The sequence below is a fragment of the Polypterus senegalus genome, chromosome 14, assembly GCF_016835505.1.
Source record: "Polypterus senegalus isolate Bchr_013 chromosome 14, ASM1683550v1, whole genome shotgun sequence".
Lineage (NCBI taxonomy): Eukaryota > Metazoa > Chordata > Cladistia > Polypteriformes > Polypteridae > Polypterus > Polypterus senegalus.
Window position 1 is genome coordinate 78733011 of NC_053167.1, and position 72089 is coordinate 78805099.

The 72089-nt window shown below is 36.9% G+C and overlaps 1 protein-coding gene across 1 annotated transcript; it reads right to left on the bottom strand.

Annotated features, from left to right (window-relative positions):
- Window positions 1–12768: 12768 nt before the first annotated feature.
- On the bottom strand, window positions 12769–57646 carry rnf2 (ring finger protein 2). Its single transcript, XM_039734554.1, has 7 exons — window positions 57580–57646; window positions 48428–48527; window positions 44911–45071; window positions 29410–29625; window positions 23741–24013; window positions 21370–21541; window positions 12769–16750 (listed from the first exon to the last, which is right to left on the bottom strand). The coding sequence occupies exons 2-7, from the start codon at window positions 48512–48514 to the stop codon at window positions 16649–16651; spliced, it is 1011 nt and encodes a 336-aa protein (XP_039590488.1). The 5' UTR covers window positions 48515–48527; window positions 57580–57646; the 3' UTR covers window positions 12769–16648.
- Window positions 57647–72089: the final 14443 nt, after the last annotated feature.

The following is a 72089-nucleotide window of genomic DNA, read 5'->3' on the forward strand; positions in this document are numbered from 1 at the left end:
TCCAGTGAGAAAATACAAGGTATGCTGCAGTTCAGTTTAATGGGGGGAGAAAAAAAAAATCACAAAATACTTTCTACTAAGTTTGCAAGAATCAGTAATGGGCCATTTTGATTGCTTATTTTTCAAGTTAGTTTCTGTTCTAAATCAATTCTAAGAGCGCCTATTATTTCCATGTATTAGTTTGGCATAATATCTAAAATGAATGTGGCAAGGGCTTTCCTGTTTAATACCCACGGTTCATGTAGATGGTAAAACTTGGATATTGCTGTTTTGCATCTGTGTTCTAGTTTCCAGATTTCTCTAGACAGTGTGTGCATATTCATTGTTACATGTACAGTACATAGTACAATAACATTTTTACCTGCATGCTTCATCAGAGCAGTGACAATAATAAAAACACCAACAAACCCCACATGCACCCAAACATATACACAGAGTGTAACACATACACACAATTATGTACCCTATATATTTGTATATAAACAGGGTTTTAATGTTACCATATTTATTACAATATCTGTTGTTATGATTGGATGTTCATTTGCCTTGTGACCTATGCATAGAAACTGAGCTTGAATCTACTGGTGCAAATGCCAGTAGTTCTGTTTTAATGGCCACAAGAAAGGAGTGTGAAAAAGAATCTATTCAGCTATTCTTTATTTCGGCCCACATATTAGAGACTGGAAGCTACCTGTTGTTGGAGGATGGTTTCCCTTAATACCAGTTACACTTTTCATAACCAGTTACCTCAATAGTAATCGAAGAATATGTGACAGAGGTTCAAAGTTCCTGTGATTTTTCTTTGTCTGCAGGAAAAACCCATTCTGGATTAATTATGAAATGAAATTGTGGGATTTAAACCCACCTAACAGTGTGGTAAGCATTTTACCTTGAGCAGTCAACGACCCAGCCGCCATTGTAATAGACTGATAAATGCTTGTGGCTCAACTGAGGGAAATGTTTAAATAGATAGAGATAGGTGGGGGGAAAAACTCAACCATGAAGAAGTTGTGTTCTTTATGCTGTACTGGATGGGTTCAGGATTTTGCATTATCTGCTTGTTTTTCTAATCAAGGAGTGGTTAAATCAGATTAATTGGTGAACTAAACATCTACATGTGTGCTAATGCAAGCACCCGGAGAGTGTAAATATGACAACATATACTGGAAAACCATGTTTACTATATTTTAAGTCCGATGTTGCCATGACAAAAAAACTGAAAAGAGAAAAAGGTTAATGACTTGAGATGAAGACCTTGACTACTTAAGGCAAGATACGGTTTGAATTTTGGAGACTGGGCTAATTATGCAAATCTTAAAATCAGACTGGCTGATTAGAAGTAACAAAGCCATCAGCCGTAAGTACAGATTTTATATGAAAGGATAGACCTTACCTTGGCCCTCTGCTGGCAATATTTTCCTGTCCTGAAGAACAGTGAGGTTTGGAGAGAGAGTTCAGGTGATGCATAGCCATAAACACGTCCAACTATCAAGTAAGATTACTTTTTAGGGGGCTGGGCGGTCTTGTGGCCTGGAACTCCTGCAGATTTATTTTTTTTTATTCTCCAGCCGTCTGGAGTTTTTTTTTTTTTTGTTCTGTCCTCCCTGGCCATTGGACCTTATTTTTATTCTATGTTAATTAGTAATTCTTATTTATTTTGTATTTTTTCTCTTCATCGTGTAAAGCACTTTGAGCTACATTGTTTGGATGAAAATGTGGTATATAAATTAAATATTGCATCACAATACACATGAGCTCCTTTTTGTGTGTTTCCTAAAACCCCTCTTTATTGTCCACTTTACAAGAGAGTATAGTACTACTTTGTTAATCTCATACCTGAAATCCCCTACAGAAAAAGCAGCAGAAATCAGTGGAACAACAATCGATTGACATTTTTAGTACTTTGATGGGGATCAAATAAGTTTGTGAAAGGTAATAGGAAGTAAACAAGAAATTATAAGTTAATAACCAATTAAGAAAAATGTATAAGTGTGTATCCTCTTTATTAAAACCCCTGTGTGCGTCCAGGTGTCCTTGTGTGTGTGTCTTCTGGTGAAGTGCGCATGCGTGGGCAGCGCCCAACATTGTACCGTGCCCGCCCATGTGCTCGGCACGTGGACGACACACACTGGAAGTTGGGCACCTTGCCCCGCTGCATGATAAGATATAAAGGACACCATTGCTGGGGAGAGTGCTGATTGGGTAGTCGCGGCAGCACATAAAATCCGTTGTTGGGGAGACGCCACACAAAATAATCAGTTGCACGCCCCACAGATTAAAATACTTGCTGGAGAACTGCACAGTACTTGCTGGGGAGACGCCACAGGCACGATTATAAGCAGCACGCCACACATTACATCAGTTGCTGGGGACACTCTGCTGATTGCCCACTGTTGTGACAGAAAATTTAAGTCATATTATGGACATCAAAGCCAGTATTACTGTCAGAGAAAATTACAGGCATTTTATGGAAATAGAAACCGGTATTACTCGAGAGAAAATTAAAGACATATTAAAGGATGCATATTACAGCCACATACAAGCCAGTATTACTGTAGGAGAAAATATTACGGACGTATCTACTAACAACATGCCACCCAAAGGACAAAAGACACGGACAATCAAATCCTATATAAGCAACATCTCCTGGAAGAACGGTCAGCTCAACAAGTAAACATCAACAAAAGAAAGGCTGAAAGACAAAGAAAAATACGAGCAAATAGGCTGATTGAAGAAAAGACTGTCAGAAAAACGCTAAAAGAGAAAGACTCAGAAGAGCAAACCTTAGAAAATGTTGGCATTTACTTGCCAGAACCAGCATTCAGCCACAGTCAGTTTTATGTTGCATTATCAAGAGTTAGAAGTTTTCCAGATGTTGTTGTCAAGGTTGTAGAGATTCCTGAACAGGGCAACCTGCTGCCAGACTCAGACAGAGTATTTACAAGAAATGTTGTCTATAATGAAATTGTATAGAAAAATTTCATGAGGTAAAAAATTGAAAATTTTACCTAAATATCTGCTTCAGGTATTGTGTCTTACAGATTGTTTTACACTAAGGCAATATTAATTATACTTACTCTATTGTCATGCGTTTCTATTTTATTTTATTATTTTACTTTAGGCTTCTTGCAAAATATTTTTGACAAAAAAAATTAAGACAAGAAACAGAATGAGGTCAAGGTCCCTTGCCATTTAATATAGACTGTTCCTACTAATGTTTATGCACTACTGTTCTAGCGCCCGTTATTGTAACGGGCTTAATGTCTAGTATATAATAAGAAATTTCAAGATGAGCACAAAGAAATGATGCACATGCACCATAGCAAACAAATAAACCAAAAAGAAAATCCTCTTTTTGCTAAATGGATTTCATTTTTCTTTTAGATGAGTAGGGTGTTTTTCGAAGGCATGTAACAACTTTTCCAACAAAGAGAAGAAACAAAAGTGTGATGAGATTCTGAAGAGATTACAATAACTTCTGGCACATAATGACCTCCCTTTTCTCTCTTATAGATTCCCAGACTCCACCTGGAAAGCCTAGTGGCAATTTGTAAATTGTTTGCATATACTGTATAATGTATATACTGTAACTGTTATTTTTCTACAGTCCTTAAATGAAGATGAGTAAATTCTACTGTGTTTTAAAATTAACACACTATGACAGATGGTGTATGCTTTGTAATCAATAATAGGACTTTTTAGATCAATTTCACCATTATACTTGCACAGTTATCACAGCGCAGCATGACTTAGGTGAAAATCTGTCACTGCCTGAGTATTTTATGAAGACAATGAAAGCACATTTTCCATGTAGCCGTGCCTTTGAACATTCTTTGCTTTCTATCATGCTGTGGGTTTGCTGACGTGCTGTTCTTTGGCCACTATTTGAGAGGTAATCGAAAGTATCAACAGTTTTGCATAAAGGGGATACTTTTGATGCTGTAGCTGTCAACCACCAAAGTAACTGTTTTCTGGCATACCGACAATTGGTCTGGATCAAGGTGTTATGGATACTCAAATGCCGTTTGCCAAAAATATCTGTGATAAGTCCTTGGTGATTGCAAATCACTTTTATGCTCTATGCAGAGAACCTTAATGGCAGGTTCATCTAATGATTTCATAGTGTTGGGTTTATGGTTGGAAACAGACACACGACTGAATGGATATTTTTCTGAGGTTTTCTCTATTGCAGCCATACTCTCTCTCCCAGATGTCCCCAAACTCCCGCCCTTCCTTTAGATAACCAATTATAATAGAGAGAAGCTGCCAGAGTAAAACTAGCAACAGCCATAAAAAACAGATTCAAATTGTTCAGACCTTTACAAAAACTAAGAATTATCAAATTGCACATTTTAAATCATGGACGAGTAATTTTAATTTAACTTACAAATTCATCTATAACTTATTATCCTAGAAATGTATTTGTGCATTTCATAATGAAAATTATATAATATGAAGAATAAAATATTGTATTCTAAACATGCAGAAAACTGTTGTGATATGAATTTAATATGTTCTTTGTGGATGCAACTTTCTGTCACTCTGAACTGTGCAAGATGTGGCCAGTATTTGAACTTAACAGCCGACAAGTGGGTCAGGAAGCACATAGATTATGAAGGATTTACTTTAGTTACAATGGGTTTTGTAAACTAAAGTCTTGTTTAGTTTAGTTAATTTGTAAACTAAGTCTTAATATGGAGTTCACAATGTTTTTGGGAAACGCATAGCAGAACAGATGCATTTGCACTTTTACATAGAAACTAGCTGTGCTAACCATCTAAGAAGGGTTGAAATCAAAGTAATCAACATAGACTTCAGTATTAATGTTTGCAGTGCACCATTGTTGTGGTGTGAAATTTTGCATATACTGTAAGTTGATAAATATTTTTAAGTCTTTATTTGTAACTTTTAACACTATTGTCCATTGTTGATAAGAGCAACAAAGGTTTGATGGGTAAGGACCAGCTCTGTGTAATTTTATGACAGGGTTGGGAGACGCTTTCTCTGCAGGACTCTCTCAATCAACCTCCACAGGAAAGCCAATCTACCGACCTGGCAAGCTTCAGCTCAACACATGGTTTTGGGGAGAGGTGTGAAGGTATTCTGTGCCCCATTGGTCTGGCTGTTTAGAATTGGCTTGTATCAGAAGCCTTTAAGTACCATGGCGCCTATTGGTTGTAGGGTTTGGAAAGAGAATCCATACATTGCTTGCTTTAAAACTGTTCCTCTTACCAACTGATGAAGGAGCCTCTTGCACATCATTGCCATGAGGAGCACAACTCAGCAGCCATATTGAGACAGGCGTGAGAGACATCGAAAGTAAGTACAAGTCTGTGTGCGCCTGAAACTACACATCAGCATTTATCAGGTTGTATGGTTGCCAATATTCAAATATACTTTGCTTATTGTTATTTATGAATATTATCAATAATACATTATCTAATTGTAACTTAACTCCTGCTTGTCTTTTGCTACACCTAATTGCCTGAGGTTATAAATGTAGAAGGGAAGGTGGTGAGAAGTTATGGTGGGCCATTTATATGGATACACCTTAATAAAATGGGAATGGTTGGTGATATTAACTTCCTGTTTGTGGCACATTAGTATATGTGAGGGGAAACTTTTCAAGATGGGTGGTGACCATGGTGGCCATTTGAAGTCGGCCATTTTGGATCCAACTTTTGTTTTTCAATAGGAAGAGGGTCATGTGACACATCAAACTTATTGGGAATTTCACAAGAAAAACAATGGTGTGCTTGGTTTTAACGTAACTTTATTCTTTCATGAGTTATTTACAAGTTTCTGACCACTTATAAAATGTGTTCAATGTGCTGCCCATTGTGTTGGATTGTCAATGCAACCCTCTTCTCCCACTCTTCACACACTGATAGCAACACCGAGGAGAAATGCTAGCACAGGCTTCCAGTATCCGTAGTTTCAGGTGCTGCACATCTCGTATCTTCACAGCATAGACAATTGCCTTCAGATGACCCCAAAGATAAAAGTCTAAGGGGTCAGATCGGGAGACCTTGGGGGCCATTCAACTGGCCCACGATGACCAATCCACTTTCCAGGAAACTGTTCATCTAGGAATGCTCGGACCTGACACCCATAATGTGGTGGTGCACCATCTTGCTGGAAAAACTCAGGGAACGTGCCAGCTTCAGTGCATAAAGAGGGAAACACATCATCATGTAGCAATTTCGCATATCCAGTGGCCTTGAGGTTTCCATTGATGAAGAATGGCCCCACTATCTTTGTACCCCATATACCACACCATACCATCAATTTTTTGTTCCAACAGTCTTGGAGGGATCTATCCAATGTGGGTTAGTGTCAGACCAATAGCGGTGGTTTTGTTTGTTAACTTCACCATTCACATAAAAGTTTGCCTCATCACTGAACAAAATCTTCTGCGTAAACTGAGGGTCCTGTTCCAATTTTTGTTTTGCCCATTCTGCAAATTCAGTGCGCCGATCTGGGTCATCCTCGTTGAGATGCTGCAGTAGCTGGAGTTTGTAAGGGTGCCATTTGTGAGTAGCTAATATCCGCGAAGGGATGTTCGACTAATGCCACTCTCCAGTGACATGCGGCGAGTGCTACGCTGTGGGCTCTTGCTGAATGAAGCTAGGACAGCCACTGATGTTTCTTCATTAGTGACAGTTTTCATGCGTCCACATTTTGGCAAATCCAACACTGAACCAGTTTCACGAAACTTAGCAAGCAGTTTGCTAACTGTAGCATGGGAGATGGGTGGTCTCGTAGGGTGTCTTGCATTGAAATCTGCTGCAATGACCCGGTTACTGCGTTCACCAGACATCAACACAATTTCTATCCGCTCCTCACGTGTTAACCTCTGCGACATGTCAATGGCTGTAAACAAAGAGAAACTTGTAAATAACTCATGAAAGAATAAAGTTACGTTAAAACCAAGCACACCATTGTTTTTCTTGTGAAATTCCCAATAAGTTTGATGTGTCACATGACCCTCTTCCTATTGAAAAACAAAAGTTGGATCCAAAATGGCCGACTTCAAATGGCCACCATGGTCACCACCCATCTTGAAAAGTTTCCCCTCACATATACTAATGTGCCACAAACAGGAAGTTAATATCACCAACCATTCCCATTTTATTAAGGTGTATCCATATAAATGGCCCACCCTGTATAATACCTTTATAAACAGTGGTAAGTCTGTGAGATTTGAGGCATTCTGACAAAGGCTACATATTAATAATACAAAGGGGAAAGTAGAGTAAAGTATTACTCTGCCAAGACTTAACAACCATCTACTGGAATGTGTTTTGCAATGCATGTAATAATGAAATGCATTGTATTTTTCATTCAACAGATGGAACACCACAAGCATTTATTTGTAGTAATAAAATGCATTACTACAACTGTTTGTGATGTCCCATCTGTTGGCATGACACGTGATGCATTTTATACCTTAAAATGTTTGATGTTCCATCTTTTGGAATGAGAGAGACATAGCAACAGGATGGACACTTATTCTTTTATTAAGGTGGATAAGTTGTAGATCTTGTTTGCTAGAGACATGCTGGGTTGTGTCAGCTTATGTTTGTAGCTGGCATTTTCAAGACAGAATTGTGCATTTTTTGTACTCCAAGTAGGACTGATTACACCTCTTTCTACTCCTTTTTAACTACGTAAGCATAGTGTTTTGGTTCATTGGTAAACCAATGTTTGGTCACTCATTAACTAAAAAATTGAATAAAATGTGTTCTTCCTGGCAGAAACTTTAAGATATTACTGTTCCTGTGTATTCATCTATCCCCAGCTTAGGCTTTTAAAAATGCATTACTGAGTTCAATTCGTATTGAAGTGTGTTTGCAGTTTCACATATTTACTGCTTTTATTTCTGATTCGCCAATTTAAACATATATTGCTAAGGATTGCTAACAGATCACAAAATCATGGTGTGGCTAAGTTGGCAGTTTTGTGCGCATCCATGATAGTGCTATAATAGTGCTTTAGAGTTTTTTCCTTAGTAGAACACCTTACCTGCCATTTTAATTTGGGAATTCAGATGATATAGTTAAATGGGTTAAAGTTAACCAGGATGATGCATGTAGAGTTTTTATGTATTTATTTATGGCAGCCCTGAAACATAGCCAGTCAGTTGCTGCATAGTATTTATGGGGTTTACAGTTAATCGTTGGAAATTCTATGTCAGGTGGAAAGGTTCTTTTCAACCATTGTGACATCATAGCAATGCAAAGGTTTTATAATGTTGAAGCACAACCCAACCCTTTAAATTGGATGCAATGATCAGAAGACCAGTGGGCCCCAAAAGATGATATTCAGAAATATTAGCAAACATCTTCATTATGGATTAAATAATTAAACCAAGTTTGATAAAATTAAACTCTGAAATGATAGTATAGTCTGCATCTGAGAAAATGTCCAAATAATTTTGTTGATCAGTGATCAAATGGTTAAATAAAACCATACTTGGCAAAATGGGTAAATGCTTGTGGTCTCTTAGACACTTTATTTCTGCTGCAATCACAGCTTCTTTGCATCAATTCCTTTGACCTGTGCTTACTGTTCCCTACTGTACTTCAGCTCAACAAGGCACACCACTTGCTAGGCGTCCAATCGCAGTGGAACCAGATGCACTATAAGGACAAAGTATTGAGACACACTTCTTAATTATTGAATTCAGATGCTTCAATCAGATCCATTGCCACAGTGTATAAAATCAAAGCGCCTAGCCATGCAGTCTCAATTTATAAATATTTGTGAAATAAAATGAGTTGTTCTGAAGAGGTGGTTGACTTCAAGCGTGGAACAGTGATAGGATGCCACCTTTGTAATAAGATGGTTTGTGAAATTTCATCCCTGCTGGATATTTCACAGTCAACTGTAAGTGGCATTATTGGAAGCATTTAGGAACAACAGAAACTCTGCAAAGAAGCAGAAGACCACGTAAAGTCACAGAGTGGGGTCAACGACTGCTAAGATGCATAGTGTATAAAAGTCGGCAATGCTTTGCTGATTCCATAGCTGATGAGTTCCAAACTTCCACTGGCATAAATGTAAACAAAAACTGTGTGGTGGGAGCTTCATGGAACTGGCATTGGACTTGGTCATTGGCCATGGTAACCAAGTGTCGGATGGAGTGGTGTAAAGCACACTACCACTAGACTGTGGAGCAGTGTAATTGTGTTCTATGGAGGGAAGAATCATGTTTCTCTGTTTGGCAGTCACATGGGCGAGTCTGGGTTTGGCGGGTGCTTGGAGAACGTTACCTACTTGACTGCATTGTGCCAACTGTGAAGTTTTGTGGAGGAGGGATAATGGGGTGGGGCTGTTTTTCAGAGTTTGGACTAGGCCCCTTGCTTCCAGTGAAGAGCAACCTTAATGCTTCAGCATACCAAGACATTTTGGACAATGCCATGCTTCCAACTTTGTGGAAACAGTTTGGGGACAGCCCTTTTCTATTCCAGCATGACTGTGCTCTACTGCACAAAGCAAGGTCCATAAAGACAATGTTGGATGAGTTTGGTGTGGAAGAACTTGATTGGTCTGCACAGAGCCCTGACCTCAACCCAACTGAACATCTTTGGGATGAACTGAAATGGAGACTGTGAGCCAGGACTTCTCGTCCAACATTGGTGCCCGACCTCTTAAATGCTCTACAAAATGAATTGGCACAAAATCCCACAGCAACACTCAAAAATCTTGAAAGCATTCCAGGAAGAGTGGAAGCTGTTCTAGCTGCAAAGGGGGAGACCGACTCCATGTTTTTGAATGTAATGTCATTAAAGTCCCTGTTGGTGTAATGGTCAGGCATCCCAATACTCTTCTCCATATAGTGTATGTGAGGAATCATTTTGCACCGAATGTGCAGCAGTAATTCTCTTAGTTAAATGGCAGAAAAATATTCACTGTTAAACTTCCACAGTCCATTTTTTTTAATGGAACTATATTGATTGCTTAATCAATATTTACTGTTGTACAAGATACCATAATACTGTGCACTCAGTATTACCTTTAAAACTGACTTCTGCGTGAAGCAGTACTATAACCTTTAGAACTGGCTGCATGTGAAAAGTTTGTTAAGCTGAACTGATACAAGGTTTCCAGGCGTTGTGCCAAGAACTGATAAGAAGATCATGTAAGCAAATATTCTTTTGAACTTGTTCTTATTAATAACAGTGTTATTTTGTATTCCCGTACAGCAATTCCTGACAAACAGATTTAAGGTTCTTTCACTTTATCTGTCTTCTGTGTCATTCTTAAACTGTCCAAAAAGCATTACTTTTCAGTCTGCCTTAGTTTTTAGAGAAGCTGCTTTGTGCAAAACCAGGGGTGACTTGTGGCTATTTGTAAGTACATCTGTAGTAGTCCTCTATCAACATCTATGGTTAAATTTTGAATGATTGTTACTATTTAGGTGCCACACTCAAATGAGAATACATGTCTGAAGGTCAGCTTGTTAAAAGGTTTGTAGTGAGTAGAAGCAAAATTCTCCATTGCAAAGGCTGCACCCCCAGGGCTTCATCCTAAAACGGTCACCGCCAATTCCTGCAGTCCGTGCATCTTACAGGAAAAGCGTTTCCGGTAGAAAGCTGTTATCCATTCACGAGCTCAGTAGTAAAAGGCAACAGAAGCTTAATGATGAATTTGTACATTGTAATGAGCACTGCTAGATAGATAGATAGATAGATAGATAGATAGATAGATAGATAGATAGATAGATAGATAGATAGATAGATAAGACTTTATTGCTACAGAAGAGACAGACACACACACACCTAGACCACTGCAGCTCCTTGGCTCTATGCGTTTGAAAAGTGCTTTTGTCTGCTACAATGTCTTTTATTTTGATTTTTTTTTATGCTTTCATTAGGCATAGCAACAGCAAACACAGTTTACAGAAGTACTATTGTGTTCCATGGATATACTACATGTTAAAACGCCGCAGCTATATTTTGGCTTTGCATGTTTCCATTTCTAATTGGACAGTAATGTGAACTTCTTTTAGTTATTCATTTGGTTTTACATTCAGAAAGTGGATGTTGTGCAGCCTCATCTGTGCATCTACTGGTGTAGGTCTGTTGATTTGGGTGTTTTCAATAGTGAAATCAGTATCTGTTGTGACTCTTGATCAGCTCTTTTAACTTTTAAGCCTGTCTTCCTATTCACCTCCTTTTGGCAGGGCAATTTTGGCATTGTTTACTTTGATGCGTATTTTGCGGTCTGTCATATCCTGGTAATGACAGCCCCACTGCCCTTTGCTACTGAAAATATTCACCCTTTGAGCACTGGGTTGGTTTAGAAATGTGAAACTCAATGAGCCGTCTTAATGGTTCCCCCCCAGTTTAAAGCAAACTTCATTCACGTTTGTCTCCAGAAGTATATATTATACATCTGACTCAGCAAGACTAAATGAATACAAGACATGAGAGAGGTGGGTTTGTCTGCCCATCATACACTTTCATGAATGTCTTCATCTTAGGTAGAATGCCCAGAGGGGACTGAGCGGTCCTGTGGCCTGAAACCCCTGCAGATTTGATTTTTTCTGTTTTTTTTTTCTGTCCCCCCTGGCTATTGGACCTTACTCTTATTCTATGTTTATTAGTGTTGTCTTTTTCTAATTCTTACTTTGTCTTTTCTTCATCATGTAAAGCACTTTGAGCTACATTATTTGTATGAAAATGTGCTATATAAATAAATGTTGTTGTTGTATCCAAAGTACATCAATGATAAGTCTATGATTCAGTTCTTTGTCACCATGTCACCCATGTTTTCTAATTACTTTGACACTTTTTAAAATTCTAAATAGTTTGTAACTTCATATGTTGCACTGTATTGTAACTCTCATTTGGTTTCCAGCATGCCTATGATGGCACTAGATGTAAAAGTTTTTAACACTATTTAACAACCAGTTTTATTAAAAACTTTTTTTTTTTTTTCTTCAAACTTCAAAAAAAATTAGGATGTTACCTGCATGGCAGCATTAAGCAACAAACTGCAAATAAACTAATCATTTTGTAAATTAAGAAAATTTAAGTAGATATGAAACAACACAAACTAAAAACAATCAAAGAAATTTGGCTAGCACAACTTAAGTATGGAATTTTTGTTAATTTTACATACACAAAATACTTCTGTCATGTCAACACTACATGGAAAAACAAACTGGATTAAACAGATGGAAACATTTTCCCATTGGAATACAATAAGTACTAAAATGATATATTACCAATAATAAACTAGTGTAGATTTTATTTTTCCAGTTTGATATTTTTTTCTTTAAACAAATAAATGTGTTTTCATGTAATACAGTACATGTATCATGCCTTGCAAGCCAATAATATGCTGGGAGATAAGCCACGGAGAACAAAACATCTCTAACACATACATGACAAAATATGTAAAATGGCAAAAATAAGAACAGGCCATTTTTAATTCATTATAGCACATTGCACAGTAGAAAAGGTTCATTTTTTTGGCATTTCTACCTTGTGTTTACCTCATCATTACCTCTAGCTATACATGTGCCAGTCGGTAGATGGTGAGCAGTGCTTCAAGGCCAGAGGCTGAATGAAGTACAGTGGCTTGTGAGATCACTACATCCATTCTTCTTGGATACAGTTATAAACACATCACATAGCTCAGTTCTTACTATCAAAGAAAATGACTAGTAACCTCCTCTCTACACCATTAAATCAGCTAGATCTACAGTATTTTAATCTGAAAGTATAAAACTATTTAAAAGAATTCTTGAGAATCAAACACTTGTAATATTGGGATGCTATATTAAAATGTAAGGAAACAAACAAAAAAAAACAAACCTATACAAAATAGGTTGCAGAATTAAAAGTAACAAAGTGCATTATACAAAGAAATATAGCAAACAAAACAAAAATGCTTTACCAATGTCTTATAGATTTATAAAATAAAAAAGGCTGACTTGCCTGTTGAGTGAATCACCAGGTTAAACTACAGATCACTGTTTCTGAATCGCAAATGTGACACATGTGGCATGACACTGAAGTTCTTTGGGCTGTTCTCTGACTGCTTAGTCGCATAATGATTTGGTACATAAGATGTCCGTTAATACTTCCACATTATAAATTAGCACAAGATGCTGTCTTTGACTGCAGTTTAAAACAAATTACTATGCGCCTAGACACTAAAAAATCCAGCTGTATAATGGAAACCTTGATGCGTATCAAGAACCTTGTACAGATGACCTAAAGAAAAGGGCACATTTTCCAAATAGTTTCCAGCAGGTAATGTAAAAACCATAAAATATTTAAAACTCTTACTTTTATTTACATTCCTCATATATTTTGTTTCATGAACAATCAGCGTACTTAGATAACCAGAATGTACTGACAAATTGGTACCACTCCTGCCCTAGATTTTTTTTTCTTTCCCACATATTTTTAATATTGTTCCCTAAAGATACAGTAGGTACACAGTGTTTTGGTAGTGAGTTAAAAACTTTCATTCCTACAAACTAAGCATATCTGAAACTGAATTTAATTTAATCGGATTATCATCTGTTTCTTTAATACAGTTAAACATCAAATGACGCATACCTTTTATCATGAGGTAAACCACCAAAGCAGTGCAGACAGATGATATGCTACTGAGTTTATGACCTGGACAGAAAATAAAACCATACAGATTAAAAAAAAGAGCTATTTTCAGAGGGTTCTTTGATCTCTAGTGCAAGTGACAAGCCTCTATGGGTGTACTCCCAAAAACATCACTGGTGTACCAAAATTGTGGTCAATGGAGGAGTTAGGAGATATCTGATCGTATAAATAAGGGATCAAGAGTGCATCATCCATATCTGCTAGGTGTTAACCGTTTATATGTAGGTGCACCAGTATTGAGTGCTAGTTCTTGCGAAGATGTTGCTCCTTTATCTACCTGATTCAGTATTTTTGCCGCTGCAGAAAAAAGCTAGGATATTCAGAGTGGAGGCACAGGGGTTTTGTCGATCTGGTACTGGTAAAAGCAATTTCAACTTTGTCCAGCTTATTTAAAGAGTGTAGCTGAGAATCAGGGTTACAAATTGTCTAAGGGCCATTAGGAGACAGCACTGCTAGGCTGTGGTTGACTTATGACCACACAGTAAGGCAAAGAGGCATGGCTAGAGTGGGAAAAATGCTTGGAGCACGTAGGGGGAAATAGAAATAAGTGGGACAAGCTGGTTGGGTGAGGCGAGGAAAATTGGCTACCCAAAAGCTTGAGAGGGATTCGTACTCCTAAACGATACTTGCTTGGTACCCTGCAAAAACTGTTTTTAATGTGCTGCTGTAGGCCTATCTATTGTATTTAATTAAAAGCTAGTATGTGTGTTGTGTTTTTTTTTAACTTCATATCTGACACCATCTTTTTTGGGTACTGGTGAGTTTGAAGGGTCAACATGACTATAGTATATGTATGTCGTAAAGGAATACTCCAGCCAAAAATAATCACTTTGTATCTGTTACACACTTAAGATTTTTTGTAGTACAGCCAACAAAATGTTTTCATCTGATTGCTTTCACAGAAAATGGAGATAATAGAATGTCTGATAAAGTGGGATTCAATGGGGCAAAACAGCAGCAAAATTTAATTGTCCATGAAACAATCATTTTATTTGTCTGACCTAATCTGAAAGTCAAGTATCCAGTCATATGTTCACAACATTTTTTGTATTGGCAAATAAACTATTTCCAGAAAAAGCCTCTTGGGCCACAACAATGAAGAGCCTTGAAGATATTAAGCATTTGAATTGAAGACTCATCTCCTTCACCATTCATTGGTCAGCGGTCCTGCCCAGTAACATCTCCTTCATTGGTTGCCATGGTGTTTTACCTGATCAGCATTACAAAATGTGGTCTGAGGGAGTTTATAATTAAAACTTAAAGTAAAGCAAGTGAAAGCATTATCACTCTGTGATAAAAGTGTCTTGTATGTGTGCATATCCAAGATGCCTTAACAAGAAAAAAAATAAATTCATTGTGGCTACTTCACAAACTTGAAACCACGAGTTTGAGGCCTACCACTATGATAAATGTAACAACCAATACATGATGGAAGAGGAAGGTCTTCAATTCAAATGCTCAATCTCTTTTTTGTGTGTTACCTTCACTATCATACATGAGAGGATTTTGTAGAAATGGTTTAAAAAAAAGTTTGAGATGTAGTGAGCGTATGACTTGGACACGTCATGAGTAATTAAAATTTTCCCATGGGTGTACTGATATTGTTTGCTGTTGGCTAATTTTGATTCCCATATGAAGCTCACTGAATGTTCTTATCTCCAGTCCCCATCAGAACATGAGATTTAAATTTTGTCACTGTCATCACTACAAACAGTGCGGGCTAAGTAACAGATATCTTTTTTGAGTGAAACATTCCTTTAATATTGTTGCTGGGTGTCCAGTAGGGCAGCTGGTTTTTGCTGTAACAAATGTATTAGAATATGAATCCAATTCTTGCTGTTAAAGTAACAAGTCATTTATTTTCCCATGTCTGATCTCTGTCTGCCACCTCAGAATCAGCAACAGTACAGACTGTCTACTTGTCTGTGTATGTTTACTGTGCAGGAGTCCTCTTTTAATTTTAGTTGTATAATTCTGAGCCTTTAATTGCTCTTCAGCCTAAAACAAACAAGCAGGCCAAGCCCAGCTGAGTTACCCTGGCAGCATTTGCATCAGGCTTTGGAGTTCTTAGAATAAAATACTTAGATAATAATAAAAAAAAAACATATTACGGTCAGATATTACTTAGCTTTGGCTCACAAAACATTAAAACATTCTCATAAATCTAAAACATAATGTACATTAGCAGTAAATAATAGAGGGGAATGATAGGAGAAAAATGATTCAATTAAATGATTAACAATTAACTGGCTGCAATGAATACCTGCAGCCCCAGTGAGTCCACAGAAACAAAACGAGGAGCCACAGATGCATATGCATCATATTAGAGCATCCTCTCTCCCTCTTAACAGACCTGTGTTTATCTTTATTTTAATCGTTAACAATTAGATAGTTCTATATGAATGTATTCTTCTCAAAGTCAAAAGAAGAAATTTTTCTACTCAAAATTAGCAGGGATTTTCACATTTTGATTAAGACACTAAGAGATGTCTTATCATTTAGCTGCCTTCTTACTGTATAGGTGGAAGGAAGTGACAAATGAGGCTTTAGTCCATTATATACAATCAATAAAAACATCAAAAAGCTAACAACTGCTTTAGTCCTTTTGATTCTGTATTAAAAGGAAGCTGACAAAATGAAAAATGTTCCACCATTTCCATAGTAAAACTTTTCTTGGGAGTTCTGCAGGTCTAAACAACAATGGGGTTCCAGGGGGAAAAAAAGAGAGGAATATCAGAATAAATGAATCCTTTCAGCAAAGCCCCTTAAGAACTGTACAGATTATCAGCATGTATTTATAGGCAAGAAACCCACTTTTTAGAAATTATTTCTGCCAAGGATGTCTGTGAAGCTCCAAAATACAAATGAACCCCCTCAAGCTTGTATATTTAAAAAAAGCAGCAACACTTCATCCAGGAAAGAGTGCTTTCTGGAACCAGGTAAATCCAAACAGACACACTGTAAGGGTACAGAAGAGAGTTCTCAGTTCGCATTAGGATGTCTTTCCTCTATTTGTGCTCTTTAGTTGGTGCGAAGTACAGCTCCATAGGTTTGTTAACCTTCCAGTATTTTTCACTGACCAGCTCCAGTGAGAAAGAACCATTGAGTACCTGTAGAGAAAAGACAAGAATAATTTGAATTAGTTTGTTTTGATGTTTCTAGAGCAAATTTCAGGCCATGCCACTTTACCAGGTGATGTTTTGTATATGTGCATACACAAATAGTATCCTGCAATGATTGCAAAAAGACGAATACAAGTGATGTATAGCTTATTTTCACATTCACGTTGTTTGTTCGTTGATCACAATCCACTGACACATATTTCTAATTTACTCTTGATTTAAGTTAGAAGGAAGCAGCTAATGGGATAATAATCAGCAGATCCTTAATATACCAAAAGATGTTAACCTTAAAAATGTAACAACCAAAATTAACGAGAAAATCATATTTGCAGAGTGTAAAGAACACTACAGGCATTGTGCAAGTTAAAATTTTCTTGTAAAGATTTCTTTTTTTCTTTAAACACATCAATTTATTATATCTGATTTGACATTGTTCTTTATTTGGAAGGTTTCTGTTCCTAGATAGGAAATTTATTAAAATGTCACTGAATTGGGCTCCTTTTTGAAAAGACATGTTTATGAAAAAATATTTGAGAAGTTTCACAATTGGGCAATTTCCTGGTAACCTCAAATGTGAAAGTGGAGAAAAAATGTTTATGTGGCACAAGGAATATTAAAATAAGGTACTGCATATTTGCCCAAATGTTGTAATATGTAGTGTTGGTTACAATACAAGCTAGAACAAGTCATTCATTCAGGCCCAGTGGGACTACTCTGACCAGGAGCATGATGGTTGCCAATATAATCTTCTTGTTATTCCTTGCAATAATCAGATATTTCTCAATGAACATGTATTTTACCTGCACAAGACTTTATTCACCACCATGTTTTTACAGTCTATGAAAGAACAGTAGGGTAGTCATTAATTTGTCCTTTATTGTTTTTACTAAACAATTTAAAGTTGAGCAAATCTCACACATTCAGACTATCCATTATTGTAGCACTTACCGTTTACCCGTTTTGAACAGTAGTCGTGACTCTCTTAGCCAAATGTGTGCTGCCGTATCCATGACAGATAAAATGAAATAACGGCAAATGGATGAGGCTGGGATGTTTCTCCATTTTTCAAATGTGTATTTATAACAGACTTTTATTTGTTTATTTATTTATTTATTTTTTTCAAATCATGAATTGATGTTTAAGATTACTGCATTTTAACATCACTATATTTTCTTACAGACTGTTAATATAGGAAAGATGCATAATAAACACATGGAATGAATAATACTGTAATTATTCTGTATATTTCACACTAGGAAGTAGACAATTAATATTTTTTAAACAAAATATAAAGCAAAGTGGTATAAGAAGTACAGGAAAAAATGCTATCACAATTACAATACATCAGTTTTTGAAAATTTAAATAACCAGTGTCTTTTACACAGATATATATTTTTCTGTGTTTCTTACTGTAAATTGTTCCTCTGCTCATATGAAAGAGGTGAAATAAATTAAGGAAATGTGAACCTATGGTAGCCCTGAACTGCAAAACACAAAAAATGAAACCAAGCAAAACAAACCAAAACAACATCAAAGTACAAACATAAAATGCAAAAACACCCTAAAAATCTCAGAAACCGCAAATGCTAAAAGAGCTGTGAATCTCTAAAATAAGCAATACAAAAATGAAGTACACAAACTACACAAACAAATGAAATAAAGGAAAAAGGACAAATTCAATCTCAACAAGACTTCACAAGGAAGGTACGTCACCAGTGCAACTTTATTACTGAAGAAAGGAACACTCGTTATTTTTCAATCAATCAACATTTATTTATATAGCACATATTCATACAAAAAAATGTAGCTCAAAGTGCTTTTTTTTTATATATATATATTTTTATATAGTCCCTTTTCATAGTGAAGCACATACAGTGACTTGATGAGGACTGCACAGTGAATTGGATCAGAAAAGCTGAACCAGAGGATTTGGGGTGTAAAGTTCATTGCCTTAGCCACTATACCACAGTGCCTACTGAAAAGAAGGTAGGCAGGATTAAAGAAGTCTTGTGCTGTGAGTGACTTTCTACTACGCTGCTTTATTATGAGGAATTGTTTAACACTTAACCTATGTATCAGAGTAATGAAATGTTCTTTCAGTGATGTGAACATTCAATAAATCTGTAGTTTGAGGAAAACAATAAAAACAAGGCAGGGTAGGACAAAGTGAGCATTTCCCTGCTCTGCTAGGCTCTTAGTGGCCCACAAGACCTGTTAAGACAGCAAATTTAACAGTGATGCAGAAATCCAGCTGTAACCTGCATTCCTGAGTCTGAATTGCAGTTTGTACCAACATCAGGTCTGCACTTCATCTGATAACAAAGGTATAAATTTGAGTTGAGCTGACCTCTCTGCAGAAGCTTCTTCAAAAAAAAGGCCATGCAAATGGACATTCATCTTAGGTCTGTGACTGCAAGCCGAATCTGCCTGTAAGCAATGGACCAAAAAAGGCTACTGCAAGCACACACTGGTTCAATCATTTGATGTTTCACCTTCCAACAAAACTGACAACATTCATCTTTTCTTTTTCTCTTAGGGGAGCTAAAGGGTTGACCCTCACTTCTCTTTGGGGAGCCAAAAAAGCAGACAATACACCCTCATTGTGAACTGAAAGCTGATGAGCCACTCTAAGACCTAGCTCTGTGCCAGTGACTGAGCCCAATTTGAGAGGGCTAAGAAGCAGCTATTTACTTCAAGAAGGGATCTTCAGCGCTTCGCCAAAAGACTAAAGCTTTTCCCCAATGAAGTTGCAGAGGACATAGCAGAACGCCTTAATGGTGAGCTGAGAAAGACAGCAACACGGCACACCATGAACAAAGGACTATTTAAGAAAACACACTCCAATGCAAGCAGAGTACTCCACTTGAACCAGGAGAGACAACAACACTCGGCTCTACTTTGCATCGGACATCATCATTAAAGACTTAGTATCGGAAAACTGCTTATTTTGCCAAGATAAATTAGAACTCTAAATCGCCAGTAAACAGCCATTACAGTATATTCTGTGTTATGTATCTGTCTTGCATCATCCTGTCTTCTCTCTCTTTCTCTTATATCTGTTTCTTAAAAAGAGTGGGCTTCAGTTACCTTATTACAGTTCTAATGGCTGGAGACCCCCTCCTACAGAAAGAGATAAGGAAAATAAAGTGGGAACCTTACCAAATTATTTAATTACCAGCTATGCTGAAGCCAAAAGTAATAATTAACCAAGTTAATATTCACTTCTTGTCTTACAGCAGCAACCAAATTTTGTGGGAACCAGTCCATTGTAAGGAATACTGACACAAAGACCCGGTCATTTGTGAATTGTGGATAAAAATCCTTGAGGATGTAAGCAAAACATGCATTTCTTTCCATTTTCTAGGTGGTATTTCCTCATGAGAGCAGTGTATACTAAAAACATCCATCCATTTTTTTTTTATAATTCTTCATGTTGTGAGGGTTAAGGTGGTAAATTGCTTAACAGATAAATGACAATTCAGTTCACACAGTATATGGTTCCAGTTTTTTCATAAGAAATACTTAAGTGTTTCTAGGTGGGACAGGTAATCATTCTCCTTTACATGATCTTATATTTTATACTCAAGTCTCCTGAAAGAGCTGGACTAGATATAAAAGGGTGCCTCTTTTTAAAGTGCTTTAAATGCCTCCATAACAATGATCAGTCACAAGGCTATGCTCTTTTGGATTGCTACCCAAGAAACCTCATTTCTAACACTAATACCTGTACTCCCATTCACTTTATTACTCACAGGTCGTGACCCTATGTGGGAAGAGGATATGGACCAACTTGGTTCTGTTTGAGGTGGGAATACCCAATAACAATCTACCACTAGCAATGCTGTTTCATCAGGTTATTCTTTACTTATTAAGCCTTCCGATATATTTCACACATTTCCCAATGTGAGGACTTAAGTCTCCAAGTAAAACTATTTGGTTAGCAGCAAGTACCTTCTGGACACTCTGTAAGGTGTTTGGTATTTAAACTCAAACAATGTAACTCTTATAATGAGTAACCAAGAAACAAATTTAAGTGGCCTCACTCAAGTGTCTGTAAGCATCTCTAAATCAATTAGAACTTAATCTGAATGATTAACATAAATAAATAAAATATAATGTCCTGATGAACTAATTGACATATGGCCAGATGACAATTTGATGAGAGGAGGAAAAAAATAAACCAATGGGTTGTGCATGAACGGGTAGAACAGCCCAGAGGGGACTGGGCAGTCTAATGGTCTGGAATCCCTACAGATTTTATTTTTTTTCTCCAGCTATCTGGAGTTTTTTTTTGTTTTTTCTGTCCACCCTGGCCATTGGACCTTACTCTTATTCTATGTTAATTAATGTTGACTTATTTTATTTTCTTATTATCTTTTATTTTTCTATTCTTTATTATGTAAAGCACTTTGAGCTACTGTTTGTATGAAAATGTGCTATATAAATAAATGTTGTTGTTGTTGTTATAACAGGAAATGTCAAAATTGGACTAACTGGTCACCCTCTAAAAACAAAAGCTCACTGAATCATATGAACTTCCACTATCAATATTACTCACTAACAGCCAAGCTGTATCAGGGAAACATTCAATGCCAGGCTGTACTCACCGTAAACTGGCCGCTGGAAGTGGGAATGTAGATTGTGTATTGTTTCTCACTTGCAGCATCCATATTGATGGGATTAGCATCTCCATTTTTTCGCAGTTCTTCAAGAGCAAGGCGGACTGCCAAGTATTTCGAAAGATGGTCTACTGTGGCATTCCCAGATGTCTTAATGTACCTTACAAGTTGAATATGAAAACTAAAATTAAAAAAATGCTTAGAAAGTGTACGTCCATTTTCATGAGGAAGAAAAATGTCATGCAAAATTCTACAGTTATATTCTCCAAAACAGAAGTGCTGTCAGAAATGTAATTACTTTAATTTCATATTTTTTTTACTATGAAATACACAAGGACCTTCAATGAACATTTTTACTTGCAGTTAGTTTGCCTGGGGCAACTGGGCAGGTGGAAGCTGAATCATTCCCAGCAACTCCCCCTTCTCTTTTTCTGTAGGCTGAAGTAAAGTCAATTATCATGTCTGAAGGCTTCTGTTACTTTTTGTATGCAAGTTGTGACACCCAGCAGGAGAATCACGGCATATTCAATGAATGAATCATGCAGTTTCAGTTTGAACAATTCCTCCATCTAGGCGTGCATGTTGTTAAAAATGTATCCAAACCGCTTCGTTTTTTTTTTCATTATTAAACACAGTTATAGTACTTTTTTCTGAATTTTTTTCTTCTTTTACTTGGATGTTGCAAAATACAATTTGTAAATTTGTTGAAAATTTTTATAATTTTTTTTTTCTTGATCTTTGAAGCATCAACAAGCAAGCATTTTGAAAGGGAATGGTGGCTTTACTTTCTATACCCACTATATAAACATACTCCTACACAAGCATCAATATACATAAACTGACAATTCAGAGTGGCAGATCAATCTGACATATTATGTCTTTGTAATCTGGAGTGAAATTTGAGAGATGTGGATAAAATCTTGTACGAGTTAAAGGAGAAATTACAGATCTTGCAAATTCAGCACTCTAGCAAAAAAAAAATGAAGGAGGGGAAGAAAAACTGTAAGGTGGCAATTCTTTTACTTGCACAAGCAGTGCTGATAATACGTCACTGCAGGGAGGAAATGTATCTCCAAAATTAAAAAAAAAAAATAAAAATTCCATGACCATAGTCTGGCAGGTGAGAAAATGTCAGTGAACGGCGGGTCATGTCATTAACTTTAGTGCTGTTTTTTTTGAATGAAGCAGGATATGTAAGTATTTTATTCTTCATGTAATATGTGCATTTTCCAGATTGACTGTATTTGAAAGATATCATGAAAGCTGCCCACCTAGACCTAGCTAACTGGATAATTAGATAATGTTTAAGGTAACACTTGAGACAAGGTTACACACTAAATGTTTTACTACAGGAGCAAATCCTTAAATGAAGACTCTGGCACAGTGCTGGCTAACCTGAGATTACCTGGTTTGACTGTAAAGCTTCATATGTCTCCCCAGTGAAAGGACTTTACAAAAGGCATATGCTGTAAGTTTTAAGTTTGATTCACATGTGTTCTTTTGCTTTATTGGCCACAACTGTAAGCCACTTGTCTAAATGCACTTAATCTTCACTACAAATGAATGCATTGCATGACTACTCAAACAACAAACGTATCCTTTAGTTAACTTTAACTCTAATTAACTGAACATGCTGAACTGCTTCAAATCCTCTGTCCATTAGTTTGTTTGAACTAGTACTGCACGCTGTTGCTGTTACATTTCTGTGTTTAGTATCTGAACAGAACTGTTAATTTTTTTATTATAAATTAGGTATATTATGAAGACAATAAACAAATGAAAAAAGACACCTTGTTACCACTGAGTAGTTAAATGTGTACTTGATGTCCAGGTTTATCAGAGTCTGACTGATGGGTGGCGACGATTAAAGAGATGGAAAGTGAGAAAGACGGAGAGTAATAATGGGGTAGCTATAATTTTGTTATTCTGTTTTGCACCTTCACATGCTTCATATGTCCATCTCACCTTTTTGTTTAAAAATTTAAATGGCTTTTGCCTTTTGACCATATTCTGGGAGCCATCACTCCAAACATGATTCATTTGACTGTTAATGCTGAGATGATCAAATTGTTGGTCAGTCTGATCACTCAACCAAGTATTTACAGATTTTAAAACTTTTTAAACATTTTAATCTTGTTTATACAAACTGTTCTTTCTTTTTCTCTGAATGTTAATCGTTTTATATTTATTTTCTAAAGACTAACCAGTTGCAAATGATTTTCCAGGTTTACTAAGAATGACAGAAAATCAAAACCCTTTTGCTTTTAAGTAAACTTTGTACTGATTAGGTTTGTTTTAAAGATGAGTGGAAATACCTTAGTGTTCTTTAAATTAAACAATCGAACTATGAGTTTCTTACCTGGTCTGTGCAGTATCATCTTTCTCCATTAGTGTTGGATGAGGCCGAAACACAAGCTCAATTTCACTAGCTCCATCAAGTGCCATATCTCCATTTCCGTTTTCTGTGGTGTTGTCCATGTCGAGGCCAGAGTCGTCTGAAGTCTTGGTTCTTTTAATACTGGGTCCTGCTTCCTGGTTGCTGTGCACTGAGGCATTACTACAGTGAGAACTGTCACCATTATCTTCTGCACCACTTCCATTTTCAATCTGGTGCTTCTTACCTCTCTGCAGTCTACAAATAACATTGAGAGTAGTAATTACATCACTTTACTAAATCAAAAATACTATATTTCTTAAATAGCAAAACGAATTTACATGCATTTCAAATAACCTTCATTTATTAGGTCTTGCTTTTTATAACAAGGTGGTTAAAATAACTAGCAACTTGTTTTTTGCTTTGCGTCCTCCCCCACCATAACCTATCATCTATGGGGGAGGAGCAAAAGCTTTAGATTCGTCAAAAATTTCAATGTCTGGTTTAACGGATCTTGATGTTTTAGGGTTCCCTTACACTGAAAACATCTATCTCGATGATGGGTGTGTGTGTCTGTCTGTGTGTCACATTTTCTTGAGGACGGTCTAGAGCTAAAACGGCTAGAGGAAAAATACCAAAGTTGAAACTTAAGCCTGTTATGAAATGACGATGTGATGTGCTGATTAGTTTTTGAGCCTAATTGTGCAAGAGAAAGAGGCACTCTAGAAGAACCCTCAAATACTGTAATTCTACGTAATTTATTTATTATGAATTCTTCTCGTCAATTGCTATTGTAATGACCTATTTTATGATCAAAAAGATCAGCATCAGCGAGTTAATTAATTACTGAAATGTTATAGAATAGTTTGGGTGACTTGGTTCCTACAGCCCAAAGCCTACTGACGCTCACATCCAAATTTTTTAGATTTAAGCAGTACGTTAAACCTTGCTGGAGGATGCCCATTGCAGTTTAATATCCGTTTATTCTTATATGCAGCACTTTGTCTTACAATATCACATCATGGAAATTGCAAAATTTTTGTTAAAAAAAAAAAGAAGCACAAAATAATTAGCATAAAAGCATTACGCAATATGTACACAGTTTTTGGACATTTTCACATTAAGTTAGGTTTTTAATACACCTAGACTTTATTAAGTAATTTTGAATAGTATCTTGTGATAGCTTAGTTACATTTAATTTATCCAAGAAGAAACAAAGTTAGTATTACCTAATTACCATTTTTGTATTTTATGCATTACATACAAAATGTATAAAACTGTAAAAATCAGTTTTATATGATGGCAATCGAGAGTTGGGGGTTAATATTTGTTAACTGTATTGAAAAGGTTCCTGGAGAATAGAACCTATAACCAACTAACAGTACATATTGACCCAATTTACTTGCATACATGAATACCTGCACGGTACCTTACAGTAAGGCTTCATATCAAGTTGACTTTAGTGTGCCTTACTGTACATTGACATATACACAGTCTTGTAAAAATTTTCAGTCCCCAAAACTATTTTAATTTCATTTTTATTGTCTTTTCTTCTAAAGTTTTAATACAGTAAATTTAAAGTAATATTTTTTCCATCTGTTCTACAAATCCACGTATACTATGCCAAATCAAAAGAAACAAACTTAACAATTTTGAACAAGAATTAAAAAGTATTCATATCCTTTGTAAATAGAATGCTAACTTTGTTCAGGTGAAGGGCACTACTTTACCAGCTCACCCAGTTTGGTGACTTTTCTAAGGAAATTGATAACCTGTTTTCAATTAATTCAGGAGGATAAATACCCTTCTTTCTCACTGAGGTAAACAGTACAGTATAGATCTTCCACAGAGCAAACCAGAATGAAAACAATAGAGCTTAAAACAAGCCATAATATAATTATAGAGAAGCACAAATTAAGGGAAGGGTACAGGACCAACTCCTAGACACTAAATATTCCTCATAACTCAAAGGAGCTCATCATAAAAATGTGGAAGAAATATGAAACAGCCACACTGTCTATGTCAGTTGTCCCCTCTAACCTTAGTCGCTGAACAAAAACGGCTCTTGTCAGAGAGGGTACTATGATTCCAGATGGGTGGCAGAAGCCAATGACTATGATTAGAAAAATTACAATATGCAAGCTTTTCAGGTAGCTTAGGCCCCTTCTTCAGGCAAGTTTTTAATTAGACAATAAAAGGTGTCATTTTGCTTGACTTCTCATTACCTCCATAATGGCTTACATGGTACAACACCCTAGTTCTAAAGACAACTTACTGTAATAGCTGTGAGAGGTGGCTCAACCAAGTGTTGAACGGGGCATAAAAATGTACAAATTACTGACACTTTACATTTCTGAAATTACAGTAGTTTTATAATTTAGTTTTTTTGGAAAGAACTGTGAAAAACAGTGGGCTGGGGCCATATACTTTTTCAAGGCATTGAATCTTTTCCAACTATTTCTTCTGGGACAGTACAGATATGTGAATATCTAAAGACTTAATTCATGAAGCTACACTTTTAACTGCAGAATAAACCAGAGATCCATGCCACTCTAATAATGTTAGGCGCAAACCAGTACAATTTCTCCATTTTCTAAGTGAAACACAATGTGATCAAAAGCTTACATCTCCAACTGATCGCTTTTGATTTGTTTCACGTGCTTTGAAAGTGCAGATAGTTAGCTTTCATATGCAGTCAAGCTTCATTTCCTGCAGTAAGAAAACTAAGCTTTTGAATTTGCTTAGCTGTTTTCTCTCAACAAGGACATCAGGATTCACATTCTGGATGCTCCCTGTGTAGAACTTGCATGTTTTTCCTGTGTTTGAGTGGATTTCCTCTGGGTGTTCCCATTTCCTCCTACAGTCCAAAGTCTTGCAGGTTAGGTTATGCTAAAACTGCTTACATACCAAGGTTTGTGTTTTCAGTGGCAATGGCCCTGGACCCTTTCCAGGAACTACTTCTTCATTATGCCCAGTGCTTGTTGGGATAGGCTCCAGCCAGCTTCCCCTTGATGCTAATCTGGCCAAGCAAGTTTAGAAAATGGATGAGCAAACAGATTTGCTTAGTCGATACTTGTGAGGATTGCTGCCTTTTGTTTCACAATTGAAATAGTGTTGGCTTAAATGTTTTACTTATGTTTCCAATCACAAGATAAAATGCTGCAGTGTAAGACATGCATTTATCACTTATGTATGTGTATAAACAAGCCCTGTTAACATTACATTGTATGTATAATTTATGAAGATGTTTGCATATTTTGTTGGTCTAATTTTTGCTATCATCTATTCAGCAGATGAATCTTGTTTTCTTTGGTAATCACTAGGTTTTTCCTTCATAACTGGGTTGCAAAGTCTTATGAAGCTGGATCTGGGGCAATTGATGTTTTTTATGATTATAGAACTGTAGAACACCAGCCTGATTTATTTACGTCTGGTACCAGAAGCATCCAGTGTTACTCTGGCGTGTGAACAGTCAAGGCAGTTTGAAACGAAATGCCAACCTTAATGTAAACACAAAGGGGATTATGTGACCGTGTTTGTCAAAACCATAATGGCATGATCTTGTTACAAATAAAGTGGTTCACAAATATTATATGATCAATCTAAAATCTCTATATAAGTTGCTTCACAACTTAAAACTATTATGCATCAGAAGAAATCCAAAAAACAGGCTATTGTTTACTCTCCTGTGATGCTGGTATACTGAGATTTAGATTTGCAAAATAAGGAGCATATCACTTTCCTTGTCTGTGAATGTCTGCTTGCTTGGTATCAATAAGAGAGAGGTTTTCCCCTAATTAAACATATAAAAACATCATCCACTCAGCTTTCTAATGATACAGTGTTTCTCCTTGTGTGTAGTTTGGTACTTGATGTGTGACTTAAAGGAAGTCTGGTTACCTTACTGATGGCATCACTGTTTGATTACCATAGAGAAATAAGCATGCTTTGTCTAGACTGAATTCATATAGTTTTCAAACGTGTTTATTCTCCTCTACAAAAGGAAATATGGAATTTGGTTTTATTTTACATAACCGTGGCAGAGATTCTTGGGCCTCTTGCGCTTTTTATTCAAAAACTGCAAATGTGTCTGCCGTAAACTTCCACCAATTAGTGGACACTGAACAGATGTTCCTTATTGATAGTTGGTCTTTTTATATTTAGAGTTTCCTTTCTTCTGCTTTTTTTGTTGATGCTGTTGTTCTTAAGATCACATTATTTATTATGATTGTTCCTTCTCTTTGGTTTTCTTTAGTCTGTAAGTGCAGCATTTTGAATGAGGCATAATGAAGATATACTTAATTACATTAATTCATCAAGTAGTACTAGGTTGTTGTACCGTGTTAGCCATTATAAATGTAGAGAAAAGCCAAGCAAAATGACACCTTTTATTGGCTAACTAAAAAGATTACAATATGCAAGCTTTCGAGGCAACACAGGCCCCTTCTTCACATCTTGCCTAAAGAAGGGGCCTGTGTTGCCTCGAAAGCTTGCATATTGTAATCTTTTTAGTTAGCCAATAAAAGGTGTCATTTTGCTTGGCATTTCTCTACATTAATTCATCAAAAAATAATCAAAATAAATCCAGGTTGTGTTAGTTCACAAAAGTGTTTCAAAATACACCATATTTTTGACAGCTCATAACCATTTTGTCCCAGATGTTTTTTTAAAACATTTTGACATTTTTACAGCCATTTTGTCCCAGATATTTCTAACACGTTTTTTTATTTCAGGTTTTCTGACACACATTACCATAAAAATGTAATCAAATGTATATATTTAGCAAATGTGTTATGTAATTTGGACATATGATGTATATTTGTGTATTCACCATATATAGATATTTTGAATGACAGACTTTGGGTTTTTTATATGTGGAATGTGCAATGCAAATGAGGAAAGAGTAAAGTTACTGTGAATTAAATGAAAGTAGCAGAAAATGTCTATAAATGGGACTGGGGAGTGAATGAAGAAATGTAAATTGTGTTAAACATATCCTTCTATATAAAAGCGGTCGGGATTGTCCTTCCGTCCCGTGAGTGCTACGCAGGCGCAGAGTTTCACACACACCCCGTCCATTTTGCAATGCACGATGGGATTTGTAGTTTCATTTTTCCAGGGAAAAGATGATGTTCTACTCCAGACTGTGTGATATCTTCTTCTTCTTTCTTACTATATAAAAGCGGTCGGGATTGTCCTTTCGTCCCATGAGTGGAAAGTGTAGTGGTATTCCGCTTATCAAAGACTTACTACTTGCAGTTTGCGGTACGAAGCGACATGATGTGAGTAGAGTTCTGGTGCTGCCATCGTTCCCTTGCTTTCCCTTATTCGCGATGTGCTGGCAAAATCAACAAAATTATGTCTCTGGAAATAATTAATGTTGATGGAGTACAAATGCCTCACCGTGTAGTAAATATCAGGGGGGTTCAAAAGGGTGACCTCAATATAGAAAAAAAGTTTCAATTTCATCACAAAAATAACAGAAACTACGAGTATTAAAGTAATACCGCTAAAATGCAATATAACCAAATGAATGAGTTTGTATAAAATACCAAATTGATCTACATATTGAATTGCCTTAAGAAGTGGTCAACTTAAAAGGCGGGTCAGCCTAGTAAGGAAATAAAAAGGAAAAACCAAAGCATCCATCTAACCGGTTCATGGCCTGTATTTTCAGGCCCTCTTCGATGCTGTGACTCAGAGCTTGCTGGTTGTTGTGTTTGCTGATACGTGCCAGGACACGTTCTTGATGGGCCTCATACTCATCCCGGCTTGGATAAATCTTACTTATTAGAGCATCAAAATTTGGATCAGGCCTCAGAGATCGCTTTGAAACCAACTTCTTTCGACATGTTGGACACTCCTTATTTCTGTTGAAGAAAAAAAAAAACTTGGTTATAACAAACAGGTTTATTGGCAAACAATATAATTTTTAATACATATTTAACTTCTAAAAAAAATACAAACTTACAAGCATCACTTACGGGTAAAATGAACTAACCATTACAAAGTGATGTTATCCCAGTATTACTAAAGCAAGTTAAATATAGTCATTGAGCACATTTACTTTTATTCTACAGCTATGCTTTCTTTTTTCTACTAGAGGTGAAGATTTATGGCAACTGCACTGAAAGTTCACTAATCAAAAGACAGTTCTCACTAGAGCCCATCCTCTCAGCTTTGATGGGCAAAAATGACAGTTTAAGTCTCAAGGCATATTTCATGTTGCATGTGGTGTTACTGAAATAAATAAATGAAGAAATAAGCAACAGAAATACTTTGTGACGCAGTTAATAACTGATACTCTGATATCTTGTTTTTTTATTTATTGTCACATTTCTTAAAAGGGTAACCCAAAAATTCTTGGAATTGGTCAATAACACAACAGTCGCATGTAGTTATAGACTATGCTACTAGGTATCATATGCTTATTGTCTTGTTAATTTGTTGAGAGGCATTTTGCTGGGATGATCGAGTATGCATTTCTGACATGACTTCTGTGATACATGTTGTTGTTTTTCTCCTTCTCCAAGCCAAACAAAAGTGTGTCAGGTCATACTGAACATCAAAACAATGATGATCATGTTTTTTACAGTTTGATAGACTTGTTAATTAACAGTTTGCCTGTTAACAGACTGTTAATCGTCAACATTACACTGAAATGCTGAGGTGTCTGCAGGAAAGCATCAGTTTTGGCACATGCAAAACTGCAGTTTGCACCATTGACAACGAAACTGCATGCACTGCATCAAAGAGTTTTTGACCTAAAACAATGTGGCTGTTGCTTTGCACCTTTGAATTAGCCAGATCTCGTTCCCTGTGACTTCTTTTTGTTCCTGAAATTAAAACTGAGACTGAAGGGAAAACAATTTACTATCATGGAAGAAACCCAGATAAAAGATTCGGCAGGCCCTAGACATGATAACAAAAGAGGAGTACAAGAAATATTTTCGGGAATGATAGAAATGCTGAGACAGGTGTATTACGTCTCAAGAGGAGTATTTTGATGGTGAATAAAATGGAATTGCTGTAAGTTGCAGAATGGTTTTATTTATTTATTAACAATTCCATGAATTTTTGGGTCTCCCCTAAGGCATGTACAGTGGTGTGAAAAACTATTTGCCCCCTTCCTGATTTCTTATTCTTTTGCATGTTTGTCACACAAAATGTTTCTGATCATCAAACACATTTAACCATTAGTCAAATATAACACAAGTAAACACAAAATGCAGTTTTTAAATGATGGTTTTTATTATTTAGGGAGAAAAAATCCAAACCTACATGGCCCTGTGTGAAAAAGTAATTGCCCCCTTGTTAAAAAATAACCTAACTGTGGTGTATCACACCTGAGTTCAATTTCCGTAGCCACCCCCAGGCCTGATTACTGCCACACCTGTTTCAATCAAGAAATCACTTAAATAGGAGCTGCCTGGCACAGAGAAGTAGACCAAAAGCACCTCAAATGCTAGACATCATGTCAAGATCCAAAGAAATTCAGGAACAAATGAGAACAGAAGTAATTGAGATCTATCAGTCTGGTAAAGGTTATAAAGCCATTTCTAAAGCTTTGGGACTCCAGCGAACCACAGTGAGAGCCATTATCCACAAATGGCAAAAACATGGAACAGTGGTGAACCTTCCCAGGAGTGGCCGGCCGACCAAAATAACCCCAAGAGAGCAGAGACGACTCATCTGAGAGGTCACAAAAGACCCCAGGACAACGTCTAAAGAACTGCAGGCCTCACTTGCCTCAATTAAGGTCAGTGTTCACGACTCCACCATAAGAAAGAGACTGGGCAAAACGGCCTGCATGGCAGATTTCCAAGGCGCAAACCACTGTTAAGCAAAAGAACATTAGGGCTTGTCTCAATTTTGCTAAGAAACATCTCAATGATTGCCAAGACTTTTGGGAAAATACCTTGTGGACTGATGAGACAAAAGTTGAACTTTTGGAAGGCAAATGTCCGTTACATCTGGCGTAAAAGGAACACAGCATTTCAGAAAAAGAACACCATACCAACAGTAAAATATGGTCGTGGTAGTGTGATGGTCTGGGGTTGTTTTGCTGCTTCAGGACCTGGAAGGCTTGCTGGGATAGATGGAACCATGAATTCTACTGTCTACCAAAAATCCTGAAGGAGAATGTCCGGCCATCTGTTCGTCAACTCAAGCTGAAGCGATCTTAGGTGCTGCAACAGGACAATGACCCAAAACACACCAGCAAATCCACCTCTGAATGGCTGAAGAAAAACAAAATGAAGACTTTGGAGTGGCCTAGTCAAAATCCTGACCTGAATCCAATTGAGATGCTATGGCATGACCTTAAAAAGGCGGTTCATGCTAGAAAACCCTCAAATAAAGCTGAATTACAACAATTCTGCAAAGATGAGTGGGCCAAAATTCCTCCAGAGCTGTAAAGACTCATTGCAAGTTATCGCAAACGCTTGATTGCAGTTATTGCTGCTAAGGGTGGCCCAACCAGTTATTAGGTTCAGGGGGCAATTACTTTTTCACACAGGGCCATGTAGGTTTGGATTTTTTCTCCCTAAATAATAAAAACCATCATTTAAAAACTGCATTTTGTGTTTATTTGTGTTATATTTGACTAATGGTTAAATGTGTTTGATGATCAGAAACATTTTGTGTGACAAACATGCAAAAGAATAAGAAATTAGGAAGGGGGCAAATAGTTTTTCACACCACTGTATATTTTGAATTAAATTTTTTCTGAACTATTCCTCCATAGTAAAGGGTCCTGTTCCCTGTGCATGTATCTTATATATAAATTACGGCACTATGAATCTTTGTTCACAGGAGCTCACACATGAAAGAAGTAGTATTTGTAATGAAGATTCATATTTTCTCCTCATTATTTATTTGTGATTACATTTATTTCGAGCAACTTACAAATAATCTGTAAAAATTGTCTTTTTTGGAAATGATTACGTTAATAATAACTAACAAAAGTATAAAGTAAAGCAGATGAAGCATAAGCTATAGTTAGTTCCATGTCTAAATGGAAGGGTAAAAAAAATCACAGCAGGTAGACAATAGAGCATGCTGGACTCAACTTTAAGGCAGGAAACCAGTGCAGTAGGTGCGAGCAGGTGGTCAAAGACTGACGTGTGAAACTAAACTAATCTGCCTTTCCTCTATACAGCTGAAGCAAAACATTACACCTTATTACTTCAGGTAATGGGAGTGGCACTTTGGCACAATAGTAGCATTGCTGCCTGGCAACATGTAGACTGGGGTTAAAATCCAGTGTGACATTTGCATGATCTCCCCTTGTTCACATGGGTTTCTTAAAGGGGGTCTGGTTTCATAGTCCAAAGAAATGCAGGTTAGGTGGATTGGTGATGCTAAAATGGCCCCTGATATATACGTGTGTGTGTTCAACCTATGACGGGGTGATGTCCTACCCAGGCATTACTGCTGTTTTGCTTCAAATGCATGCTGAAAGACGAATGGACTTAAGGCAATGTGTGCTGTGTCAGTAGTAAGTTAAGCAACAAACTGTATGTAAAACTATGTGCTGACAAAGGTACAGTAACTAAAATGTGCACTGCCAGAAGGACTGTTTAAAAAGGTGACGCTTTAATAACTAAAAAAATGCAACTCAGAAATGTAGCAGTTATTTTCCAACGTCTTTAATGGGGGAAAACAAGATGCCTAATAGTTCTAACATAAAACAGCATTAAATCGGAGATACAAGGGTGGTAGAATGAATTTGATGATGCCTTTAGTTCCAAGAGCAAAACCGGAGGGTGTAGGAAAATCTGTTCCAAAATACTCTGTGAATGTTGTGCGTTTAAGAGACAAAAGGCTATCAGTTTTACTAATGATTGACTGCACAGGCTAACCATTCAGAAATGTGAAAAGGCTGATATAGTATAGTAATGTGTGTGTCTGTGTTTGCCCTGTCATAAACTGGTGCCCTTTCTGGAGATTGTTCCTGCCTTGTGCTCTGTGCTTCCTGGGGAGAACTCCAACTTCCATGTGGTTATGCTTGGGGTACAGCCGGTTTGGAGGATGAATGAATGAACATTCACAGTACAAAACTTTAGGCAATTCTGACAATCTCAAATATTTACACAAGTGTGACAAACTTCTACAGGTGTTTCTTCCATGTCTAAGGCGGCAAATACACAAACCATAATATGTCTTATTTCTTAAACAGCTTTTCTTACACCTTGGCTTTGCACAAAAAAAATAAAGTAATTTTAGTTATTTATTACTTAGTAATATGTGATGAAAATGACTAGAAAAAGATAATATAATAATCAGTAACAGTGACTGATACATTTTCCTGCTTTCTGTCCATTGCTGCAAGAATTTGCTTCAGCCCCCTGAAATCTAATATTGGACTGTGTTTGATAACTTGTGTATTGGTATTTGAAAACAATTGAAAAATAGGAGCAAATAATAGCTAAACACATTTGGTTTTTTTCCAAAACATAATTATGCTTATTACTGGCAGCTCACAAAGTTATTATTAAAAATGCCATTTATAATCAACTCTGCCTCCTCTTGCAACAAAAAAATCAAGATGTACTTTAACACTAAGCTCCTTTGTCATCTTGAGTGCTTTGTCCTCAATTTAGCATATCTCTGCAATTTCTATTTAGTTTCAACAGCTTATCAGTAAACCGTACTAGACAATGATTTACAGATAAAACAATATTTATCAGTATTGTACACTTCCATGCATATACTGAAGGATGTGTGCAAGTTGGTAAAATGTCATCTGATGTTGCCAACCTGATTGACAGTAATCAACTGTGGTCCATGGCCGGCTTTTCATCCCGGCCAATACCCCCAGGCCACCAAATGGAGCTCTCGCTGCAGCATGGAGGTGCCCCAGATACCGGCAGTGAATCATGGACAATGGTGTTTTCCTCTACAGCCTTGCTGGATATCACAGGGGCCAACTGAGGACGCTGCAGGGAGGCCCAGAGAGTCGTTTGTGCCCCATAACCCGGAAGTGCGTCTTAGTCACAGCGAAAGGAGAGATGACGTACTTCCGGGGTGAAGAAAAGGACTTTTTATCTGACCCTGAAGTGATAACGAATCATAGACTGAAGGATGGGAAACACTCCCGGGTCAGGGACTATAAAAGACTCTATAGAACACCAGGACGTTGAGCTGAGCTGGGTGGAAGGGTGGCAACGTGTCTGCGAGGGTGGAGGATTGATTATTGTAGTATTGTGAATTTATTTAGTATTGTGGAGAGGAGGGTGCTTTGTGCACTGTTGATTAATAAAAAGTCAACTATTTGGACTTTCACCCGGTGTCTGATGTATTGTCCGAGGGTTTAAGGGAACGATAGCACCCCCAATCTGTCACACAGCCTTCTGGAAATTTAAATATAGTGGATTATCATTTGAAAGTGATTGTAAGCGGAGGACAGTCATGTTCAGTATGAACTGAATATTTCATTTTTAGACATTGAACAGTCAAGCTTTCAAAGTATGTTGTGGCAATCACAAGTCATTCTGGCTGGTGAGATATATGAAGATACAGGTGTTTCAACAGACATTGTTTTCAGAAGCAATGGATTATTTCACACTAATCTTTTAAGTGTATCCACAAATCCTAACATTAGCATTGACTGTCAAGTATGTATACTCTATTACACCAGCAGACAATACAACACTGCTACTCCACTGAACTCCAAAACCCTGTAAAATTCACCCAGTAGATTCAGTACAAGTGGCAGTATTAAGTTTGAATCTGCGATGATAACTAAGGCGATCAGCACAGACAGACATTTGTTTTATTCTTCCCTTAAGTTTCTCCTTTATCTCTGATAGTTGTCAAAGACAAATAGTTTAACAACTGAAAAAGCTTTAGGAGTAGAGAATGACACTTTTAAGTTTATGTTCTAATATGAAAATACTCACAATGTATATTGCTTATACAAACAGAGGCTTCTGGGCTACAGTATTATATAGTAATTTGATTAAAACACTTAAATTTAGACCAAACCTGCATATTTTTGAATGAAAATGATATCCCTATTAAATAATATTAAAAAGAATTCCCTGTATTCAGATATATCAAAATCAAAGAAAGCTTGATTACAGAAAAGGTTTGTATTACTTCAAACTGGATTTGTTAAAGGTAGACAAACCTTTGACGATTGTTTGATCTTGTCATATTCTAATAGGAGGCACTTTTTCTACTGTTCTATCTAAAACCTTTGTCATTTTGATTATATTGCAGAAATTAAAATTAAATCATTCACTAGCAGGATTTTTCTGTAGGCTGCAATGTTAAGAGAGTCTCAAGAGAGTATTCTTATATGAAAAGACCCCGATTGATGCCTGGCATAGAGTTTTAATTAATATGTATCTTCACTAACTTGCTCAAACATAACAAGCATTAACAGGACTTGTTTAATAGAGAGCTTTTCATAAAATTCCACAGGATAGACATTTGGACCTGGAGTGTTCCCACTTTTGAGCATCTTTGATTTTAACAAGTCTAATTTGTTTTTCAAGCTGTTTTACGAGCAGTGTGTTAACTTGCGGCAATTCTGTTTTTACACTGAGGTGTATAGAGACACATACTACTCCTTATATGTGCTTTTATTTTCACTAACTTTGATTTCAACTACAGACTATCCACAGACGTTATGTTCCTGAAAAATCAAGAAATACAGAAAACGCAGATACCAAAGCATTGATCCTACGGGAAAAATAGGGTAAGGTTCCAGAACATTGGCTTGGGGAGAGGACCAGCAGGGGGAGATGGGGGTCAGGCGGATACACTGTCTCCCTGCTTTCTGCCCTCGAGGCTTGGTGATGATCCTGCCACAGGTTCATCTGTGAAAACCTTGTTACGACTTTAAGTTCCTCTTTAGTCAAGTTCAGTCGCCTTTTAGGTACTCCCCCAGAGGGGGAGATTGACCACAGCTTTCATTTTGGTGAAAGTACTCCATTGGTGTCACAAAATGGGTTATACTTCTGTAATAACGAATAAGCAAATCCACAAGAACAGAAACTGGATATTAAGGATTTACTATACTCTTGTGCTCCACACTTTCTTATTGTGCATAATGCTAAAATTTTACTAGACTTTTTAATGCTCACAGTATGAGTTTTGTGACTCATAAATGCTCTGTTTCTAATCACAATCATAAATTCTGTTTGAAAAGATAACTTTTCGTAGAGTTTATCATTAATTGAGTTTGCATATTCTTGGTCAGCGTCAGTCATAGAAATCTCATTACTTCTGATGTTTTAGAGTTTACTGTTTATTTCATGTGATACATATGAAGTATTGTGTCCCCTCTGATATACTTTCAGCATTTTCCAATTTATTCTTCAAATACCTCTGAGCACGTACTAGTCTTGATTAAAAACATCAATTTATGTAGAAATTAATTTAATAAAATCTTCATCTGTTACGGTTTAGCGAGGGCTTTTTAAATTTTTGGGGACTTATCAAATCTTATCACTTTTGTCTATGCAGGTAACAAGGTTGAATTTCAGGATTAGGCATACTTGGTTTCCAGGTCTCACTAGAGTTTTATAAAAATACTTGCCATTGTAAACTTATGGCAACTGATATTGTGAATTAACACAAATTAGCTATTAATTCTTTACAATCCAAATTCGAAGAATATTTGATAATCATAATTATTGTGTTTAGTTTCTTAAACATCATAATATCTATTAGGATCTAATATCTTGTTAACTACAAAGGGGATTATTTGCAAGAATTTCCAGTCCTTGATCTTTTATATTGAAATCAGTCCTCTGCAAAATTAATATATCTGATGACAATTAGATTAATATAAAAAAAACTTTTTACTCAGATTCATGATTGAGAGATTTAACATTCCAGTTCACAAAGGTCGATGTATGTATAAAAATTTGTACAGTTTTTCTATTTTTTAGAATTCATCTTTTGAAATGGAAGAAGAAAAATAAAAGCTCTTTGAAATGTTTAATTTGGCTAAATATTTAATCTGTGGTGGGCTGGCGCCCTGCCGGGGTTTGTTCCTGCCTTGCACCCTGTGCTGGCTGGGATTGGCTCCAGCAGACCCCCGTGACCCTGTATTAGGATATAGCGGGTTGGGCACTGACTGACCAACTAAATTCTTAATTCCCTCAACCAAACCCTGCCATAAATAATGCATTTAGCAAATTCCCTCAATAAGAATGTGGGTAATGAATAAGTTTGTATATAACCTGTTCTCTTGCCTCGCCAAATGATGCTAAGACCAAACCCTTCTGAGTCCCTATCCACTAACATATTCTGAAACACAGCCTACCCAAAAGACATAGTTTTGTTTTGACAGCCATGAGTAGTGAACTGTTAAAAATAACACACTTATTATCATTTAATACACTCAACCTTAGTTGCGTTTTGTCAAACTTTTTTTTGTGCCTACTATAAGGATATATGAAAACTTTTTGAGAATATGAAAAAATATATTCTTTTGTGTTGATATTGCCTTGTGGGGTGAAAAGTGGATACTGTTACAGTCAATCCTAAAGATCCTCTGATTAAGACACACAACTACCTTGATACCAGTCAAAAGTAAGAAAGTAAGTTAAAGTTTGGCAATTTTGCTGAGATATCGTAAAAAAATTAATAGAAACTGAATAGACTCTGAAATAAGTAAATTATTCTCCAATATAAACCGCAGCCTTTTGTGGTTTATTAAATGCACAAGGCTATATCACAACTGCAATTTTAATTTGACTAATTGTGCGATTTAATTTGATTAATTGTGTGATAAATCATAACTTATATTGTTGTGCTCGACAAAGACTATTTTCACATTCAACAGCTACTGTACGTTTGACTAAGCCCTTAAAGTCTCAAGGTCTTCTCAGGTGGTGAAAATGACTTCCCTACTGCTCAACTATAGCTGCATTCACATGCTGTCTGACTATTTGGAGCAATACGTTTGACATTTCGCCTTACCGCTTCAGTCTCGTTTCCGGTCAGCCTACTCAGAGAAACGCAAGGTCGCTGCTTACCTGTTACTTGGTCTACAAAAAACTAAAGCAATTATAGATAAAGAACATTTTTCCTGGAAATATAGAGCAAAATAAATGCATTAAATATGTATCAATTCTCCCCAAATGCAATTTGAACAAAAAAATGTAATTTGTGTTTGATCAGGTTTTATAGTTTATTTTATTTGACTAAAGTCAGAGGTTAGAATTACATTGCAACTCGGACATTTTGGGTACCTTTTTCCAACTTGTAGCTCTGAGTTTATTGAATTTCTGACTCGGAAACTCTGATTTACTGTCTGTACAAGAGCACAAAAGCGCAGCATTTGTTGTCATTCTTTTTAGTTCAGAGACAAACTTGTGTAAACACATGTGAATTCCATTTGATTCATTTAAACTTATGTTTGACCCCCCCATCTTCTGAAGCTAACTATCTAGCTGTTTGGAAATTTTAATTCACTGTTATGTGCAGCTTTTGAGATTCTACACCTTTGGATTGATACTATAACACTGAGAAGTCACACCAAATCAAACAATATTCAGAAAATGACAGTACAATTTCAATCACTAACAAAATGCTATGTTAGCAATAGCTGAGGTGCTTCAGAGAAACTGATACTTTATTTGTGTGCACTAAGGGGGAAAAAATCAATGACTAGGTATATTATGTCTCATTAATAGAATAGTCATAGATACTGCATTTACATAATTCTAATCCTAAAAGACCTGTCCATGGAAAAATGAATATCTGATTCATTAATTCTGTTTGCATACATTTTTATAGTATTGGTTTGATCATAAAACAGGGAACACCAGGCAGGAATCATTATGGATGGGACACTAGTCCATCACATTGTACACTCAATGTCAGAAACACTCTCATAGTATCCATTTCAGAACATGAAGAAAACTGATATCCTATGAAGAAATGCATGAATAAAATGTACACCATACTGAAGGCAACCTAGCTGCAAATCTAAACCTGGTCTAAACACACTGAGGTACATGGAGGAAAATGGGAAAACAATGAACATGTTTCAAGTATCTATTGAGTCTTCCAGGCCAGAAATTTTATACTGTGGATTGTCACTAATTCATAGTCCCTAAAGAAATTGTATTACATTCTGTTGTGAACTCTCCCATAAAGAAAATAAAATGATTGGCTGATATATGCCTATAGGACAGGACAAACCCAAGTTACAATAATAAGCCCTTTTCACACTTGTACTCCAGCTGGGATTATAATGACCTTTTTTGCAACCCAAGTGGTAAACTGGCAGTGTTAAATTTCAAATTGCGTTTTAAAAACCAAATTTACTCTCTATCAAATAAGTGCATGTGGTATTTCAACTAGTGCTGTAAACGGAGAAAATAGTCTCCTAATTTTAAAATGATTACTTACTGATTGTTTCCAGTGTATTATTAGTACGACACAAGTACAACTATTAATTGTATGATCCATTAGGGAAAAAAAGGCTACAACATAAACTAAAAACAAAAATTTTATTACATGCGGAAGTAAAACTGGTCGGTGTCCATCCACTATTTTTTGTATCACCAAATCGGGTCAATAAAATATATATTATTTGGATAGAAATATAAGTGGATTGTCACATAATCTAGAATCAATTGAATCATTACAGGGGGAATTGGACAGCATTCAGGCTTGGGCAGATTTGTGACAGATGAAATTTAATATAAAAGTAAATAGTACTAGGGTGTTATACTGTGTTAGCCATTATGGATGTAATGAGAAGTCAAGCCAATTGACACCATTTATTGGATAACTAAAAACATTACAATATGCAAGCTTTTGAGGAAACTCAGGCCCCTTCTTCATATAATGTAATGTTTGAATACATGATGGGAGGTCTGAAAATCAAAAGTACACCTTGAGACAAATTTAGGAGTTGTGTAGATTATCAACTGCCAGACAGTGTTCAGAAGCCATTAAGAAGGTTAAGTCAAAGGAGGTTATGCACTGCCTTATCTGGAGTATTGTGTACATTTGTGGTCTCCAGGCTATAAAAAGGGACATACTGTAGCAGCGATGGATAACATCCAAAGATGAGCAACAAGGCTGATTCTAGTGCTACAGTGCATGCATTATGAGGCATTTTGAGTTTAAGGAAAAGGAGATTAAGAGACAATATGACTGAAATATTCAAAATTATGAAAAGAATTAGTTAAAAGGAATTGAACCAGAACACCAGGACAAAGTTGAAAACTTAAGGGTAAATTTCACACAAACATTAGGAAGTTTCTCTTTACACTGAGAACCAATGACACAAGCAACAAGCTAAGAAGTAGTGTGGCTGACAGTGGGACTTTAGGGACTTTCAAAACTAGACTTGATGTTGTTTTAGATGATTGTCTAGATTGTGCTAATGTTCTAAAATGAGCAACACTGTGTTCAAGACATAATACAGCAGATGAAAATGAGAACCTAAAGCAAGCAGCTAAAAGTTCTAAAATTATTTAGTTGCAAAAAAAATCTTTCCAGGATGTATAATAAGCTCTGATCTTGGTTCTTCCCACAACATTTCCGGAGGATCTTAGAGAGGAGAGGTTGGGAGCATGCGCTGCACCCATCACACAATGAACTACCCAGATTTGGGACCCAAGTGCAGCCTGCGTAATACATGATACCTCAGGACCACACTGGAACAGTTTGAGTGTTTTTTTTATTAAATGCTGGCTGGAGACCCAATCCTGCCACCAACCCTCAAGTTTCCCTGCAAGTTGGAGGATCAGCTTGCAGGGCTGGATGCTGATTAACGTCATACCCAATTGCTGGCTAAGGGCCTTGGTCAAGGACCCAACGGGAGTACAGTCACTTCTGCCTTTTGCCGGATTCTAACCCACAGAAACAGGAGTATGATAAATAAATCTAAATGTAGAAAAGAGCTGTAGAGAATAAGGAATAGTAACATCTAAAGTATAAGAGAGACTGAAAAATTAAGGTCCCCAAAGAAATGGCAGAAAAGCAGTACCAGAAGATATGAAAAGGGAACTGGGAACTTAAAGAAAACAATTTACAAAATTGGATCAAAAGGTTAACACATTAAAAGGCAATTTCATGGGGTTTGTGCACATTTTATGAACAATTTTATACTGACAGAATTAATTGGGATTTTTGAAGCAATTTTTGACTGCACTGAAAATTTTTTTATCCCAGTTCAAGAAAAAGGAGAATGGCAATTCTGAATCACAGTGAGACAGAAAGAGTTTTCTAGCCTGTGTTACAAAGATGGCCGTACAACACAGGAAGTTTAAATATAAAAATAGATGTAGAAACAAAGTTGTGAAAGAGGTGAGATGAAATAGGGGAATGTAAAAAGATTCTGCATGTTTCCGATTAGCTTTAGCTGTAGAGGTAATAAAAATGTAGAGGAAGACACTGAAATTTTGGAGCAAAGATCATGGAATGATAGGGCGACCCTTTCCCCAAAAAGGTTGTTGAATGCATGGACACCTAGGGTGGACCAGTGTGGAAAAGAGATGAGATGCTCACCAGTATTAAGGCCAAATTGTGCAAGATAGGAGTCTGAGTCCAACATCTCTGCATTAAACCCAAGTATGACTTAAATGTTTTTTTATGGTTCTTTTATGTTCATGTTTTGCATACAGCAATTATTGCCATATATTATGTTCCCCAACTACATAAGTTCATTTGTGATATACAATTAAAAAATAAGAAGTTAAAAAGATTAAACATGTAATAGAGCAGGACACCTGGTTTAAAAAACAATACACTGCGTGCACAATTATTAGGCAAGTTGTATTTTTGAGGATTAATTTTAATATGGAACAAGCACAGTGCTATCAGTCAATCCAAAATGTTAATAAACCTGAAACCTGAATGTTTCACAACGGAAATGTGAGTGTGAACATCATCAGGGGAATACATAAGTGCGCACAATTATTAGGCAACTATTAGTGTGCAGATTTATTATGCAACTAAAGGAAAAATGAAAATTTTCCCATCTCACTTGTTTATTTTCATCTGTTATAGTGAGAATAATAAACAAACACCTCAAAATTTACAAATAAACATCTCTGACATTTCAAAAAAAATAAATCAATCAATCAATGACCAATATAGCCACCCTTCTTTCCAATAACAGTCATAAGCCTTTCCATTCATGGAGTCTGTCAGTTTCTTGATCTGTTGACGATCAGCTTTTTGTGGAGCAGTGACTACAGCCTCCCAGACACTCTTCAGAAGGTGTATTGTTTTTCTCCCCCGTAAATCTAGCGTTTAAGAATTGCCCACAAGTTCTCGATAGGGTTTAGGTCAGATGAGGAAGGGGGCCATGTCATTATTCCTTCATCTTTAAGGCCTTTACTGGCTGGCCACGCAGTGGAGAACTTCGATGCAAGTGATGCAGCATTGGCCTGCATAAAAATCATGGTCTTCTTCCTGTATCACTGTTTGAAGAAGGTGTCTTCGAAAAACTGGCAGTAGGTTTGGGAGTTGATTTTGAGTTCATCTTCAATGCAAAAGGTCCAACTAGCTCATCTTTAAAAATACCAGCTCATACCAGTACCCCACCTCCACGTTGGAGTGGAGCTCTGTGCCCATTACTGATCCACAGGTCCATCCATCTGGTCCATCAAGAGTCACTCTCATCTCATCGGTCCATAAAACCTTTGAAAAAAATCTGTCTTCAGATATTTTTTGGCCCAGTTTTGACGTTTCAACTTATGTTTCTTGTTCAGTGGTGGTTGGGTTTCAGCCCTCCTTACCTTGGCCATGTCTTTGAGCACTGAACACCTTGTACTTCTGGCCACTCCAGGTAGGTTGCAGCTCTGGAATATGAAAGTACTGGAGGATAATGGGTTCCTGGTAGCTTCACGTTTGATTCTTCTCAAATCTTTGGCAGCTAATTTGCGTCTTTTGTTCTCAACACGTTTCTTGCAACCCTGTTGACTATTTGCAACAAAATGTTTGATGGTTCTGTGATCACACACCAATATCTTAGCAATTCCAAAAGTGCTGCATCCCTCTGAAAGACTTTTTACAATTTTTGACTTTTCAGAGTCAGTTAAATCTCTTTTTTGGCCTATTTTGCCCGAGGAAAACTAGCTGCCTAATAATTCTGCACACCTTGATATAGGGTGTTGATCTCCTTAGGCCACACCCTCCCTCATTACACAAATACACATCACCTGACGTGCTTAAATCCAATAAGCATTCAAGTTAATACAGCTTGGAGTTGGAATATACGCATAAAAATGATGATATGGTCAAAATACTCACTTGCCTAATAATTGTGCACACAGTGTAAAGACAAGAACTAATTACTTCACTTGCTTCCCAAACTTTTTACCGAACCAAAAGAGTATTGAAAGCTTTTGACTATTGTATAAAATCAGAAACTGGAAACCTACTTTTACAACAATCATCATATACTGTGTTTCTGAGGTCAGTCACCCTTCAGGGGAAGACTTCAAAGAGGGTGCAGAGCTAAGTACCCAGGGGTTCACATGAACAACAAACTGGGCTGGTCTGACAACACAGTGACAATGGACAAGATGGGCCAGAGCAGTATGTACTTGCTAAGGAGACTCCAATCTTTTGATCTATGCAATAAACTTCTGGAAATGTTCTACCAGTCCAGAGTAACCAGTGTGGCATTTTAGGCTGCAGTCACCTGGGGAAGCAACTTGGTCTCATAAGCTCAATGCCCTAGCAGACTTACCAGGAAAGCTTGTCTTATCACAGGGCGAACTGTGGAGACAGCTGTTGTGAAAAACAGGATGATGACCAAATTGGGTGCCAACATGAAAAATCCCCTTCATCCTCTCCAGGAGGTGCTCTCTTGGAGCACTTTTAGCCACAGGCTCATTTCACCACAGTGTGCTATTAGGCAATTCGATGCTTCCACTCAATATATGTATTAAGCTTGTTTTTATTTATTTATCGACTGATTGATTAATCGGGTGTATTATCTGCCCCGTGAGTCATAATCCTTGGGTTTTTTTTTTTTTTGTTTCCTCTGCTGTATCCATCTGAATGTCCTCAAGGGATTAATAAAGTTTATCTAGCCTAATATTCCTTAACTAGAGAAATGCAGAAACTAAAAACATACATTTACAGAATTTATAGCACATTTGTCTTGTACAATGTGCCTTTGACGGTATAGAAATACATTAAATCAAGAACCAATGACGTACCCGCTGCGCAAAGCTGTGATGATACAGTCAGCACAGAAACGGTGCAAACACTCTTTTGTGGTCATGGTATTTTTTAACATATCCAGGCATATGGGACACATCAGCTCGCTGTGCAAGCTTCTTGGAGACACTGCAATTTCCAATCCATCTGTAATGGCTTCCTGCCAAAAAAAAAAAAAAAAAAGTTTAGTGAGGAAAATGTATTTAACTCAATTTAGAAAAAATGTTTAATTCAACAGCAGGCTGCTGAGTTACCTTGACAATCTGTGCAAAATAACCAGTAAAATACCAGAAAGTATAGAAACAATAAAAACAAAACTAGTATGTGACAACACTGTGATATACTTAGTATTTTATGTCCAGGGCCAAATGGCAAAAGAGAGGAAAACTGGAACCTGGAATGACTGTGGAAAGTTTTATTTAAATTCTAGTGTTTCCAGGCCAGCACGTTCCTCTCTGGGCAATAATGAGGTTTATAAATGACAAATACATCCAACTGCGCACAATTCGAAAGGAACAACCCAGAAGCATTTTGTAAGTCACAGTATCTTTTTACAAACGTTTTGGCTCTACAATTCTCTTATTATTTGAGATTACTGAGATAGATAGAGAGATATCTATCTATCTGTCTCTCTCTCTGTCTCAGGACTGAGGGGCAGTAAAACAACAAGGGAGGCAGACACAAAAGTGAGAAATGCAAAAACTGTTGTTATTGCACAAAACTCGAACTTACTCTGCAACAATCTCATAAAGTCACTTGAAAATAAATATTTCAATAAATAAGTAAAAAATACTGAATAATTTTAATTGAAAAAACATATTAAAAAAGCAATTGCACACACCCATAAAAATCTAAAAAAAAAAAAAGGGATCAGTTCAAGACTCTAAAGTGCTCAGCCCTGGTATCTCGGAAAAAATCCTAATCTCTGTTCCTCCATCTGTAAACTTAAGATAGAAAACTGGCTTCTCCTTGGTGAAAACAGGACTAAGAGCCTACCCACAAAATAAGTTGCCCTGTAGCAATGTTAAGTCTCTACTCATGCATGCAAGCTTCAGTTGACCTCTCCAGATACCAGACTACAATGACCTCTGCACATCTCCAACTTTTATCATGTGCCAGAATGCCTCTGGCTGGAGTCTACCATCCCCCATCCTGGTTATATGCCCAACCTCAACCCTATCTGTGTGAGCTGCATGCCTTGCTGGCACCCTGTTGTCCATGTCATCTGCTGTCTACACCGCTTTGCTGCTTTCAAAACTCTTCACAGGCAATTTTGCTTCACTGCAGCACTGCACTTTAACAACCTTGCATACACCACGAAAGCACACCAAGAGGAAGCTGACAGTTTGTGGGTATGCATGTACATTTGATGGATGTATGGATACGCCTATCACATTATCCACTCTAAACATAACACCCCCAAACCCCCCCCCGACACAAGAACAGAAAAACTGGGCCTCTCCCCGTGTGCATTTGAAAAACTAGTCAGTGCATATTATACAACAGTACATTTTAAAGGTGACAGTGCTAGCCAAATCCCCTAATAAAAATTAAAATAAGTTTCCTTTAAAACACTGTTCACCTCACAGTATCGGAACGATAGACAAAAGTGAAAGCACACCTATTCGTTTTCAAGAGTTTAGCCAAAAGCATCCACATATGTGTCACGTTCCATAGGAACTTGCGCTAACTAACTGAGCTGTTACAGTGGCAACGGGACTCAATGGGTTCCACAAAAGAATTATGTTATTTATTCACTTTGAAGACCCAAAACCCTGTAGGCTCGATAGGAGAGAAGCCGAGACACCTGTGAATGACACAAAACACCCACGAAAGATCTCTAGAACACTTAGAAATTTTCAGAAAGTAGAACCTCTGCCACACTACTGCACTCTGCCTGCACTCAGACAAACCCTTGTAGTGCACCTGCAGAGTCATAAATATATTATGTAATATCTGTATCTGCCCGTCTAATCAACTGACCTTAGTCAAGTGGTTAATTGTTACAAAGTAAAAGGCAGAATTGTCTTGGGAAGTAACATAATTTTTGTTGTTGCCCTTTATGTGCTTCTGCAACAGTATTTAAAACACTTGGCCAGTGTTCTCTGAATCAATAGCAAAAGTTGCTCATACCTCTCTACCTCCATGGTTATCTCCTTCCAAGATACACTATGGAGAGTAAGAACTGTGGTGGTACTGGAGCCACCCAATAAAGTAGTTTTAGGAAAGGCATGGCCTGAAGTTAATAGTACAAGTAGAACACTGCATTAGGTGAAAGCAGAAAGCCCTGTGTGTGCTGTGTTGAGCCAGACTGAACAGTCTGGGATCCCATCCTCCTCTTCAGACCCTGCCCTGCTTCCTACTATGCCAGATCTTCTTTGTTAGTGTGCAAAACAGTACAGCACCCCTGGCTGTGCAAAAGGAAATTGCAGTTTATTCGGCTGGCCAGCTAATTCAAGCTGGAACAGTGGAATGATGATTTCCTCATGCATACCTCAAATGCTGTTATCTCTGTAAACGGATCAAGTACACATAGACATTATTTCACAGTGACCACATTTTGTAATACATGATAGCTTGTTGTATTGAGTGGTGGATAAATAAGGTGAAAAACATCACCAGCTAGTAGTTTGCATCATTACCAAAATTAAATATATAACTGGCTCATAGACATTTTTGTGGGAGGTTTAATGCACTCTAGAATTTTTATAACAGATTTTTCTGGCCTGGGATCAATGAGGAAGTTAGGTACCATGGCACATCCTGTTCAGATTGTCAGGTGCACCAGATCCATCGATTCCACTGTACCTGACTTTTTGATAGATATCCCACTTGAACGCATGGCAATAAATATCATGGGTCCTTGAGGTCATCAGTATATATTGTATTATTGTTGTATGCACCACCTGATATTCCAATGCTATCCTGCTTTGGGTAGCCAACTTAAAGCCATTGGTCTGGGGAGCTTGAAGGAGTGTTTGCACAGATCAAGGCACACCCTTCATGCCAGGCATGATCAAACAGGCAGCTAAACATCTATACACCAAGCAGATCAATGCATCTGTTTAGCATCTGAAAACAGATGTGTTGGTAGAATGTTTGTTTTAATCGGACTATCAAACAGATGCTTTGCAAAATTGTACAGCAAGATGAGTGGGATTGGTATCCAGTAATCCTCTGGGTGCTGTTTGCCTAACATGATACAGTACCACATAAGTATACAGGGTTTCTGCATTTGACCAGGTACATTTTTTGAATATTTCAATTTTTTGTCTTATTAAAAAGGATTATTATTGTCACTAAAATGCATGTCTTGCAGAATAGTGCTATTCACTAATAAGAAGTGGAGTTCTAAGGAGGAATTTGTCTTGGAGCCAAACAACACATGAACCATTTACAGGCACAGCTTTACCATACATTGGGCTTATCTGTTTTGTCACTTCTAAATATATATATATATATATACATACTGTATATCAGAGAATATATTAGACTGCACAAAGGAATAAAGCTTACCTGAGGCGTCCTTTGTAACTCATATAAACTGAGTTCCCACGTCTTACTTAGTGGCTGGATCCCATTAGACTGCACAGTCTGAGTCATAATTTCAAAAATGCTGATGGAGCGTAAAACAAAGCCATGAAAAAAAAAAAAAGATTTAAAATTAAATATACATATCATTAAAGAAATCATAGTAATTAATTATTATATTAAGTATTTTCCAAAATACCAAAGATATATATGCTTGCATCTTTTTAGTGTGTTTCAATTTAACTTTTTTTTGGCCATGAACACTTTAAGACTATATAGCTCTTTAGAAAAGGAAACTTTTTATGAGTAAAACTAGATGTTTTTGGCCTTTCTGTCCATGTGGGCTTTTGCGTGTAATTTTCAAAACTTTAATCAGCTGGGTGGTTAAAGCACAAATAAAACAATGCAAAGAGCAGATTATTTTGAACACTTTCCTTATACACGTCAACAATCACCTTTTGTATCTTGCACAACTTCACTTTCATGCACACTTTCTTATATTGACACTGTGCTCCGTATTTATTTGTAGATATAAATAAGATTTTTTTTTTTTAAGCAAAGGTTCATAATACTGACAAATGCCTCTTTTACTTAACAGTGGCTGGTCCTAACATGGCAATCAGCACTCCAAGTTCTGCTTTCTTCCACTTATTATAAGGAAGTCAGTTTGAAATCGCTGGCTGCTAAGATTTGTGTGAAATATATGTGATGTGAAGCAGTCCAGGAACATGTTATGCTGATTTCTTTGTCACATCTTACTTTTTTATTATAACAAGTATTAATTCTTTAGCACTTCTTTTCATCTCCCGCTTTCTCACAACATGCACTTTTGACTGTTGTGCATTCTAGCCTCTGAATTATTAGCATGTTACGGTAGAGCACTAAAGTGTGTAACTTTACCCATGGAACACTTTATTCTCAAGGAAGTATGAAATATTAAGTTCTTCTTTTAAACTGTTAAGGACTTGCAAAAAGGACAGAAAGTCAGTGTGAATGATGAGTATGATGCTATCTCTTTACCTGTTGAAAACTTATCCCATACAAAAGGAAGCTTTTCAATGTCATCAGTTTTTTTAAAATAACATCCACCTCCTTTTTTTTACATCCCTGACCTGAATTATCAAAAATTTGCAGTATGAACACTGGCCACTGAACCACCTGACCACATTGTTTCAACAAGTCAACAGGAAATAGCTGGATTCAATCTAAACAGGAAATTTATGAATATGTTTCTTTTACTGGATTGCATGCAGCACACTATTCTGCTTGGCTGTGTGATTGAGACCTGCATACTGGTATATTTGCTTTTTTTGTCTTACATCTAGTTCTGCTGGAATAATAATTCTACTTATTTTTATAAAGTTAAATAAGAATTACAATATGTTACTTGTTACTTTATTAAATAATCTCTCTCTATGTAATATATGTTACTTTTAAAGTGTCACCCATAAAGCTGCTCCCAAAATTGTGCTGTGAACCTAAGTACAGTACATTCAGCTCATCAACTTAAATGTATCTATTTCTTAAATAGTGGCCTACTTAGGGTTACATTTTGTTTTTCAAAATAACAAGTAAAAAGTGTTGCATTTTTTTGGTTTGAAAAATTACATATTTATTAAATCTGATCTTTTCAATGTAAAATGTGCAAACACTAAAAGTAGAAAGAATGTATAATAATGATACAAATAATAGTAATAAAAATAATACTAATACCATATATACTGTCAAATTGTGTTGTTTGTGTGATATATCTTGAAGCACGGTGAAATGCACAATTCAACATCACAGTCGGGACAATAGTAGCATGATTCCTTGCGGATTTCCGTTCCAGACTGATCATCTTTTGAACCACACACTTCACATGTGCAATTGACATGAGCGTCACTTTCAGATTCATCAGAATCACTTTCGATTTCACTATCCGTTTCAATTTCACTACCTGATGGCAGATTCACTTTGTCATCACTGTCAAAAGTATGCAACACCTGGGCTGCTGAAAAACGTTTCTTACAAGATGCCATTATGAGGCTAGGGAAAGACGTGTCTGCACTGTTGCCTGGGTAACACTCGGGCCTATCGCTTGAGCAAGACACACCTACATCGTTTTCCGAGCGACACTAGGCACTAATGCTATTGGCACTTTTGCAGCCTAAGTAATCCACATGTCTGACGCTTACGCAAGACGCATCTAAACAGTTGCCTGAGTGATGCTCGGGACTAACACTTTTACCACTGTTTTTATAGCCCCAGTGACGCTTGGGTCTAACACTAAGGAGGTTAAGATAGATTATTTGAAAAAAGAGAAGGAATAATGTGATCACCCAAGCATTTCCCTCAGAATATTTATCTTTGTGGGCATTTACACCATTTTCTACGTTTGGCTGCTAGATGCATATGTGAAGTAAAGTTATGCGTAGTCTACTATGAAATACTTCCATCCATCCATTATCCAACCTGCTATATCTGAGCTACAGGGTCACAGAGGTCTGCTGGAGCCAATCCCAGCCAACACCGGGCGCAACGCAGGAAACAAACACCGGGCAGGGCGCCAGCCCACCGCATACTATGAAATCCTTAAGTGTAACTGGGTTACTCTCAGAGAAACCTATGTATGTTATCCCGGTTTCACAAACACCCATATCCTGGTTTTTCTAACCGAAATAAAAGCATACATGCCATTTTTGAAAACTGGTTTATATACATTACTAAATTATTAAAATGCATGTAAATGCACTCACTGTTTTAGAAATCTTGTTTTATTTATACATCTTTGTGTATGTATGAACATTATTATATACAGTATTTACCATGCTTTGTAAACAAAAACATTATCATGCAAATAAAGCCTGCTTTATACTGTAAATAAATACATGGTTTAAGTCCGCAAACTAATTCTGCACTTTTGATCAACCATAGCATATCCCAGTTTTTTTTTACATTATCTATCCATACTGGACTGCACTGAACATCTGTCCCATACATTTCTACCACCTGCTTAGGAGTTTCTCTCTTTATATTTGCAGCTTCTAGAATTAAGATGAGAGAAGTATTCAGAAATTAGTAGGGTAGCATCCTGAACAAATGTGTATGGCTTATATTACTAATATTACTATTATTTTCTGTCCCCCCTGGCCATTGAACCTTACTCTTATTCTATGTTAATTAATGTTGACTTATTTTATTTTCTTATTGTGTCTTTTATTTTTCTATTCTTTATTATGTAAAGCACTTTGAGCTACTGTTTGTATGAAAATGTGCTATATAAATAAATGTTGTTGTTGTTGTTATCACAGTATTTGTGGTTGATTGGTATGAAGTCGATAGGATTCTGTCTGCTTTTTTTTTTTGTTTGTTTTTTTCAACAAGACTTTTAATAAGGTCTTCCTTATTTATGCTAATTGTAAAAGTTCAAGCATAAAATTGCATCATGGGAGGCTCTTCTAAAGTACAAGTCAAGGAAGGTTACATTAAAGTTATCTAACTCACTGGTAAGGCCGTTACTGGTATACTGTATACAGTTTTGGTCTTCATATTAAAAAAACAATGTAGCAGTGCTAGAGAAATTTCAGAGGAGAGTGACTAGCCTAATTCTGGGTCCGAGAGGATGAGCTATGAGGAAAGACTGAAAGAGTTAAACCTTTTCAGTTTAAGCAAGCAGAGATTAAGTGGAGATATGACTGAAGTGCTTAAAATTTTGAAGGGAATTAGTGCAGTGGATCTCAAGTGGTTACTTTAAAATCAGTTTTTGGTACTTGTGTGTTATAACCCCGCCACAGGCAAGAGAAAAGCCTCATCATTTTTTACATTTGTTTATTTACAAAACACGAATATGTGAAAATTGATATTTAATTACTTTTGAAACATTACTTCTGTCGCAAAGTTTCTAATATTGTTAAGTATAACATCGAAAGGGTCATTGCAGTCGGAGGTTCTACGCATGAGTGAATGGAGAAGCACTATCTGGGTTAAGTGGTTGGGTTATAACACACGAGTACCCAATTTTTCAACAAAACACACAGGAACATGGCTGAAAACCTGTTAAGGGCAGATTTCACACAGATGTTTGAAAGTTTTTGTTCAACAAAGACTCACAGATACATGGAATAAATTACCAAGTAATGTCGTTGAGGCTAGGACTTTAGGGTCCTTCAAATCTCATGTTATTTTAAACACTAGAGGTGAATATGATGGATGAGCTAGCTGGTCTGAAATGCCTGTTCTCAAAATATCAGGGTGGCTGTAATCAGTGCGTTTGTTCTTACATTGCAAATGGAAAAGCTCACAGCTATTTCATTGTCTTCACAGATTTATATAGATGAATAGTAGCTATGATTTACAGTCTGTTTAAATTGCTCTTCAATATTTTAACAATCCTTATGCCTCAGTTAATACAATCCTATGGCCTATAATTTTTTTTTAAAGAATATCCACACAGCATAAGCAACATCAATCCACATAAAGTCGTTTTGACAAAAAAAAGTTAATACCTTGATGTATTTTGAATTACAAATGTATCTAAAATGCAACTTGTTTCTCACTATGTGAGCAAAAACAGCTCCTCTTAAATAGATTGAGAGGAATCTGTTGTATTGTAGGTGTGGTATAATTTCCCCCACCCAGCAGATACTATTAAATTATATTATTAACATTTTGTCATTTTTAGTATGAACAGGATTGTGATGCTGGATCCTAAAGTACATTTTGACAAAAACTCACTAGAAACGTGCATTTCAAACTGGATATAATTACACATGTTTTAAAGCAAGCAGGATGGGAAAGACACAAATAAAATATAAGAGACTCATTTATGTCCACAAAAGTGTTTGAGTATTGGTGGCAAGATAGTGTAGTGGTTAGTGTTTCTGCCTAACCACTGCAATAGACTATGTTCTAATCCTGACCTGCGTGGCCTTTGCACATTTGTGTGAGCTTTACTCTGGTTGCCTACATACCCAAAGAACAGGCGATAGTTAACTGGTGTGAGTTTGCCCTGCATTGGTTCCTACTTTACTCTCAAAACTACTTGAGGACTTATTCTACTGTGATCCTGAGAATGGAAATATAGCTATTTAATGAAATTTTTTATTTGTATTATTTTATCATATGTGCTCTTAAATGGAAAGTTGAGATTAACAGCATTGTTGTATTAGATTATAAACTGACAGCCAACTTCAAGGTAACAAAAGATTTACTATGTATCAAATAGAATCATAAATAAAAATGTGTTGGTCTCACTAGGGCACATTGGCGCAATGTAGAAAAAAAATCAGTTCCTATACTTCAGCATTATTCTCTCATCTCCTTTAATTCTAATTAGCAGCTTTTCATTTACTAACAGAAAGGTCCCTCTAATGTCTTCATTTGGGAACTCATTAAGAGGGTTTCAGGTACTGAGCATATCTCAATGTAAACAAAAGCAGCACTACCTGACAATGTGTTTACAAATAAAATCTGATTCCTGCTGTTGCATGTGCTAAATTCTCAATCATATAGAATTTTTTTATTTGTTTTTTCTAAGGTGTTGAGCTCAATGACAGTAGAGAAGAGCCAAGCAAAATGACACCTTTTATTGGCTAACTAAAAAGATTACAATATGCAAGCTTTCGAGGCAACTCAGGCCCCTTCTTCAGGCAAGATCCGAATTGCTTCGAAAGCTTGCATATTGTAATCTTTTTAGTTAGCCAATAAAAGGTGTCATTTGGCTTGACTTTTCACTACATTCATAATGGCTAACACGGTACAACACCCTAGTACTACAGCTCAATGACAGAAGAGTTTGGAACCATTGTTTTAGTTATATACAGTATCTTTGGGGCAAATATTTATTAATTTTATGCTAATATGTCTGTCTACATCTAGATGACAAGTATCTCACCAGTAACCCCAGGCTCAATTGAATACTGTTCGGATTATGAAAAACGAATGTGCCGTCTAATAATGAGATTTTACCTTGTTCACACTATATTACTGTTAGCACTTAAAACCACGTGACTGAATAATATTCACACAAATTAATTTCCTAAGGTTATACATGGTGTCAACTTGAAATTTAAAAATAAAAATAATCAAATATTAGCAAAAGATCATTGGCAATGTCTAACCATCTGTGGACATGCACAACCTATTATTGGTTTATTCTGCATAATGAAGTACTAGCGTGTTGTACCGTGTTAGCCATTATGAATGTAGTGAGAAGTCAAGCAAAATGACACCTTTTATTGGCTAACTAAAAAGATTACAATATGCAAGCTTTCAAGGCAATTCAAGCCACTTCTTACATCTTGCCTAAAGAAGTGGCCTCGAAAGCTTACATATTGTAATCTTTTTAGTTAGCCAATAAAAGATGCCATTCTGCTGTATGAAGATTTTTATCCCATATTCTGCTCACGGCAATAATTATTATGTACCCCAAATTGCATTGACTGAAAGTCTTGTACTCTTTAAGGTGCTGAAAATAAACTAACTTGATTGAAAATTGTGGATTCTGTGTTGCAAAGTGACACAAAGGTTGGCAGTACTGCTTAACAGCTCCACAGTAGTAGGTGAAATCCTTAATTTGTAACTATTGTTATGGAGTTTCCACACTCTTCTGGTATTGTAATGTCCCAAGGATGCACTGGTTAGATTAACTGGCTACTCTAAATTGGATCAGGATGAAATAATATGCCCTATGAAGGGCTTCTTCCTTCCTTCAGCCTGAACCTGCCATACTATTCTCTGACCCCCTGCAAACACACACTAAAATTAGTGGACCTGGAAAATGAATGCATAGTTTAATGGCACAAGGTGCCTGCTATATGACCAAGCTCTTAACTCCTGCCTATAGAAAGTGATATTGAAAATATTAGGAGCCTTGTGGTTCAACAAGACTGAAATCTGCTTTTTATAACATTTTCAGCATGTATTTACGATATTGTAAGATTTACGGAGGATGTGGGCAGCCATCCTCTCTAGGCTATCAAACCTGTAACTTTGTCTGTTATAACTTAATGTTGACCTCCCACCCACTGAGATTTATTTTCTCCAGCAATGCTGCCAGCAGAATATTTAATTTTTATCTTCCCCCACTGTCAACTGATAACATCACAATTATAATATTAAAAGGAGTTTTTTTTATTATCATTATGTTAATCCTTCTATTTTCTTGTGCTTAACTCAACTTGTGTGTTTCTGTATAAAGACTTTAATTTAGTGTATTATAGTTTTCACCCTGTGTCAACACTAGTAAGCCTGCAGTCCTTTAAGAGTGTTGTACATGGAAGTGGCTGGATGAACTTTTTGTTAAACATTTGATTGTTACTATGACAATATGTCTTTTTCAGTCGCATGTCAGACCTTGCTACTAGAGTATACAGCTTTAAACTGAAACCCTGCCTATGGTACTTACCAGTGTGTTGTCACTGAGATTTCCAAAAGCCAACTTCTCACTACTCTTAAAGACATGCTCAGCAACTACCTACAAAAGTTCATTTAGCACTGTGGTGTTAAGACTATACAATAATCTGTATGTTAGTCTGTACAGTGCTTTTTTCTGTCATATACGCAATTTTTTTCTAAATGTTACAGGACTACAATTTGTTGTACAATAATTAACAGCAATTATAAATATGCTCCAAAGACATGCAGGTTAGGTGGATTGGCGATTCTAAATTGGCCCTAGTGTGTGCTTGGTGTGTGGGTGTGTTTGTGTGTGTCCTGCAGTAGGTTGGCACCCTGCCCAGGATTGGTTCCTGCCTTGTGCCCTGTGTTGGCTGGGATTGGCTCCAGCAGACCCCCGTGACCCTGTATTCGGATTCAGCGGGTTAGAAAATGGATGGATGTATAAATAGACAAAAGGCTTACTTAAAAAGGTCAGTAAAAGCAAATACATGCATAAGAACACTGGGTCAGGCTGCTACATCTGTCAATATAAACAGTACTAAGTTCTAAAACACAAACTTGTACCTTATAATTAAAGCCAGAAACCGAATAAACTTAATGAACCACAAGAAAACGAAAGCGAGATGCAGGACCAGGGATTTGTACTGCCAGTGATTAGACTCAAAAAGCTGTGATGACAAGTGAGGGATGCTTTCAAATTACCAGAGAAGCAAATGACCTCTGCTACACAAAGTAAAATAAACAGGAGCCTGTAAGGTGATTTATTGTCAAAACGCAAGATCTTTTATAAGTTCTAAATGAAAATTTTGACTTCAAGGGCGTGTATACAATTTGCTACTCGTTTAATTTGCAGGACTTTTTCGCCACTACCTTTTAATGTGGCAATTTTCATTAACTATCCCACCTAATATCAGTGTATGCTTAGGTAGCGGCTGCGTTTATTGATTGTTTTATTTTAACTCCATTGCATAAAAATAATCGATTAAAGGCGCTATACAGTGAAGACCACGTAATAATTAGGATTCCTCTATCGTGCTTCAGGATAATCGGAGACTGGTAAATATGTACCTGCAATTATTTCGATCACCGTAACATCCTTTCAGACACTTCCAGCCGTCATGCAAAGCATCCACAGATCGCCGAGAGACAGAGTCCATATCCAACACTTACTGGTTGTACAATATGTAACATGCGTCTGGTTGATTTACAGCCTAAAGGCAAGTGACAGCCCACCTCCCATCCTCGAACAGATGTACAACACAAAACTAACAATATGTTGCATTACAACACTGATAATTACTATAAACAAACAAGATGTCACTTCTGACAGTGAAGGTTTCCTTTAAAAAAATAAAAACAAAAAACAACAAAACACGCGACCACCATGGTTTCTACAGCTAGGGTTTTCGCTGCTCTTTGTGTGTTTTTACCTGACAGCCAAAAGGCAATGTAATCGCAGCGACAGATGTGCACGCGTACGCGAGTACACACCCACACACCCTAAACATCTGTCACAAAAATATACGTCGAATCTTCAACAACAAAACACCAATCGCTCGTATTCCAACGTGCTCTTTTGTGTCTTTCTCCCATCTTTTGAAGCTGCTCTTAATAACACCGCGGCCGAGGCTCACTGATATTCTTCATATTTCTCACGATCGCCTTTATTAATGTATTAATTATAATCACGGCATCTATGGTGTGGACCTGACATTATAATAGCATAACTACTGTTTTATGTTCTTTAATGCACTTACAGTTTGTCTATTTGTATCCACGGCACTTCATAAAAGCGTCCCTGAACACTGCAATCGCAATATGGCGAGTTGCGGAGGCGCAAAGCAGTCTGGGAAACGTAGGGCGATATGCATACGAGCTCTCTGGCATAAAAGTATCGACTAACTAGAGTACAGGCTGGACTTGCCGTCCCGAACATTTTTTTTATCGGCGTTTAGCAATGTACGAGTGTTTCGTATAGCCGATGTAGTATATCTTTTGTCCAAAGAAACAGCTTTGAGCGTTGTTCATTGAAAATAAATGTATGGTTTTTGAAGTCTTTTCTTCGGAGTATATGAAACGTAAAAAAATCATTCAGCTTACACCTGACGTTTCAGTTTTCCCTTTGGCATACAAGTAAATCTGCACCTAACAAGCATTGTATGCGAGGGCTCAGCACACCTACAGTTGCACCTGAGGTTTTTTCGAAGTCTGTTTTTTTTCCGGTTTATTTATAGTATAAATGAAAATAACAAAGAAACGAATATACCCAATCGTAACCAAAAAGGGCATTACTCAAAACAAAGTCTTGGCATCATCGTGCTTGTACTTAATTGACAAAGCACCATTTGAGGAAACACTATATATAAATAAAACCTTACTTAATATTTCCCCGTCATATTTCGCAGTTTTTCATGCCTGAAAAACTTAGAGAAGAATTAAACCCTAACCAAACCTCTAGATTGGAAGCTATTTACATACTTCAGTTAGTTTGTTTCAAAGCTTTACAGTAATAGGAATGCCAAGTCAAATTCTTAAAATCATTGTTAAATGTCCAGTAATTTTTGCAAGAAACAGACTGTGATCTATTACAATTACTACGTTCTATATGTATGGAAGATAACAGTGCAAATTAGTTAATGGAGTTAATATTAAACAAAAAAGCTTCAGAAAGTTCATAACTCACTTGTGCTCAACAGATTGTTTTAATAGTACATATAATCAGAGTTTGCACCAAGTTATTTTAGCTACTGGATATATTTAGGAACTATTTATTCAACCTTGTCATTTGTAAAGCAGCAGGTTCATTTTTGCACATCTCCTTATATTATCGCTGCTCCATTTGCACATTTGGTGGCTTCAGGAACGATGCTTCTCCTGTTGATTCTGGATCAAACTGATTTACCCCATAAGATTCATCATTAATATAACGAACGGAGATTCATTTTAATCTGTTGCTTTGGCGATAAAACCGAATCTTGCTTCGTAACCAGTTTTGGAAACGGTGCGTCCGCAACACAAGCCCATTTTAAAGTACTGGGGGCTCCTTATGGTTATGGGCAGATATGAAATGGCTGAAATCCCGTAGGAGTGTTGAGTGAGTTCGATTAAAGCGTCCTTCCTTCTTTCTATAAATTGTATAGGAGAATGTCTCCCCATGCACATCATCATTTAACCAAACAGAAAAAACTTCGCTCCATGATAACTATTCTGCGCGAGAATGGCCTGACATATGTAAAATAACTCTTAGAAATAATTTTACCGCACACTGATACACTTACTTAGGTACAATTCAGGTCGGTTGTCTGCATTGTATCTTTCTGGAGAAAGCACGCTTAACTAGACAACGAAATTGCTGTTTTTATGATTGACGTCTGTTTTGCATGATGTCACGCCCCCTTTCAAACAAAAACATCCTAATTAACGTAGCGCGGCTGGTTTATCCAGAGGTATCCGCTATTTTAACGTATACAAAAATAAAGTACTGTGTAAATAGTAAAATATAAATAAATACAAATAAAAACATAAAAGTGTCTTCAGCGAGGGTGTTCTCAAAGTTTAAACGTCAGCAGCTTTCTTGGTTGTTAAATAGAATTTTTAAGTATAGTTTCTATATTTTATATTCCAAAATAATGCAAATCATATGAAACGAGGAGTCTGCTTTATATTAATTGCATGCAAGTATTTTTATCAGGCTACAACAGATTCAGGTTGTTTATAAAAGGGTTCTAGATGAGCTAGAAGTGATCCCAACGGAAATGAGCATAAAGCTGGGACCATCCCCGGACATGACTTTGGCACCACACTCACACGCATATTCCCACATCGTTTTGGGTTGCCAAGCAGTCTAGCATTTCTCCAGCGTGCCAGGAGATACAGCAGAATGGCACAGTATGAGAATGTGTGAATTGCACACATGAGGCTGCCAGAACTAACCACTGTATCACTGTATTGTCCTGAACTGGGGAAGTGAATGGAAAATGTTGGATCTTTAAAAGTTTCATGTACTTCCTGTTGCTTTTTGGACACGTTCTTCTTGTAACTGGCCTTGAAGCTGACTGTACCAACACTATCTTTGAGTATTATGTTCTACTCTGCCCATCTAATATTTGTTTCCAAAAACAAAGCTATTTGCTTTGCATTCACACTTTGGTCTCCCCAAATATTACTTTTCAAATGGCATAAGGAAACTTGATAAACTGCTACCAATTGTTCAAGAAAGGACTATAAAGGTAGCCTTACTTGCACACTGATTAACCTCTTAGGTGATGGGTATATGGATATTTACACACATTAAAAGATTAGAAGGAAATTACCAGAGGGTTAATTGTTATCTGGGGTGAGCAGGATGATTGGTTGTACCTTTGTTGAAACTGGGCTGCATTTGGAAGCCTGAACACTACTAATCTTTGCATCTCAGATTCTGCTCAATACCCGCGTAACCCTTTTTATGCATAAAAGGGTGAGGTATTTAACAAAATAAAGCCAAGACAGGCTGAGTGTTTCAAACAATTATGCACAATAATAGTGCTTTGTGTAAAGGTTTATTTATCTGTATGGGTACACAAGTCTGAAACCAGTCAATGACCATTGCCTCACTCTGGCCAAGAATTCCATTCTCAGATAAGCACAGGTTCCACATTCAAAGTCAATGTTTCAGGCAGTTCCAGGAACCTCCTTAAAATGAAGAATAAGTTTATTAATTCTACAGTAGTGGGAAAGTGTCTTTTTTTATTTTTATTTTTTTTGATTGACTATATATATTTAGTTAAACGTTGTCATCCAGGGCAGACTACACAAGACAGCTCTTGCAGGGGATGATCTTCCAATTCTATGTGTAGTTGAAGTGAACGGAAGAAGGTCAAGGGTCTATATTCCAAATAATTGCAGTAAACAATCAAGTGACATCAAAAGTGTATTTCAGAAAGAAAGATAGGAAAGTCCAGAATCTCAAAATGAATTCTGGTTTGCTATAGCACAGTCATTCACACTTGATTGTCCTGTGTCAAAACACTGTGTTTTCGAATCAGCTCATATAATCCCAGATAGGTTGGTATGGAAATTTACATAAGCATGACAAACTCAAAAAGTCCTCCTGAGGTGAGCACCGTCAACCATGAGTCTGAGAAAGAGAGAGATATAGCCTTTACGCTAGCAGAGTAAGACGTGCTCTTGGCAGCATGTGATGGTTATTGGCACATCTTCCAAAAGAGGTACAATACAGCAACAGATGTCAAGAAAAGGGAGAGAGTGTGGAGGAATACTGCTGACAGAGTTAATTCTTAAAACAGTTAATCACTAATATCCATGAAAATATTGTATAGAAAATGACTGTATATTAATGACCCTAAGGATGCGAAAGATAGAAGAAAGGACTTAATAATACATTTTATTTATATAGCACCTTTTCCATGCTCAAGTCACTTAGCACTCTGATAATGCCGGTGGTAGTTGTTTCTTAAAAGAACTGTTGGTGTCTTTATAGTCGAACCTGCTGTCTCCTTCTTTGGCCGTTCTGAAATTCACCTTAGTTATTCTGCAGATCTGCATGCTCCCAGCTGCCGCACCGTGACCTTGCACATATATGCAGCCAGCTCTGCCTCATACCACTCACCTAGGGCTAGAGGTAACTTCATCTGTCACACTTTCCACAGCTTCATGAGCAGATCCAAAGCCAGGATTCTTGCTGAGTATCACTGGTGGCCAAGCCACTCAGCACAACCTGCTTCAGCAACAGAAACACACTTGTCTAGAATTGCTCTATCTATCAACAACAACAACAACATCATTTATTTATATAGCACATTTTCATACAAATAATGTAGCTATGCCTCCTTTCCACACTTTCAGGAGCTTTATATGGTGGACTTCCCAAGGTAGTGCCATCACTCCTGATAGTCTGTGATTACCTGAGAAAGGTATGTCTTCCTGGACCTGACCAATGCTACATACATGTGCTATCGGAGTTACAGATAAAATGAGTTTGCAAGATGAGACGAAAAGGCCTTTTTCCTTCAAGGGCCCTTGGGCACACACTTGGAACACTCTGATGATAGATTCGCCCCTGCCTAACATACACATTTGGACTTTGTCCTGTATTTGCACATCAATGCTGTTGAAGGAATTCCTGTACATGTAGTTTCCTTTATTCACTCTTGGTGCTTTGATTTGGATGTGTGTTCCATCTGCACAGCCAATTACATCGTGAAACCCTGTAACACATTTACATTTATTTATTTAGCAGATACTTTTATTCAAGACAACATGTAAGAGGTGAAGCACAGCTAAGTAATCCTTTATTAGGGTGTGAGTATACAAGTGCCACACAGCAAGGTACCTACAGTGCATCCGGAAAGTATTCACAGCGCATCATTTTTTCCACATTTTGTTATTTTACAGCCTTATTCCAAAATGGATTAAATTCCCTCAGAATTCTACACACAACACCCCATAATGACAACGTGAAAAATGTTTACTTGAGGTTTTTGCAAATTTATTAAAAATAAAAAAATGGAGAATTCACATGTACATAAGTATTCACAGCTTTTATCAATACTTTGTTGATGCACCTTTGGCAGCAATTACAGCCTCAAGTCTTTTTGAATATGATGCCACAAGATTGGCACACCTATCCTTGGCCAGTTTCGCCCATTCCTCTTTGCAGCACCTCTTAAGCTCCATCAGGTTGGATTGGAAGCATTGGTGCACAGCCATTTTAAGATCTCGCCAGAGATGTTCAATTGGATTCAAGTCTGGGCTCTGACTGGGCCACTCAAGGACATTCACAGAGTTGTCCTGAAGCCACTCTTTTGATATCTTGGCTGTGTGCTTAGGGTCGTTGTCCTGCTGAAAGATGAACCGTCGCCCCAGTCTGAGGTCAAGAGCGCTCTGTAGCAGGTTTTCATCCAGGATGTCTCTGTACATTGCTGCAGTCATCTTTCCCTTTATCCTTTCCTTTCCCTTTATTTCTGCCGCTGAAAAACATCCCCACAGCATGATTTTTGAATTTTGTTTCTCATGGTGTCAGAATCCTTCAGGTGCCTTTTGGCAAACTCCAGACGGGCTGCCATGTGCCTTTTACTAAGGAGTGGCTTCCGTCTGGCCACTCTACCATACAGTCCTGATTGGGGGATTGCTGTAGAGATGGTTGTCCTTCTGGAAGGTTTTCCTCTCTCCACAGAGGACCTCTGGAGCTCTGAAAGAGTGACTATCGAATTCTTGGTCACCTCCCTGACTAAGGCCCTTCTCCCCCAATCGCTCAGTTTAAATGGCCGGCCAGCTCTAGGAAGAGTCATGGTGGTTTTGAACTTCTTCCACTTACGGATGATGGAAGTCACTGTGCTCATTGGGACCTTCAAAGCAGCAGACAATCCTGTCTTGGAGGTCTATAGACAATTCCTTTGACTTCATGCTTGGTTTGTGCTCTGACATGAACTGTCAACTGTGGGACCTTATATAGACAGGTGTGTGCCTTTCCAAATCATGTCTAATCAACTGAATTTACCACAGGTGGACTCCAATTAAGCTGCAGAAACATCTCAAGGATGATCAGAGGAAATGTGATGCACCTGAGCTCAATTTTGAGCTTCATTGCAAAGACTGTGAATACTTATGTACATGTGCTTTCTCAGTTTTTTTATTTTTAATAAATTTACAAAAATCTCAAGTAAACATTTTTCACTTTGTCATTATGGAGTGTTGTGTGTAGAATTCGGAGGAAAAAAATGAATTTAATCCATTTTGGAATAAAGCTGTAACATAACAAATTTTGGAAAAAGTGATGCGCTGTGAATACTTTCCGGATGCACTGTAGATGAGTAAAAGCAATATTGTTGCCTTATTCCATTACAGAACCCTGAATTAAAAGCTCATCAATAAGGTAATAGGGTATTGAAGTGATCAGAAGTGTGTCTTTAAAAATGAAGGGACTCAGTAGACACGATGTAACTGGGTAGATTTTTTCATAAGCAAATTTATTATTAGTAATTGTTGCTCAATAACGTCCAAGATGTTTAAATGAGATTGACCTACTTGCAATTCTGTGGAGTTCCTTTTTGATAATGGTTAGTGATTTCTGTGCTAAGAAGACAACATTTGTGCAAAGGCCGCTTCAAAGTTAAGCGCAGTTTTCCAATTGCCCTGTACGGTGTTGGTTTGCTAATAAGTTTGAAATCTGCCTGAACAAAATCAGTGTCAAGAAAAAGCCATGATGTGTTGCATAGAGCAAATAATTTTATAGGAGGTTGTTTAGATAAATTAAGGCCTCCAAGTAAAATGTTAACGTTCATGCAGACACTCCTTTGGGCATGCCAGAATGGGTATTCAAGGTCTGATCATCCTTCTCTTTGCTTTGTGTTGATTGAGCATTCCAGGAAGGGAAACGTCATTTTCAACATTAATTGATTGTTTAATCTGCATTTTCTTCTTCTTAAATAGTGTAGCTGGTGTAGACATTTCTGACACATTTTTGCCATTTGCTCATTACAACAGGTTTCTCTGCTCCTTAATTATTACAGTTGCAATTATCCTCCACACTAAAACTTATTTGCAGGTTAGTTTCTGAGCATAGTTTGCCGCAGCAGCTATGCTTGATATTGTCAAATATTTATATTAGTAAGTTATCCACAGCATTGGCTTCACGTATCACATAATTTTGGCTTTGTCTGTTCCAGAAATAGAGGTCTGCAGATTTTTTATGGGATGGAATAATCCAGATTTCACTGGATCTTGACTTACAGTTGTGGGATTTCATGGTAATCCTCTCTTTTGGAATAGATCCCAAGGCTAACGCTGCCTTAATGCAACGTCTCAACCTGTCACTTTTGAAATATATACAAAACACAAGGTCGCTACTGATTTGCTATTTTGTCAGCACAAAAGATATTTAAAAATTACGTTTTACATGAATGTGCAGAGCATGGTAAATGTGTTAAAAGTATGTAGCCTCAAATGACCACTACGGCATATAAATGAAAGAGACAACACTATCCCTGGGTTATTGGTGGAAGGGGACCTCCTACCATAAATCAAATGAACTCTGCCCACATGTCCATCTCAATTAATTCTACTGCTGGACACAAAAAAATAAATAAAACAATCACAATATTCATTAAAAAGAATTAAAGGTATGCCGAGCAATTGGAGAATTTAACCAGTAACTTTAGTCTGACAATTAACTAAGAAGTTTACCAGCCAGGGTTGGTGAAATATTTTAATGCACACACTACATTACAGGTCAAGTCCAGGTTGAGTGAGTAATTCAAAATACTTAGTGAAATACAAAAGGAAATTTAAAATGAAAAAAGCAAATGCAACAATAAAAGAAACATCATGAAAACTACCAACTCACATCAATCAGTTACCATGATAAATAAACTAATACCCAGTATTCTTCCAAAAATCAGGTTGCCCAGTGGATGGCTGCAAAACCCAGTTTACAATTTATGGTCCTATCCAGACTATTCAAACCACCCCATAAAACCTTTAACCTTAATATCTAACCAATAAATTAAAAATAAAACTACTAAAAATATTTTTTCTTTAATGTCCAGTACAAAGATTAACCAAAAAAGCAAATAAACAATAATCAGTGGCTCTCAAACAACCTAATTGGGTTCAGATATAAACAAGTTGCCCAAAGTTTACTTTATCCCGAACGTAAAGGAGCTAATAATTTGCCACCTCTATCAATGGAGTCACTTTATTCATTCCCTTCACCTGGAAGGCCTAGTTCTCTGAAAAAGTCCTACTACCTGGTCCTAAATACCAGCAACCAACCCCTATAAATATTACTGGGTTTTGCTATGCTTTGGGTTAAAAGTATATAGCGTTGCTTTTGATGTAATTCAACCTCACAGATGCTATTTCTTGCAGACTAATTTATTTCGTTAAATTGTATGTTAGACTGAGGTGAAAGGTCAGCATTAGGTCACAACTTGTAGAATTCTGTTTATATCTATGAATTTGAATAGCATTGTTGTTTCAGAATTGTCTGACTTGGTACTTTCACTGTGATGGGTGTTCACGTGAAATTTTACAGCTGAAAAACCCAAATTTTCTGTCTGCTCAATAGCTTGTGAATCCAGTTAGTTTAATTCAACTAATCTTCAGTCGGTCCTGTTGTTGTTTGGTAGTTATCATGTACATGCTCAACTGAGCCTCCGATTGTTCTTTAAAGGAAGCACAACAGCAAAAAAAAAAAAGTGTCCACATGTAAATAGAAAGAACACAAAAACGTACATTTTTTCAATCTCATGAAGTATAGCTGTAAACACCATTACGTTTTTCATCTTCATTACTCATTATGTCAAAACAGTAGATAGATAGATAGATACTTTATTAATCTCAAGGGGATTAATACATTACATTACATTAATACAGTACATTAAATCATGCCAAAATTAACAATTGTTGCAGGGTGGACAGAATTATTGTAAATACTGAATTGATCAATATGGATTTATACAAAAACCTTGACATTTTAGTATCAGAACTGTAAAACGTCACCAGGAAAATATTGATTTAAGAATTTGATTGTGTATTGTACCTACTGTATGTGACACTGTTGACCCTATGAACTTTTTCGTACATTCACCCTTTATGCTGAGCAGTGTTAACCAGTATACCCAGAATCTAAATTGTGCTGTTGTTTCATTGAATGAGTCAATTATTAATTAAGAAATCCTATGTTCATTAACTGCAGAATTAGAAGAAACAAAAAGAAATATTGGGAAAGTAATAACTTTATGAGAAGTTGGATAGTCAGTTACACATTACTGGAATTGCACCTTAGGCATAGGATTTGACTGTATTCCCAATCTTGTAGATAATACATAAAAGCTGAAATAACCAGTTTTCAAGTACCTGATCATTTTGATGCCCTGCGGTGGGCTGGCGCCCTGCCAGGGGTTTGTTTCCTGCCTTGTGCCCTGTGTTGGCTGGGACTGGCTCCAGCAGACCCCCGTGACCCTGTAGTTAGGATATAGCGGGTTGGATAATGGATGGATGATCATTTTGATGCTTGACAGCTATTAGCACACAGCTTAATCTAATAACATCATAATCCAAGCATCATCAAAAGGAATCCAATGTCCCTTCAAAGGTAGGGCAATATTAATAAAACATGTCTAATACAACACCAGCTACACACTGTAGAACACAAGCTGTATATCAGGTGGAGAATGTTGATGTTTTACATGTTGATTAGCACATCCAAGGAAGAACTTCACTGTTCTCTGTACATGTGATGATATTAGCACCTATATAAATCTACTGCATCTGTGGCATACCTGGTACTTCATAGACCCCAGAATGAAAACTAGGATTAGTTTAGGTTCTCATGGAAAACAAAATTGAATCCCATTAAAAATCAAAGAGAAATGTCAAGCATTCAAGCAAAATTCCCCATGGGGATTAATAAAGTATCTATCTATCTATCTATCTATCTATCTATCTATCTATCTATCTATCTATCTATCTATCTATCTATCTATCTATCTATCTATCTATCCAATAGATATAATTAAGGTCTCTCAATTTGTATGAATGATACAACTATTAACCTTTTCATTGCAATGTCAAGTAGGCAAGCATGTTCATAATAAAGCCTTGCAAAACAACAGTCAGTGCTGGCACCCCACCAACTGCTGTATCTGCACCACCTACCTGTATACTTACACCACTGTTCTGCATATATCAGTGGTTTACAAGTTAAGTCCTGGGAGAAAACATGGCTGCATGTTTTTGTTTCAGCCAGTTTCACAATTTACTATATAGTCAACCCAATTGATCTCATTTTTAAATTTTCTCATTCAAAGAACAGTATTAGTGTGAGTTAAACACACAATTCAGAACAAGTACATTCTTACAGTTTTAAATACTTTAAAAGTTTGTCTGAAATGTAAGTTGCAAAGTAAAAAAACGGTTTAAGTGCTCAAGTCAAATAATTCTAGTGCTAACCGTATAGGGCACAAAAAAAAAACAATTGTTAAAATTAATATTAGGGAAGCTAAAATGCAGTTAAATATTGAGCAAAAGGCTAAAGACAACCATAACAGATTCTTTCAGTATTCTGGCAATAAAAATTATCAGGGGTCAGGTGAAATCAGGAAAAGTAAGGGTATGCCAAATTATACAATGAAATAGTAAATGCTCCAAATCTGGAATCTGTTTGAAGTAAAAATCTGCTGCCACAGTGGTACCCAAGGACTGAGTGCATAAGTAGATTAATGATGCTTATTGTTCACTGCCCACCTTGGAAACTATAAAGAACTGGAAGCTATAAATACTGCCCATTAAAATGGGATTACACTGGTTCAGGTACCTATGAGCCAATAAGCTTTACTGTATCACAATTAAATCGATGAGAGGCAATTATTAAGAAAAGATTAAGCATCATGTTGCAAGAAAAGCTATACTGGCGAAGGCTCAGACTCAGCATGCATTCATATGGGGTTGATCATGTTTTACTAATGAGCTGGAACTCTATGAAGAAGCCACAAATGCACATGATCAGAGAGATGCATATAATATTTTCAGAAAGTTTTTGATAAAGTACCACATAAGAAGTTAGTCATTAAGCTAAAAGAATTTGAAATTCAAAAAGTGTGTATGTGTGGAAAATTGGCTTAAACAATGGAAAAAATGAGTTATGGTGAGAATTTTTCCAGAATTAGGTGATCTTAAACACAGTGTCTTTCAGGGATAATTGCTGGGACCACTGCTCTTTTTAATGTTAGAATATAAATAACAAAGCTGGTTAAACAAAGTGGACTATAATACAGAGTCACCCAAATCATTAAAGAGGGGCTTGGACAGAATACAGGCTTGGGCAGATTAGTGGCATGTAACTTACTACGTGTGGAAAGTAAAAATGTTAGATCCAAATACACAATGGGAGGTTAGAAACCTGAAAACAGATATTATGAGAAGGACCCAGGAGTCACAGTGGACTCATCACTGTTTTCATTTAGACAGAGTGAAGAATCCATTAAGAAGGATAAGAATGTTATTTTATATAATAGTAAGAGTATACAGTGCCTCCAGAAAGTATCCAGACCCTTTCACTTGTTCACATTTTGTTATGTTGTAGCTTTGTGCTGAAATTGTTTAAAAAAATTTCCCCTCATCAAACAAAACCCAATACCCCAGAATTGCAAAGCTGAAATGGGATATTGTTTGCAAATGTATTCAAAATAAAAAAAATGAAATATCCAGCAAGTATCCAAGCCCTTTGCCTGTACTAAATTGAAACACCTTTGGCAGATATTACATCCAGGAGTCTTCTTGGGTATGAGAAGCTTTGCATACCTGGATTTGGATTTCTGACATTCTTTTCAGGGACTTTAAAAACGCAGCGTAATTTGGAAAAATTAGGAAAATCGGATTGAATATCCTGATTACTTTGAAATGTTTGTAATATTCTAATTTACATTGATGAAATATTTAAAAACAATGTTTTCTATTTTTGACATAGGTTTAGATTCCTAACTCTCATTTGCCATTTTCCTATAATTCGTCTTTTTTCACTAATACTGAAAAATAATAACTGTCAAGGCAAACTTGTTTTCTTTTTTGTTTTTGTTTTTTTCTCTCAGTAAGCAACGGTAAATGTTATATTTAATAAAATTAAATTGAACATGTATGATATATCGTTTAGCCACACTGAGTAGTCGATTCATTCATTACCTCCCCATACATCAGTTCAAATAAGGGCGAAATGTGTTTATTATTTACGTCTTTTGTAGTGATTCCAATTTATGTATTTGTGCATACATGCGCTTTGCCTTGTTCATAACAGTCTGTAAGATGCATGCGCGTGTTCATTTTATAACCTTCACTGCCACATGAGTAAGATAGACCTGCTTACGAGGTGCTTTAAATTGGAACACAATTTTGTTCCATTTCATCGACTCCAAGATGCGCACTGACTTAGCAGGAAGTATGCAGCCAAATGCAACAGCGCTAAACCCGACAGCCTTGTACCTTAAATGTTTACCAAGACGAGCCGAGAACATAAAGACAACTTTTAACTCAAAAAAGACGACATCATACAGAGATATCCCCGTGCTGAATGAACACAACTCATCCGATGAGTATTTTCACCTGCACCGCACCTCTGTATAGCTGTAAGTGATATTGTTTTTATGTATTTGTATGTTTAGTCTTGCGACCGTGATCGCTATGTATATTTATGTGCGCAGCTAACGTACGGCTTAAAACTGCAGTCCATGATTTCATCGACTTTGAACGTTTTCTTTATGTATTTGTCCAAGTGTATTGGTGCTAAATGTTGACATATTGGTATGGTTTAATCATGCTCGAAAACGCACGAATGCACGGATGTTTTAAGTGCCTTGAACAGGGGAATGACAGTTTACATTTAAAATACATCATTATAATGACTTGTTACACTAGTTTCGTATCACACTTAATTCTAATCGAAAAGAGCATTTTCCCGATGTAATGTAATGGAGATTTTCACTATCGAACAGCTTATCTTCCAATTTCTCATTATTCTGCGCTTCAAAGCTGGCCACTCTCATGTATGCTGTATATTCAAAATCCATTTTTAAAGCAGTTATAATAAATCCCAATAGTTAAATAACATGGCTCATATAATTAAAATTTGAAAGAAAATCTGATTATATGATTAACGGGAAGGTCGAAGGGGACACTTATCTAAGGGCTGAATTTCCAGACCCAGTATCAGCAGAAGTTGAATGGTTCTTCAGAGAATAAACACAACACAGTTTCGGCTTTCCCCTATACTCTCAGACCAAATCTTCAACAGCTGGATCTCGAAACCAACACCGATACCCATTTAATATTGCCCCGTACCTGCCTCAATTGAACCACAAGAGTCCGGTGGAAACACCGATTTCTTATGCAGATAATCAATTTAATCGTCTAACTGCGGTGGGGCGAGTTGCTCTGGGTACTTTGATGCCCCTTTTACCGTTCTAAAGCGGTGCATTAAGTTAATTGGCCAGTTTAAAAGTAGTCTGGGTACGCCCCACGCTGGACTAACTTCCCATTTCGCCCGAAACTGCTAGGATAAGCTCCTATCGCACGCGATTCTACAACTAAAGTGGGTAGGAAGAATCTATAGGATTTTCATAATTTCTGTCCAATTTCACCTCTCAGTCTGCAGCCAGTCTCCTCCATTATTTGTCAAGTAATGGGCGGAGTTTATCAGATGACAGGAGTGTGAACAGATTACCTTCACGAGAAAAGAATGGTTCCTACTGCTCTCGTAATTAACACGAGTGCAGGACGAGGAAAATGGTGTCTGCTGTTGCTGTCGGTGATGATTTGTGGAATATGGGATCTGAGAGACATGTGGCAGTGATGGGCCCGGGTGGAGTGGTGGTGTCCTTTGTGCCCAAAGAGTCACCTGATTGGATATCATGTGGCGAGGACTGACAATTCGTTTTTTTATTTTAAGTGTCTCCATTTAGCAGTTAACAGGAAGACCAAAGTCAAGTCACTTCCTAATTTTTATTAATTTATTTACACATTTTACACATGTTGACTGAAGTTTAATGCACGTTTAAAATTATTATTATTATTTCATGGTTTCTTTGGCAATTTCATTTGCTTTACTAAGGACTGAAGGTTGTATTTATTTGTGCTAAGTATTTTTTGGAGAAGTTGTGGGATTTTTTTATCTCTCTGGTATGTTCTTTGAATAAACAAACAAGAACAGGGCAGCCAATGATCTTTTGAGGGGACTGATCTGTATTGATTGATGATTTACATTCTTATTCAAATGAAAAAGAACCTTGCCAAGGGAAGGAACTACTGTCCCCTGTCTCAATTTGGTTGTAAGCTGTACACATTCTTCCCAAATTTACATTCCCTCTGCCTAATCCTGAAAAATATGCAGCTAGTATTTTTGTAATGAACTCCAGTTGCTCCATCGTTGATCCATCATCCACAACTCCAATGCATGCAGTATGAAAGTCACATTTTAAATGGCAGGAATATTCTAATCTACAGATATTTTGACTTATTAACTTGTACTTCAACAGCAAAGAAATCACCATCTTTGTCCCTTTATGCAAGACACAAATATCCCCTTCACTAATAAAACAAAGCTAAGCAAATTCTTTATCACATTAATCTCTCTCTCTCTCTCCCATACTATACTAATCAGCCATAAAATTAAAACCACTGATGGGTGAAGTGAATAACATTGATTATCTCATTACAATGGCACCTATTAAGGCACAGGTGTCAAACTCCAGTCCTGGAGGGCCGCAGTGGCTGC

Coding starts and splice junctions, on each gene's coding strand:
- rnf2 (XM_039734554.1), bottom strand. CDS start 48,514: ATGACTCAGACTGTGCAGTCTAATGGGATCCAGCCACTAAGTAAGACG. Junction 45,072..48,427: donor AGTTACAAAGGACGCCTCAG/GTAAGCTTTATT, acceptor TTTTTTTGGCAG/GAAGCCATTACAGATGGATT. Junction 16,751..21,369: donor CTTCCAGCGGCCAGTTTACG/GTGAGTACAGCC, acceptor TTTTCTCTACAG/GTACTCAATGGTTCTTTCTC.